This window comes from Diadema setosum, chromosome 17 (genome assembly GCF_964275005.1).
Source record: "Diadema setosum chromosome 17, eeDiaSeto1, whole genome shotgun sequence".
Classification (NCBI taxonomy): domain Eukaryota; kingdom Metazoa; phylum Echinodermata; class Echinoidea; order Diadematoida; family Diadematidae; genus Diadema; species Diadema setosum.
Window position 1 is genome coordinate 2,367,786 of NC_092701.1, and position 60,948 is coordinate 2,428,733.

Consider the following 60,948-nt stretch of genomic DNA (forward strand, 5'->3'; position numbering starts at 1 on the left):
CTCGGCCGAAATAGTGTCAGAATATTTTATCTGATCACAGCCATTTCCTTTCCACTCAATCACGCCATTTCTCTGCAGAAATTAACTACCCCTCTTTGTGCCTATACTGTAAAGGTGGTATAGTGTTTGGAGTCAGTATATTGGACTAGAGTCTGAACATCTCTGGTATTTGCTCTTCAAAGCTAACCCCGAGGTGAGCACAGTTCCCACGAATTTTTGTCAAAGGTTAGGACCTGTAAAATACCGAATGATGTCAGATTCTACACATTGTTTGGTTTAGGTAGTGCAAGCTTATGGCTCACGAAGTGTATAATTATGGTGTATAGTACACGTACTTCGAGTCTTTTGCCTTCACTCTTTGCTTTACTCGAAATCTATCAAAAGCATTTCCTCAGGAATTTATTATCGATCATAATCAGATCTATTCCTAAACGTTTCTATTCATTTTAGTGTAATCCATATCAGTTTTATTTCTCTATATGCTTTAATTATTTCATCCTCATATGTTTGACGTCTCCCTAGCTTCTCAAATTGTCATATACTGACATCTTCACTTCTATCTTGCTGCTCGCATTATTTTCCCAATTTCCAATAGTCATATTTTTTATTCTTTTGGGCCTACATCTATCGTTGTGAGAGTCGGACAGCAAAGTGTAGGGCGTGATTCTAGTCTGTTTCCCAGATGGATTGGAGTCACCTCAGTGCTAGAACAATATTATCATGAAGGGATACTCAGTAAAGGTCCTCAAGACTGAGATTCCGGTATTCCTGGGCCCTGTTTCATTTTACAATCGATTAAATCTTTTGATAAAATGGGGCCCTGGTACACTATACCCACTGCACTACTGTCAGATTCAAGCGACATTGCTCCAAACAGGGCATTTCGAATCTTCAAACCTATAAAGCCGTCTATTATGCATGCTTGTGTATGAATAGCGCCGTAGCAGAAGTTCGCGAAAAATCGATTGCATGTACCTTTGTCTGTACCCCAGTCCTTGAAATATGAAATAAGTTAAAAAAAAGATAGGAGCATAGTTTGTATGCTCTTGTGCGAGAGGTTTTCGTTTTACTAAAGATTGTGTTTTTTTTTTCTTTTTAGCAGTGCCAAACCAGCAGATCACGTGTTCATGGTGTCAATACAGAAAAAAAAAATCGATATCCATCCCTCCCAAAGCGAAAATGAATAAACCAGCGGGGTAAATAGCTTTCTGATGCAATGCTTGTCTTTATTCTTATTCGTCATGGTCAGATGGTATAATGCTTGTCTTCCAATCCTGCTCGTCATGGTATAAAATATCGGCCTGACCTGACGATGATCAAAATGATAGGCCAATCATGAATATCGGCCTGACCTGACGATGATCAAAATGATAGACCAATCATGAATATCGGCCTGACCTGACGATGATCAAAATGATAGGCCAATCATGAATATCGGCCTGACCTGACGATGATCAAAATGATAGGCCAATCATGAATATCGGCCTGACCTGACGATGATCAAAATGATAGGCCAATCATGAATATCGGCCTGACCTGACGATGATCAAAATGATAGGCCAATCATGAATATCGGCCTGACCTGACGATGATCAAAATGATCGGCCAATCATGAATATCGGCCTGACCGGACGATGATCAAAATGATAGGCCAATCATGAATATCGGCCTGACCTGACGATGATCAAAATGATAGGCCAATCATGAATATCGGCCTGACCTGACGATGATCAAAATGATAGACCAATCATGAATATCGGCCTGACCTGACGATGATCAAAATGATAGGCCAATCATGAATATCGGCCTGACCTGACGATGATCAAAATGATAGGCCAACGATGAATATCGGCCTGACCTGACGATGATCAAAATGATAGGCCAATCATGAATATCGGCCTGACCTGACGATGATCAAAATGATAGGCCAATCATGAATATCGGCCTGACCTGACGATGATCAAAATGATAGGCCAATCATGAATATCGGCCTGACCTGACGATGATCAAAATGATAGGCCAATCATGAATATCGGCCTGACCTGACGATGATCAAAATGATAGGCCAATCATGAAATGAACATCTTCTTAAAATGCTCATGGACTGGGAGGATATTTTCCTCATTGATATTACTCGATATTATTTGATTATACACAGACAAGAAGAGATACTTTCAGAAGGGAAATATTGATTGGAGAGTAATAAAATTAACACAACTGTTATTACACACGCAGTAGAAAAGGGTTGCATCTCTGCCTGCTTATGGTTACGATTATTTCGTCTGATTTGAGATCGGCAAATTTACAGAAATTGATTAGTCTACAGGAGCATAGATATGGAGAGACGAATGGTCATCAGGAAACTGAAGTCAAAATAAAAAGAAAGAAAGGAGAGAGAGAGAGGGGGGGGGGGGAGAGAGAACGGAGGAAGAGAGGGGGAGAGAGTGATCATACATGAGTAGTCGCGTACCGGTCATGGTGACTGTTCTGTTTCCAAATGACGTACGAATCAATATTCGAAATAGATGCATACTGCCAAAATGACTAACTTACAAGTCACGTCCACATCTTTTACATAATCATGTGATAATAGTATAATATATTTCATAATCAGAATCGGTTCGCATTGTAATATGTATACATGTCCTGCGCACTGGCCTCATCCAACCAGCTCTTCATTATTCATAAACTGGTTCCGAAATCTCGTTGACGATGGCCTGCACAAACTTTTTATACAAGAAACTTTCAAAGAAAAGAATGCTTGGTATACTACTCTGTCAGATTTTGGTTTCAATTCTAACGAGAACGTTTACTCATTTAACAACTGTTAATTGCAACTGGAGATAATAAATCTCCGTATAATAGCTGGATTACTTCATCAAGGCTCTCGAGAAAGTTTCGATGGTTACGATTGCGAAATTATAATCTGCTGTCATCGCTATTTATGCTTGAAATCCAGAGTGACCATGAGAGGGGTATGATGGGAGTATACAGGGGCGGATCCAGGAATCCCGTACAAAGGGTCACACGTTGCCCCCATTTTTTCTATTTATTTCTTTGTTTTAGCACCAAAAAAAAAAAATAATAAAATGGGGCGCACGCCCGGTGCCACCCACCCCCCCCCCCCTATTGCAGAGAAATGATGGTCTCATCAAAACCCTAAGAGGCAGAAATATACGTGATTAGTTTCCTGATATTTCGATGTGGTTTTAGTTCTTACCGTCTACTTGCCTTTTTTAAATCTTGTCTCTATAGTCCACAAAGCATTCACATTAGACTTCCCACTACATGAAACAAACTGCATTCAAATTAACGTTTCACTAATCTCAGACTGCATGTAGAAAACTACTGTACTGAGTGTCCTTTCAAATATAAGTTAATTAAGTTAGTATAATTATCGTTAAAATGACTTTACTGTGCATTGTGACAAGAATATCGTTCAGCAAAATCATGACGTTAAGACTAGCACAATAATTGACGCAAGATAGAAGTCGCCAGCCCGAATATTAAAAGCATGAATGCTAAAAAGTACAATAAGTCGATATAAAATTAAAGTGAGACATATTGTTTGACACCCATGGCTTGGATCATATATAAATCATAATTTTACTTCGAGACCTCATTGTTTTCTTCTTTCGCATGATTTTCAAAACGGTGTCTTCTTTAAACAATAATCTTAGCGATTTCCTATAAAGCAACGTTCTTCTTTAAAAATTAAATCTCTTCTATGATGTGTTATGAAACTTTACCGCGACGAGATTTCGTTCGCATCACATAATCCAAGTTTCTAATTAACTAGTGCATCATTCTGTGTATTCAAGGAATAGACAACTTCCATGCTATCACTGTCAGTGATCGAGTTTCAAACTGGAGCTTACTCAGTAATGAAAACTGATTACCACAAAGGTGTGTATACGGATTTCAGTTTGACATTTTAATCAACACCTATCGTATCTAACAAATATTCCTTTCAAAACAAATACCGTACTTACAGGTAGTTGATCAAGTGGAGGAGTTATGCAATACCTTTCAGACAATCGACAATAATTGTGTGGATCCAGGTAAGGGGTTATTCTGGTGATAAACACCAAATATCTGGCCCGAAGTTCTTGATGTTCTCTTATTCAACGCATGTATGTTGTTTGTATTTACTCCTGATGGAACTGCCATTACAGATTCTAGACCAAGTTTCTTGAGTTTCTTGAGACTAAAATCATTGCGGGTCATATCGATAAGAAGCAACAAAAATCACTATCAAATGAGTAAAAACACAATTATTATTGATTGCCATCAACATGGTTTCAGCTACCATCTGTTAATCAAAATTAAATTAATTCATAATTTGGAAGAAATGAATGCAATGATGTTCAGTCATACTCTAAATTTCGCAAACCGGTGTTACGACTATTATACCCTGTACGTTTTTTGAAGCGTCCTTCCCATTCGACTATAGTATAGCTGTCAGTATACCAGGTTGATAAAGTGTGTGTAAACAACGACTGACTTTATCTCATATATCACAAAGTTTTTAGTCCCTGTTGTAATCATTTTGCTTACCGTCGGACCCTCGTACTGAAATGGAGACCGTGGGTGTAGCCACGTAGCCGTTTGTCTCCGACGGCCAAGACCTCCACGAAAGTCGCTCTCTCTCCGCCATGGCTTGGTCGGATATTGCCTGGACAATACAGCGTGAAAAAAAGAAAGAAATTGATGCTGTCAGCTTCAAAGTCAAGATGTCATCGCAGGTGGGACACATGGGAATAATTGCTAGAAACCAGTTATAAGCCACCGTAATGTTTCACTTGTTTCGGTTGATTGGGAATCGATACAGGTCTATAGTAATACCATAATAGCTTTGATATCTTGTCCTGTCATTCGAACACTAACTGATTGGCTGTGTTGAACAAAAGATAGCTCATAATTCAGTTTCCCGACCGCTATGTTCTTGTTATGTAATAGATTTGCTAGTCATGTTAGTAGAAAGAAAGTCTGAACTGCCATAAACTGTACAGCGGCGCAACAATGATGATTAAAACAATATCATTACAGTAGGCCTAATCATGGCGGGGTAAGGATTGTAACAAAAGCGATTACAATGTCAATGATCAAAACACCAGCGAAAGTGTAAATGACGTCATCTCCATTACGGTCATAGTAAAAAAGAGTGTGAAAAGTGAAAACACCAGACTTTTAGTGACAATATTAAAGCCCCGTAATCATTCAGTATTTCACCACGCAGTAAGAGAAAAGATGTCCTGGAAAGTGTTATGAAGGTCTAACCTGACTCTACACACACATAATACATGTATAGGGCCGATAGATAGATCGATAGATCGATAGATAGATAGACAGATAGATAGATAGAAGGACAGATAGATAGAGATGATAAACAGAGATAGGTAGATAGATAGATATAGATAGATAGATAGATAGATAGATAGATAGATAGAGAGAGATAGATATAGATAGATAAATAGACAGATAGATAGATAGATAGATAGATAGAGATAGAAAGATAGATAGATAGATAGATAGATAGATAGATAGATAGATAGATAGATAGATAGATAGATAGATAGACAGATAGATGTGTGTATATAACAAACATACCTTGGCCATGGATTGGTTCTTGGCGTGTCGCTCGGCAACCATTCTCTGTCTTCTCAACTTCGCTTCTTCTCTTCCCATCTTTTCCACTTTGACATTTATCGGTTGCGCTGCAAACCAAAGACAATTTATTTATGATAAGATGATAATGGTTATGTAATGATGACAATGATAATCATGGAATAACAATCATACCAGTGATGACACTGATAATGATTATAATAAATGTTCATAATAAAAAAAAAAAAAAAACATCTACAGAAGGTAGCCTCTTTAGTGTCCTGTTCTCTCTGGAGAGGGCCTTATTATTATTTTCTCATATTCTACTCAATACATACATGCATGCAGTGATACTGTGTATTATAATTCATATAATCAAAGATGGGCATCATGCACGATGTCGGATAAAATAATCATGTCCAAGGAGGAACAAAAGGGGCAGGATTCGAAACCCAGACCTTCATGACCTTATGTGCTACACCACGGTCCTCCCTCAAATTACCTTTTTAGTGTAACACATTAGAAAACGTTTTCACGAAAGAACCCACTTGCATATTTTCAGAGAAGATTAAGGATCGTTGTAATAACTTTAAAAAAAAAAAGAATCCAATTGACTAGCACACAGATCTTCGTAGGAGCTCCTTTCAGTGATACTTTACCTAATACCACTGATCAAATCTCCTATAAGAGCTGTAAGGAGTAAACTAAGATGATATTTTTGTAGGCCATGACAGTGCGTTGTTGTTAAATCGTGTTGCTAAATCATGGAGGATTTTTAAGATAAAATTATTTTTATAGTATATGCTTTTTGATATTCGACACGGCGCAAAAACTAAATATCCAAACGACTGAATCAAACGATGGGCGTCAATCATTATCTTCTTGATTATTTTTCGCCTCTTCTTCCCTACTCACGCATGACCTGTGCAGCTCATGGATGACCTTTGCTGCACTGTGCTGCACTGCGTTGAAGACTACGAGCCGCATGATAAATAGCGCACTTTTTATACAGCGGTCTTGACAGCACCGTTTCACCGTTTCCTGGCAACGGTGCGAAAGCTAGTACTGTAGATATTATACTTCGAGTTCATCGCGCTGAATCTATTGTAACGTACGTCAAAATGGCGATATCGATGCATTTGTACATGACTGGTAAAGCTAAGATTCCTGCATGGCGCTGTAAAATTAGCAATAATGACTATAGAATTTGTCTGCAGGAGTTACAGACACCTCCACCAAAGCACTTCAACAACCTTGTAGGCCTAACACGAGAAGAATTAATCGAGAAGAATCTTGAACTGTAATTTAGTTTAGTCAAGGAGGTACTAGGCTCGCCTAGTACCTCCTGGGTTTAGTGTAATTGAGTGCTGCATCGTTCTCACAGTTCACCATAGCCCATCGCATGAACTCTGGTTGAAAAATTATGAGCTCTTATAAAAGGCGGCATGAGCTGCTAGGAGCAAGGAATAAAACTCATCTCACGATGAGCGTCATTACTGATTTATGTATAGAAACACTTTTTTAGTATGTATACAGAACATACGAATTTCACACAACAGGCTTTGATGTATTGTGAATCTAGAAAAATCCTAAAATATTTATAGTATTGTGAGCATTCTACGTTTAAAACGGTTCGTTATATCAGTTACTTTTCCTTTTGAACTATACGCATAAATATAATGAAAAATGATATACATATGCGGCTAATTTTACCCCCCCCCCCACCCTCCCCCGCTAAATAAAAAATACAAAAACGATGTAAATACTTAATAAAAAATTTCTGCCGTTCAAGAATGTTCACAGCGAATCTCCGGCTCGCCACTAAGTCATCGTTTTGCCATCAACTGGAAAGCATGGTTCGTATTATCAAATTACAGGCGAAGAACGGACTTATCTTGCTGTCACACCATGCGATATTGTATCGAGAGATATAATCACAATAATGGTGTTGAACTTACAGTCATATTCAGATACTGACAAAAAAATGTTATGTGGTTATACTCACGCTTTTACAATTCTGCTCCTAAGTATATAGGCTGTGTGAATTTGTAAATTATCGAAGAGAGACCAAGATCAGGTGGAATAAAAAGCTAATAATCTGCCATGATTTTCTATCGTGTCCACATTGGTGATATCTTACCTGTGTCATTCTGAGTACCCGTGGCAATCTCGTTATGTCGTGATGCAACCGCAGAGAGAATAGAATCTGCACATCCCATTGTAGCTATCTCACAGTCACTAAATTATCAACCTCAAGTCCCTCATGTTTTCGTGATGTCTATCTTGAAGCAGATGGCAAGACAGATCTTCTTCATGTACAAACGATGCATGCATTTTACGTCGTTTAACGGTATAATCCTCGATGGAACAGAATGGTAAAAGGTAATATCCCTGCCAGTCGAGGTATATCCTTCATAAATTCAGGCCTCTGTTGAAGGAGACAATAAATCGATCAGCTAACTCCTCCGGTGGATAGCTCGCTCATCCGGAGTCACGTCACACAATTGGTTTAACTTTTCAAGTCGCACGTCAGATCTTGCTGGAGTCTCCAACTTCCGTGAGTTTAGACACCAGGGGAAAGAATAATGACCCCACTGAACGCACAATGTACCCCTGGCCACTGACTGCATGAATACCAGGATGTGTACGTACTGTACGTCATAGTCCATGGAGCTCGCGTGTGCACGCATCAATGAACGGGCAGAGTGACGCACAAGATCGGATAAACCGCAGAAACAATTAAAGCCGATTGTTATCCAGAAATGTAATGTTGTTAGCAGACAATCGTGTATTCACATTATATGCATGAATACATGTATGTATGTATGTATGTGTGTATGTATGTATGTATGTATGTGTATGAGTGTATTAATGAGTGTGCGTGTATAATGGACGTATGTGTGTATGCATGGATGCGATCTACGGCCTAAGTTGTGGTTAAAGGGATCGTATAGTTTTGGTTGAGACCTGACTTCAGGTTTCTACCGTTTTGGGGTGAGATAATGTGAAAACCTCTTTTGAAATATGAAAGAGCATGTAATTCCATGAGGAATTCAATGTTTATTTGATTGAAATTGGTTTTGAAATGGCTGAGATACCCCGAATAGAACAACCCTAATAAAAGGTGCATGTGACTCACCTTTTATTACGATCGATCGCTTTGTTTTACTTTGTTTTTGGATGTCTCAGCTTTTCCAAATAAAAACCGATTTTCATCAAATAAATTTTGAATTCCTCTTAGAATGGTATGCTCTGCACTATATTTCACGAGTGGTTCTTGATATCTTGCAAAAAAATTAAAAGCCCAACCCTCATCTTCACCAATACTACACAGTATATAGTACCATCCCTTCAAATATGTTGTGATGATTGTATGTATGTATCATGGTGGTATGTATGTATGTATGTATGTGAGCATGTGTGTATGTTGTATGTATGCATGTATGTATGTTAGGGAGACCAGGTCTTTCTTTGTTACAAATTGTGCATTTTGAGGTCTATAACAGAAATTCATTTCATTTTCTCTTTGAGAATATATAGCGTCTATCATAGCAAACAATAAGAACTTTGTCAGTCAAGCAAACATGAACAACACAGTCATTAAGAAATTAATAAACATAACTTTTTTTAACAACTTCCATCGCTGTGGGGGAAGTTTTTGATAGTGTACAACTGTACATACTAATTCAATATGCATAAATCGGATGAAAGGCAGATCAGATACTCTTAATGAATAATGTATTATGCACCTGTCTGTGTGTTCATGTTCGTGAATGCGCATGTGTATAACCCTGTGTTTGTCTCTCTACCTGTGATTGTGAGTGCACGTTTGTGTATTTATATTACTATGAGGATTCTGATGGGATGCTGTACATTACTGCACTAAAACATAGATGACGTACGTTCGCATCAACGATGTTTATCATGAATAAGCGGGATCGGAAATTCCGTTTACTCTTCACTACAGTACATTGCGAGCTTACCTCTCATCAAAGTAAATTAAATTAATACAGAATATAAAGCAATACATGGGGGAGCTAAATGTTGGTAAATCATGCATTATAACAGTAGTTTTTATGAAGCTAAATGCTCACATGCAAGTCGCTGATTTAAGTGATTGAAGAGGGTAGCTTTTAACATTTGAATATGCACGTTGATCATTTTATGTTTGCAAATAAGCTTATGTACAAAAAGCACATGGCATTATAAATCTGACTTCCTGTAAGTAGCAAAACATAACTAAATTGAAAAATCACCAGGGTAAGTTGTTACACCTCAATAATATTAAACAAAAGGGGCAGTTGGCATTGTGCAACAGCTTGATCCGCATGCGTATATAAATAGGACTATATATTCAAACATGTGTGCTCAATAAGCATTCAAGTATCAGACAGTGACACTTCCACCAAAATACACCAAAGACACACTTCTTTCACCCACATCCAGGCATTATACTGGAGATCGATGGTTTTAATTAAATATAACTTTGTCGAATATTTTAAAATTTTGTTCAGAGAGCTGAAAAACAATTTTTGGTTTGATTTGTTTTGTAGAATAGGATGTTCAGGAATGATTACATTTCCCACGCAGAAATCCTTGGATGTTATGTTTTGATGTGAGCTTGTAACGCTGTCGCTTGCATACGAAAATGTCCTCATACGACTAGTTATCATAATGCATCACGTGATATTTACTTGTCAGGTGAACACTGCAGACTCCCATGTACTTTCGTATTGTCATTAAGGTTACTTGGCATTGATTGATGTGACAGATATCGACAAGTCTCACGCTCTGCTGAAATCACTATAAGGAGTTTTAGCATTCACCTTCATGCTTGACAAACAGGGCATTTTATAGGCATTGATCTCCATGTAAACATGTTAGACTGATTCTCAGAACCATGCAGCACACAATGTAATACGTTCAAACACTCAAACAGGGCGACAAACGGTCTAGACCAATGTATTCTTGTGTAGCGACTGTATAGGCTCTTATAACTTCAGAGAAGATTCTTGGTTTGAATCCTTTCCTGTTCCTATCTTTGGACAGTCAGTACAAGTTTTCCCTGCCAATTTCATTGTTCTGTCACTCAATTTCATAATCCCAAGATTACGAGCGTTTATTTTCGTCAAGTTTGCTTAGGCATGAAATACGGTCATTCAAAATCGTTTTTCTTTGTTCAAATTGTCTGATTTGACAACCATTTCGGCAATTTCCGCCAGCTCTTTCCCGGTATTCAGGTGTGGATATGGGCAAACAAGTTCATAAAAGAAGTGTTCAATTCAAACCTGTACAATTTTCTTTAAAAAATACATTACTTGAATACTACAGTATGTGTTACATGCGGATGACGTGACGGTGCAAAATAAATGTGTATATAAGATGAAGATGAGAATCTGTATGATGATCATAATTAAGACAAAGATGTCAAATGAAGATTGTAAACACAATATGATGATCTTAGTGAGAATGAATAATTATGTAAATTAGAGATAAAGATAGCCATGAGATGACATGGCGAAATTAGGATTTTACATTGGAATTCCATGAGAATATTTATTTACATAATGACACACAGTTTTTGTATTCTGTTTGCAAAATTCAGCTCATTGAAATATTGCACGTGCATAGAAAGATGTCAGTGTTTTCACGTGGAACAGCAATGTTATTGTAAGACGAGTTTGAAGTGATTATAAAGATTGAGGGTTTCTATGCACACGATGGTGACGAGTTACGGCATTGACGTAATAATGACTTCGCCACAATACTTCGATGCTATTCACATTGTATAGCGTCATAGTAGGACACAGGACAAAAGGTGTAGGATTTAACTGCCCAGAATGGTATTCTTGATACAAATAGCAATGTTTTGAGCAATGGAATAAAATAAAGTTAATCAACTCATAGCATGCATTTGTTTTTTGTTTTTTCTCCAAATCGTAGCGTATATCAAACCAAGGAGGTATACCTCCTTGATCAAACTACGGATCTAGGCCTACCACAGGGCTGGCTGTCAAACTGCATGCTGAATGCATCTTTAGATAAGATATGAGAGATCAGTGATCAGTCTGTACATACAGGGCTCACACCTGTAAATAAAATGGACTGTCCCAGACCCCTTCACAAATTCGTACCAAAGATACCAAAATAAATGAAGAAAAAAATTAATTAAAAATCAATGATGTAGTTTGGCAAAAAACTGAATAGCTGTAGATATTGAGTATGAATTCCTCTACAAACTGCATTTTGGTTGGAAGATGAAAGCTTTTCTGATGGAATTTGAGGGGAATATATTTCATTGGGTACGTGTACGGAAAATAGGTGATTTTTTGAGTGACAAGAACTCGTAGTCTGGCTTTGCGGACCCCTGGACAGAATTAGAGCTGAACAACCCAACCTGGCAATCTGATGGATGAAAGGTAATATCTCACTTATTCAGGTTAGTGAAGATGAAATACCTCATTTCTCCCAGCTATTTTACAGAATTTTTTGAAATTTGAATTTTAACACACGTCTCTATGGGGAATTATTTACCCGTGTGAGCCCTATAGAGAATGCACGCAATACATGCAAGTCTATGGGAAGTATTCATCACATACAAGCTCTGCTGGTTTATGTTGATCTTGTACTGTGTCAGATCTCTCTTCCTCCCTCCCCCTTCTTCTCCCTACTCCCCCCCCCCCCTCTACCTCTCTCCTCTACCCCCCCCCCCCAACTCTATCTTGCTACAATTTCTTTTCTTAATATATGTTCTTGTGGTACTAGATCTTAGTAAATACCAGTCATCAATATCACACAACTTTGAATGACTTCTTGTATTGTGTATCTTGTATTGTGTCAGATCTCTTCCTCCCTCCCCCTTCTGCTCCCTACCCCCCCCCCCCTCTGATCCCTCTACCTCTCTCCTCTAACTCCCCCCCCCCCCTTCCCCACTCTTCCTTGCTACAATTTCTTTTCTTAATATCATGTTCTTGTGGTACTAGATCTTAGTAAATAGCAGTCATCAGTATCACACAACTTTGAAGGACTGTGTTAATCTTGTATTGTGTATCTTGTATTGTGTCAGATCTCTTCCTCCCTCCCCTTCCCCTCCCTACCCCCCTCTCTCTACCTCTCTCCTCTACTCCCCCCCCCCCCTCCTCAACTCTGCCTTTCTACTATTTCTTTTCTTAATATTATGTTCTTGTCACTAGATCTTAGTACATAACAGTCAGTCATCAGTATCACACAACTTTGAATGACTGTGTTATTTTTATGTATTTATTTGTTTTGGCTACCACTGAAACAGCTCAAAATACATAAAGTTAGTCTGTTTGACAAAACAAAGTCTTATCAAGTACTTTGTAGGCTATAAGGTGATGATGACACACCCACAATCAAGGATAACTGCCTGGATCTATGTATTCATCTTATGAAGAACTGATCAAAACTGCAAGATTTATTTTAAAAAAAACCCTAAAGGGCATGATTTTCTAAAAGTGTCCCTTTGAGAAGCTTTATAATCCTTGAAAGTGTAATTTCTCATATGATGTAGGGGCAAATATCATAAAAAACACATTCATGACGTTTAAAAGTCAAATAAGAAATATGACCTCCACTATAGGGCTCACACCTGTAAATAAAATGGACTGTCCCAGACCCCTTCACAAATTCGTACCAAAGATACCAAAATAAATGAAGAAAAAAAATTAATTAAAAATCAATGATGTAGTTTGGCAAAAAACTGAATAGCTGTAGATATTGAGTATGAATTCCTCTACAAACTGCATTTTGGTTGGAAGATGAAAGCTTTTCTGATGGAATTTGAGGGGACTATATTTCATTGGGTACGTGTACGGAAAATAGGTGATTTTTTGAGTGACAAGAACTCGTAGTCTGGCTTTGCGGACCCCTGGACAGAATTAGAGCAGTACAACCCAACCTGGCAATCTGATGGATGAAAGGTAATATCTCACTTATTCAGGTTAGTGAAGATGAAATACCTCATTTCTCCCAGCTATTTTACAGAATTTTTTGAAATTTGAATTTTAACACACGTCTCTATGGGGAATTATTTACCCGTGTGAGCCCTATAGAGAATGCACGCAATACATGCAAGTCTATGGGAAGTATTCATCACATACAAGCTCTGCTGGTTTATGTTGATCTTGTACTGTGTCAGATCTCTCTTCCTCCCTCCCCCTTCTTCTCCCTACTCCCCCCCCCCCCTCCCTCTACCTCTCTCCTCTACCCCCCCCCCCCCCAACTCTATCTTGCTACAATTTCTTTTCTTAATATTATGTTCTTGTGGTACTAGATCTTAGTAAATAGCAGTCATCAATATCACACAACTTTGAATGACTTCTTGTATTGTGTATCTGGTATTGTGTCAGATCTCTTCCTCCCTCCCCCTTCAGCTCCCTACCCCCCCCCCCCTGATCCCTCTACCTCTCTCCTCTAACTCCCCCCCCCCCCTTCCCCACTCTTCCTTGCTACAATTTCTTTTCTTAATATCATGTTCTTGTGGTACTAGATCTTAGTAAATAGCAGTCATCAGTATCACACAACTTTGAAGGACTGTGTTAATCTTGTATTGTGTATCTTGTATTGTGTCAGATCTCTTCCTCCCTCCCCTTCCCCTCCCTACCCCCCTCTCTCTACCTCTCTCCTCTACTCCCCCCCCCCCTCCTCAACTCTGCCTTTCTACTATTTCTTTTCTTAATATTATGTTCTTGTCACTAGATCTTAGTACATAACAGTCAGTCATCAGTATCACACAACTTTGAATGACTGCGTTATTTTTATGTATTTCTTTGTTTTGGCTACCACTGAAACAGCTCAAAATACATAAAGTTAGTCTGTTTGACAAAACAAAGTCTTATCAAGTACTTTGTAGGCTATAAGGTGATGATGACACACCCACAATCAAGGATAACTGCCTGGATCTATGTATTCATCTTATGAAGAACTGATCAAAACTGCAAGATTTACTTTAAAAAACCCTAAAGGGCATGATTTTCTAAAAGTGTCCCTTTGAGAAGCTTTATAATCCTTGAAAGTGTAATTTCTCATATGATGTAGGGGCAAATATCATAAAAAACACATTCATGACGTTTAAAAGTCAAATAAGAAATATGACCTCCACTATACTGCGAACACACGGTATAGTAGCTTCCCACCGTTGGTGGCGTACATCGACTTTGTATAATTTCTCGCATTAAGTCGGTCACCTGTCACAATGGCTGTAAAGAGTGTAATATTAATCCTCGACATGATTACAACCTTGTCAAAGTTTATAAACACTTTTAGATTGGACATTGTAAACATGACCATCATCATCAGTCTTTAACAATCCAATCCATACATTCCTCACAAGACAGTGCATTGTAGACCAAAAGGGACACACTTCGCCCACTCAAACCTTTCATCGTTTACCGTTGACCCCAAATCTGGCTTTTATTCCAAGCTATAATGAAATATAGGGTTATGGGTTAGGGTTTGGGCTATTAAAGTGATTGCATTGTTGTTGGTGTTTTTGCATATGAATCAACGTTCTAATCTATTTCATAAATGAACTGCATTGACTTTCTAGCTTGTGGTTTGAATTCGGTTTGATGCGCAAACCTCCAACCATAATATCATTATATTTATCTAAAAGAAAAAAAAAAGGCAGCTGAGCGCAATGAATATCAAAACATTAATACCCACGCCACTCCAGTCTCATTTTAACAAGGGATTAATAAGAATTGTCCTTTAGTAAAACGTGCGTGTGTTGCCTCTCAGTATGTGCTTCAGGCGCAAAGGCACTTCATATGATATAGATTAAATTCAGTTATCTTTGAATATTTCTCTCCAGTCATTGCCAGTGCTTTTAAGACATTAAATTTTGCAGAAAAATATCTTATCATGACGAGTATTGTAAAAGAATCTTTGTAGTCTTGTGGTCTATACGTTTGTCCTTATAAAACATTAGCGGTGTCACGGGCCTGGAAAGTTCATAAAGCAGGGGATTTCGCAAGCAAAACGGTTTTATAACTGACTATGTCAAGGCATTCTCTTACTTGTTACGTGTGAGTTTCCGGGTAGGAAAGAAGCAAAGAAAATAAAGAAAAGAACAATGAGAACGGCGGTTAGGTCGCCGGTGATATACGGAACTGTTATTTTATACCAAAAGGTCTAAACGACACACAAAGGAAGGTGGTTTCACACACAGGTGTATTAACATGTCATGCTTTAAAGGGGAACACATCGGTTGTATAAATGGTCTAGAGTGTCCTAAGTATCGACATTTGTTCTCTGCAGGCCTGAAGCTGACTAGAAAAGATGCTCAGAGCTGTTTTGTCACTGCACAGGTTTGGTTCCTGAAAAGTGTACACCATCTCTCATTGCATTAAAAGCATTCCTTAACCAATAATGCCGCCAGCCAGAGTGTGGAGGAATCAACTTTCTGTGGGACATAATGTTGGTTTTTGAATGACAATCTAGATTAGAGATGAATCTTTAGACACACAGGTTTAAAAAGCAAGAAATTAAAAGGGACACCGTATTTGAAGAGCGCCATCACTCATTTGGACGCTTGTAGGTTTTACATTCGAGAGGTTATAACAGCAAGAAGAAAATCAATCCGTGATATTCATGAAAAACCCCATATGTTCGAATTTGGTATCAAAGATAATAATTTATTTCAATAAATCTTATATATTGTAAGGGGTGGAAGGTTTGTTTGCATTCCTCTCAGAGTTCATTGAATGAATATAAACTACAGAACTGTATCACCACTTAAAGGGAAGGTAAACCCAAAGAGCAATGTGGATTGAGTGAAAGCAGCAACATTAGTAGAACACATCAGTGAAAGTTTGAGAAAAATCGGACAATCGATGCAAAAGTTATGAATTTTTAAAGTTTTGGTGTTGGAACCGCTGGATGAGGAGACTACTAGAGGATATGACGTATGAGTGGACAACAATACAAAGAAAATATAAAGGATATTCAACAAAATTCATTCACTTTTCTAAAGTATAGAATTATGAAAGAGCAGTGGACCAACCGCTTTCAGAAAGCAGGGGGAATAATTGCTACCCTTAACATATGTCAATATCAAGTTGATGGAATTTGTAATTTTCATGAAAAATGGATTTTTGTAGTATTTTCTTTATATTTTCTTGATATTGTAGTCCACTCATACGTCATAACCTCTAGTAGTCTCCTCATCCAGCGGTTCCAACATCAAAACTTTTAAAATTCATAACTTTTGCATCGATTGTCCGATTTTCTTCAAACTTTCACTGATGTGTTCTACTAATGTTGCTGCTTTCACTAAATCCACATTGTTCTTGGGGTTTATCTTCCCTTTAAAGATTTACGTGTTTGATGAATCTGCACTAAAGCAAATGAAGCCTCTTCAAATGTAATGCTACACCATATTCAAATTATTGTTAAAAATGGCACAGGCGTTCACACCTAATATTAGAAAGTTATTGAACTTACACTTTCACTTTTTTATTTTTTTCACTTACTGTTATGCAATAATCACAACCACTAGAAGTGATGACGTCACAACTCACACAAACACACACAAACAAAGAAGTAAACAAATCAAAGCATTCTCTAAACTATACTTTTATGACATGACATGAAAGAACAATGTCATTATCCTTCCCATCGTGTCAGTTTTATGTTGCAATAAAGGAGAGATCATCATTTCTAAGGGAAAATATTTGTAATTTTCATGCCTTTTTGTGTGTGGTGCCAAAGGGAAATTGTAGGCTAATTACATAATCTCCTCAGTTTGTATAACAATCTTTGAAGTCTAATTGTGGTCTAGACATGTGTCTATATAAAACACTGAGGTTTCACGGGCCTGCGAAAGTCCATATAACATGGGATTTCGCAAGCAAAACGGTTTTATAACTGACTCTGTCCAAGGACTCTGTTACAGTGTACGAGTTGTTACGTGAGTTTCCGGTTAGGATGGAAAAGAAAGAAAAGAAGAATTAAAATGACTTCTTAGCAAAATACACCCCGGCCAGTGGTGTCAGGGACTGTTTTAAGGTGGTTTTCTACACTCAGGTGACATGTTACATCTTGTAGGAAAACGTATCGGTCGTAAAGGAGTGTCCGTATCAAACTAACGTCGTTGAGTTGTTACGTCTGTATTCCCTGTGTACACTGTACGTCGTGTACAAAGAGGCCTTGTAGTAAAAAACAGCTCTTGTATGTGGGTCATTTGAGTGTTTGAAAGCGTCCTTCTTAAAATGGTTGCTGTTTCAAGAATATGTTCATTATCATAACTGAGAGTGTTGTGGGTCTCATGCCTGTAAGTGAGGTTGAGTCCCATCACTTCTCCGTATGAGAGATAATAAATAATCTGAAAATAGGGGAAATATAGAAAAAAAAAAACACGTGAAAGTCTGTTAAGAACTAATTAGTTACGCATGGTTGATGAGGTTGAATCCCAGCTCTACAAAGCACACCTTATTCTGAAGATGGACACACCTTCTTTGACATCTAGGGGGACTATGCATTTTTTTCTCGGCGCAGTTGTTGAGAACTGATTAGGTACGGTTGGTTGACGAGGTTGAATCCCAACTCTACAAAACACATCTTATTCTGAGGCTGGACACCACTTCTTTGACATTTAGGGGGACTCTACAATTCTCTCGGCGCACTTTTCCGATGTGAGCTGTCTTTTGACAAACAATTAAGATAGAATAGAATGTGCCTGTAAATGATATATTAAAAAGACCTGTTCGTCCTCATCACACAAAATGGAGTATGGCACGCCACATAAATGGGTGTCAATCTTTTCGTAAATTTGAAAATCATAGTTTAATACATGGTTCTTCTAACCTGCTCTATCCTTCGATCTGTCCGTTTTTCTTTTTTTTATGCCTATTTTTGCTATTTATCCATTTACTTTCTCACCCCTCCCCCTCTCTTTCTCTCTCTTTTTCTCTGTCTCTGTTTATGTTCTCTTCTGTATTCTAAAGTCCCTTGCTTTTACTGGGTTTTTTTTTATTCAATTTCGCATTTCGTGTCCTTCGTCCATTCATGGAACCATTACAAATAATCATATCGACGTATACATCTCCCTACTTTCAAGGAAATAGGTTATATAAGCATAAGAGCTGCCATCTTGCGATGTTTTGGTAGACGTAAATGGAAAGGGATGCAATCAGTCACTATCGCATGGTCTCAGTGCCCCAGGTTTTCATGAGTCCGTCCAGAATGGGTGCAAGGAAGGAAGAAAGAGGGCAAGTTGAAATGCATTTCATAGAATGACAAAACCAGATCGCTAGGTCGTCCTTCCATCACTTTGTTTATGTCTTCTCCTGCTTTATGTCGTTCTTCTTGTCTCTGGCCACAACAAAGCTCCTCATCAAAGCTCTCCGATGCCCGTTCAATAGCTATCAGACGAAAAAATGCAATACCATTTATTACACTTCGGCTGATTAAAAACTCTTGAGTCATTGGGTGTTTTTTTTTTTTTTACAGAATGAAAAGGAGTTCATCGTAAATCAGTCCTTCATGATAATGATTTAACTACACTTGAGCCTGCACTCTCTACCGCCTTTCATAAACTGTTTTTTTTTTTTATTAGAACAAATCAAAATTAATCACAACATTCACAACAATCATTAATACAAATCGCACAAAAACAAAATGTTGATGATGTCCGCATTACTCTGTAACTGGTTGTAGAATCGAAGCGGGAACAGACTAATAGGCACAATTTCAACGCTGGCATACCTATAAAGGGGTCCGTGTACATATCAGGGATGGAAGGAGTGTAGGATAATATTATTACTGAGGAAGGGAGGGCTGTACAATGTAAGGTACCATCAGAAGCGGAAAGAATATACATGTACCATATACCGATTCGATATGAGCTGAGTGTATGGGGTATAACACTTCACCATCAGGAATATTGGAGGATTGTACTGAGTATTGGGTACATCAGGGATGAGGCTTAAGAGCGTGTAAGATGCAGTGTAACATCTGGGGTGGGAGAATCGTTACAGTCATTGCAGGAATGTGGCAAACACTGCATGGATGTGCATACAGTGCATACTGCTTGCGCCCCATCCTAGCCTTATACCCCCATTCAACTTGTGTGATTTTGTTCACAAAAGGTGATTAGCTGAATGAACTTATTTAAGGCTTATAGCCCGCTCTGTGCATCTATAGACGAGGAAACTTTTTCTCGTTGAAAAGAACATGCGACTTTTGGAGAGATTATAAAAAATATGAGAGAAAGAGAGCTGAGGTCAGATATATCCTTGGGCAAAAACCGGTGGCGTGAGTTACTGCCATTTCTACGAACGACTGGAACGACAGTTCCTGGAAATTTCACCAAATAGCAGCATTGCTGACATGATATGAAAATAGTGGTTTCAGTAAGTCCGGGTCAGTATGAACTGTTAATGTAGTCTAGGAAGTTTAAGAACCTTTGCCACGGAACTGTCCTGTAACATAAAGTTAAAATATTAAAAAGGACTGGACATGATGTCATGAAAGCAAAGAAAGACATAAGACCTACATTGAGTCCATCCCTGTCAGTGGTCAGTACATTGTACAGTTACAGGCAGTTCAGCTATATGATCACGGATAAAGTGTACATTCTGCAGTTCGATGTATATATACTGAAACAAACATTTCCGGATATGCGATTACTTTGTTTGCTTGCATCTGTGTGTGTGTGTGTGTGTGTGGGTGTTTGTTTTGAAGACATGATGTTCACGTAAGCTACGACCATTTCTTATTCTGTACACATAGACTGTATTGATTGATTTCAATCACGATAATTTATAGTGTAAATTTCGCGTCAGTTCGTTTGTTTATATAAGCTGATAGAATTAAACACAAGCCATATTAACTCTATAGAATAATACATTATTTTCCACCAAGATTATTCCCCTTTAAGACTGAGGGAGTCAGCTTCATAATGAGATTTATTTTAATTTGTTGTGATCCTTACGAGGAAGCGTGTAACAAGGATTTCAAATCCTCCCATTTTATGATAACAAATGACACTAAATATAATATGCTTGAAGTTTTAGAAAAGTGGAAACTTCAAACACCGCCCTGGTCAAGTTGTAGAATTGATTTATTAAGATCAGACAAATATCATATAAATATAGATATCATCATGAGCTAAGTATGGCCATGAACCTATTATACCCATTGAAATGTTTTCCTGTGGCATATTTACCTATAACATTTTGCCGCTAACATGTTTACACCGAACGGTCGTTTAATGTTCTGGCAAAATCGATTAAATGCATCCATCCTTATTTGCCTATATAGAAGCGATAAAAAAATCCATAGTTAGCTCAACGACACAAGTTCAAGTTCAACCTTAATCAAAGTAATTTCAACCTGGTAAGCCGAAGCTACTCTAATGTTGAATAACTATTGACAGTATATACGGTACAGTGGTAGGGTGTGTGATACAGCTTATTTTTTCGACGTCATAATATATATATATGAAGAGTTTGTTTGCAAAAACCGGTAAGTCCATTTTTGAAGATTTTGAAGTACGGTCTCTGTCATAAAGTACAAAATAATACCTTTTAAATGATATATTGGTCACTACATATAAAGGTACATTTTTGAAGTTATGGTCAAAAGAAGCAAAAATTTTCTTACTATTCTCTTTATTTTTCTTTACCTTTAATCGCAAATATCTCCATTTGGCAAATATGGACTTATCGGTTTTTGCGAACAAACTCTTCATATATATAATTATATATATATATATATATATATATATATATATATATATATATATATATATATATATATGAAGGGTTTGTTTGCAAAAACCGATAAGTCCATTTTTGATGATTTTGAAGTACGATCTCTGTCATAAAGTACAAAATAATACCTTTTAAATGATATATTGATCACTACATATAGAGGTATATTTTTGAAGTTATGGTCAAAAGAAGCAAAAAAATCTTATTATTCTCTTTATTTTTCTTGACCTTTAATCGCAAATATCTCCATTTGGCAAATATGAACTTATCGGTTTTTGCAAACAAACTCTTCATATATATATATATATAATAAATATATATATATATATATATATACGACATTTTCATTGATAGTGACGTCAATATGGACATATCATACAGAGGCTCATAGTGGTATCTTCTCAATCTCTCCCATTAAAATTTTAGCAAAATTTTATGAATTTTGTGCAAACTTCTCAGGCAGATTTGAGTTTTGTGTCTCTGTGATCCAAAGCATGGACAGGAAGTTGTGTGGTATATCTCTTGCTGCGTATTAGATAAGCGTTTGGTATTTTTTTAAAGAAAAAAATCTCAGAATTCTATTGGGAATATGTGGTCTTTTAATATATCTATACGAGTTTTGTCACTAGGGCCTAAATCCACCCTATATGACAAGCATGTAGCGTTGATCATGAAAGAAAGGAGTTAAAATAAGAATAGCAACACACTTGACAGGGCCATGTAAAATGTACATAAAACAGGCTCACAGAATAAGCGCAATGGCCTTTAGGCCAAAGCACAAATTTTTACATGTACAAACTCTTCATCCTCGTGTCCTGACGAAAATTGCGAGCAGAAAACTTGGGTATCTTAACTTTTGTCAGCTTATCTTATATGATGTATTTTTTTTTTTTTTTTTTAGAATGAGTCACAACCTTCTAGCCACTGACTTTTTTTAATGGTTTCCTCTTTGCAGATGAAATAATTATTGCCTTTATCATATTTATGAAATCGACATGACAATGTGTCTAAACATCCCTAGGCTTTGCATTTCTCCCTTTCCTCTCTTTTTTTTTTATCGAGACAATAATGAGGTGTGTTCGTTTCTGACAAATAGCCACACACATACGCACACACACACACACACACAATGACAAACAACATTGTTCATTAATTTCCTTGGTGCATGATACAAGGTTCTTAATTGTACAGAGATCTTGGCATTCTCAGGAATAACAACAGCAAAATAAAATCAGCTGAAAATGCCTTAAACTTTTAATCGTAAAGAGGACAGGAATTATCGCACTTTTTGATGACGGTCAGGTTTTGCTATCATTGTCTGCAGGCAATTTTCTCAGTTGAATCTGTCATATTATTATGACGTAACCATCAAAGAAAGATAAAGAACTGTTTGTACTTTTCTCTTGATATTCTGACAGAATGCGTGGCCCTTTACACCGCTCAGATAGTGGATCAGATGGGGGGGGGGTGGAGTTGAAGATGATAAAATTGGGTCTTGAGCGTTGATAGTTGATCATGGACAAGGAGTGACTGATCTTTTGTAATCATGACCGATTGAGGTAACAAGAGCTGTGCTTCCACCAAACTCGTTTGAGCCCAGCGTTCTGACCATATTCTCTCCCTCTCTCTCGCTCTCCCCTGTTTCTTTGTAAATCCATACACATCATATACAGGTGAACGGGGCAATTCATTCTGTATCGAGTGGTATTGTTAGGGTTTCCCGAAACACTTTCGGAAAAAGATTTTTTCTCTCTCTCTCTTTGTCGTCAGGATCAATCTCATTATAAGGGTCCTGACTGCATCAAAACGTTTCTCTTTCTATATTTTTCTTTCAAAAAGCTATTTAGAATCTTGGTTAATGAGCTGACATATTTGATTTTCCATTCATAATAATAATAATAATAATAATAATAATAATAATAATAATAATAATAATAATGATAATAATAATAATAATAATGATAATAATAATAATAATAATAATAATAATAATAATAATAATAATAATAATAATAATGATAATAATAATAATAATGATAATAATAATAATGATAATAATAATAATAATAATAATAATAATAACAATAATAATAATGATAATAACAATAACAATAATAATAATATCAATACTAATAACAATAATATTACATTGTTATGATGATAATAATAATACACCAAGGCCGAGAGGAGCATTGTGCGTAAAGAGCATGAAGACGTATTGTCGGTAGGACTCGTACTCCGGACCTCCGTTCCAAAGTCAAGAGTATTTTCCACTACACCACCACCATGCCCCTGGTACGACTAATTTCGAAATATTACTTGTTTCTTTTCCACAAGTAATAGGTTACAATGCGTTGCAAATTGGAAACTAAAGTTTCCATCTTGCAAAATTCCATTCGCAAAGTTTAATGTGTAATTGTTCGCAATTTTGGATATTTGCTATCATGTCATTTTACAAAGGTTCAAACTGCGTAATCTTCAGATTCGGCCACATATAACACCACGCTTTGCCCTTTAAATCTCCTCTATCAGCATGTCATCATGTCCTTCCTAGTTACAGAAATAGAAATAAAAGAAAATACCATACAGGAGACATAAGGTCGTATTTCACGCCTTCATATGAGTTTCGTCTCCAGTATCGTCCAAATAAATGACAATCTTGAAATGTGTCTTAGCAGGGTGATGAGTGAGCCGTAAATCTGTTTACACCTCTCCGAGACCCATCCAACATATCAAGACAAAGAGCAGGGGACAACCTCCAGAAAACATCTGCCTTTAAAACGGAACAATTTCCCATCCTCATCTACAAGCCAGAAATAACTGGGAAACGGGGGTATGTAGAATTGCTATATTCATGAGACAGGTAATTACAGAAAAAGGCAAACGACATGTTCCTACATAGGTGATAATATTTAAGGGATGGTGAAGTTTTGGTTAAGATAGGGATTCAGATGTTAACTTTTTGCGAAATGATTAGAAACCACTTATGAAATGATAAAGAGCATACAATTCTAAGACAAATTCAAAGTCTATTTTATTTTGATGAAAATCAGTTTTGAAATGGCTGAGATATCCCCAAAGCAAAGTGAAACAAAGTGGTCCTAACAAAAGATGGGTCCCATCTTTTATTAAAGCCTCTTTGTTTTCGTTTTCGTTTACGTCTTTGTCTCTTTCGTGTTTATCTAGGACATGGATGGTGCAATTCGTCTGCTCTTAGTGATCTGTTTGAGATCAGTCTCTATTCATAATTATATTTCCTCTGTAATGATTATGATTATTTTACTCCTTAGAGGTTAATCCTATCTTTTCTCCCTTTCTTTTTTTTCTTCTCTCTCTCTCTCCACTCGTCATATCTGTCATACTAACTGTTCTTTGGATTTTTTTTTTAATTGTAGGTTTGTTTGTTTGTTTGTAAGTATGTTTGAATGTGTTGCCGCTATCCTCCGAGGGCTCGGAGATTAGTCTTTTGGATAAACATGAAATGAATGAGACATTGGTACTAGTTTTACTCCCCTTTATTACTTCCCCATCCTGTAGCTTGCTTTCATTCACAAGTTATATCTTTTCCACAAAAAAAAAAAAAACAACTTATCTCTCGAAAGGTAATGATGTCATAAATAACTCGGCATACTCAGTTTGTTGTCACCAGCCAGGGGAAAATACCAGGAGACCAAAAAAAAAAAAAAAATGAATTAGATAACAATTAATAGTGGTATGTATGAAACAGCAATCAGTGCACTAATTCAGCAAATACGTATATGAAGAAATACCCTTGATCTTGTTGACAAAATTAGTGTTCATTGTGATTATTGTTATGCTATGCAAACTTCCAATGCGTTGGATTGTATTGACTTGTATTGGGCTTAAAGAAAAGACAGAGGCGTCTCAGGTTTCAAAGAAACAAAGCACGCCTCCCCACTCCTTCAGTCCCTTTGCCCAAAAAAAAAAAAAAAAAAAAAAGATGAGAGATGATGCAATTATACCGAATAAGGTGATTTCACAACTGATCCTCAGGCGCAAAATTGACGAATACAACATCCAATCGCGTGGCGATAAAGGTCATACGAGCAAGAAGCATCTCCCGTTACGGTTCAAGGGGGCGGGCTTTAATTATTGATCGAAAACTCCTTACGATCCATCACAATACGGCAGTGTTGACGTCAGGTTAGGACGGTCTCGCAGTTTCCTATATTTTCAAGAACAGCAATGGCAAAAAGAATACACAGGCGGCACCGACAACGACGACGAAAAGCTGATCATGGAGCTCTCTCTAGTAGCTTCATGACCTGATAGTGCATCAATACACCTGCTACCCAAAACAACTCTACCTCAGTCCTTCTGCTCCTGTCTGTCCGTCTGTCTGTATGTCTGTCTGTCTCTTTGTCTGTCTGACTGTATCTGTTCAATTCTCCTACGTTGTTTGCCATGCTTTGCAATTCAATAAATAAATCAATCAATTTCTGAATATGAAAAAGGAAAAATTCAACAGGCTTTCACATGACTGGAACTTGTCCTATAAAGCAGTATAACGACGAACATCCCAGCTTGCGAGTCAATGTACCCCCGCACCCTGATTGAACGAACGAGCAGAAAGGGGAAACAAGTCTCCCAAAGCTCAATCAATTATTCACTCTGTGAGAAAAAAGCGTTTAACTTGGAGCCTCTCTCTATCAAGGTGACAAGGATTTATTACGGCTGCAGGCCATCAATGCTAAACCAAATTTGTCGTGGTATACAACGGAAGATCACTTCATCAATACCGATTCTGCACAAGGCTAATGATACGAAAAATGAAAATCTAGAGCTCAATGTTATAGTTATGATTATCCTAGAGAATATTTTGTGCGTGGGAACCTCCGTCTTGAAGGTATGGCGGTAAACTTATTCTTCATGCATTGTAATCTGGCAAGCATGATAAGTTTTAACCAAAAGCAAAAGTCTACCTTTATTCTATAATGAAGCAGTACATACAACAAAAAGTGGAAAGCATAAGCGTAAATTATTTCTGCGAAAATGATCTTACTAGACTTATTAGAGACTGTAGATATAAAGTGGAAAATCTCATATTTAATGGCCTTATATTAAAGGGGATGGCTAGTAACTGATCAGTGGGAATCAGTGGGAATAGTGGGGGATGATTGTTTTAATCCTTGTGGGATTCATTTAAGAGAGCATTATGTATCTATTGTTGTGTGAAAATTATTTGTTTCAGAATGGTCTCATATTCAAGTGATGTGCAGTTTGATGTTTCCAGGTTATGCCTATACCACGTATACAGTGACGGGGCGAACGTTAAAGGGACTGTACAGTTCTGGTTGAGGTGAGAATTCAGAGATATTCTGAAACCACTCTATGAGATGTCAAAGAGCATGCAATTCTAAGGGGTATCATCAAAAGCTTTTGATGAAAATTGGTTATGAAATGACTGACATATCCAAAAACAAGGTGAAACAAAGATATCCTGATAAAAGGCATGGCCTGTCGCCTTTTATTATTATCACTTTTTGGGATATCTCAGCAATTTGAAACCAATTTCCATCAAATAAACGTTGAATCTTTCTTAAAATTACATGAGCTTTCATATCTCATAAGAGATTTCTCATTATCTCACTTAGGAATGTTATAAACCTGAATCCACACCTCAGCCAGTACTGTACAGTCCCTTTAACGAGTCGTTAACGATCGCCCCGTCACTGTACAGGCATGCTAACCTGGAAACATTAAACTGCACATTACGTGAATATGAGAGCATTCTGAAGCAAATAATTTTCACACAACAATAGATACATGATGTACTCTCATCATGCCAATCATCCCCAGAATTCTCACTGATTCCCACTGATCAGTTACTAGCCATCCCCTTTAAGAAGTTTGCAATTTAGCATAAATAAACAATGTAAAAACACAATTTCCACATGCGCGCTTGTCACTGTTACCTAGGTAGTTAGTTTCTGGAACTCCACAATCATGTCATGCTACAGATACACGGATTATTCTGTCGTGTGGATGTCTATCATTCAGCCAATTCCTTGTATTTCCTATAAGAATGTGTATACTCGACACAGATATAAGTTATCAATAGTGAAATTCCTTTTATTATTCTTACTTATTTGAAGTGTTGATGAAATGTCTATCAGTTTGTTACAACTTGATTTTCATTTTCATTAAACATCTACAAATGAGAGCTTAATATGATAGTCTCTATTCAATGCAATGAATGGACATCAATTATTTACATACAAAATTAATATTTGTACATCAAACTAGCGAGTATGACCGTGGTTAAACATAACAGGAATAAGGTTGATAGAAATCAGTTCATTGTGTTTGCATGGCTATGTCAATGCATACTGTTTATAAAGCCACTAATTTATACCATTCCCGTGTACATGTGTGCAGTAGATATGATATTTGTATGTTCATTAATCTTGGTTTTTGCCTTCATTCATCTGGAATGCTTTAAATGAAAATTAGTCTGCTGTGACATTTCAGAGGGCCGCGATAATTTGATTCGAGCAATAATTGAGCACTATCGTCAAAACAAGCTTTTAATATGAGTACAGCCGTTCTAATAGAGCACGTAGGCAGAGTAACATTTAGAGACGTTAATCATACGTTTGTCATTTTGTGGAGGAGGTTTGGTGACCCGTGGTACTTTTACGTCGAAAAGGTTTCTATAAATTGGTGTGTTTTCCTCTTTTTTCTCTCTTTAATTTGGATATGAGCGTGTCTTCTAATGAAGTTTAAAACACTTGTAACGGAGCTGTGCATATTGTAAACACATACCAAAGCTGATTGATTCAGTTGTTGTAATTATGATTATCTTTCATTTGTGACATACATAGCTCTGTCTGTTTGTCTGACTTTGTCCGTCATTGGTGTTGTGTCTGGCTGAAAGGAAAATAGCGAAATAAGCTGGGGCAATAATGATTCAGCTATCGAAACAAACGCGAAGGATTTCTAGGAATAACACATTGTTTGCAGTCTTTTTACAGGAAACATTTTGCAGAACCTTTTGCCAAGAGGTCCAATGTGTTTCGTTTAAATCACGCGACATTTTATTACAGCTATATGATATATTCCAGAATAGCGATCGTAGTGAGACGAGCTGAAATCCTTTACCCCTATAGCAACCATATTATTATGTCCGATAATAATTCGAAGAAAATGACATTGAGAAGATTAACATCTGAATCCTAAACCAAGTGTTATGGGCATTCCATGATCGAGTCTGCCAGTCCATGCAGGTTGAGATACTTTTCATAGCTTCGCAGGATTTTGTTAATGGATGTATCTATTCGCAAAGCCAGTTGGATCCCCCTCCCTTATACCAGTGCCTACGCAAAGATTAGTACAATGTCATGTACTGTTACATGTTACCTCACGTCTGACCGCGTCCTGACTATGACAAATAGACATTTGCTTTCAGAGCTATAAAAAAAAAAAAAAAAAAAATCAAAGCTAATACTTCTAGTTTGGAGGTAAGTGTTCTACATCAAACTAAGTCTGTACATCACCGTAAATGATACAAGCTTGGATGTTGATTCTCGCCGCAGACACTATTGCACAGTTAAGGTGGCTCAATTTTCAAAACGTTCGAACTTTGATGGCTAGGTTGTATAACCATGTTCACATTGAAGGAAATATTTTGGAGACTATGTTGTCATTTACAAGGAGGAATATATAATGAGCAAACATCACTGTATTAGTAAAGAGCTTCCTGGCGCTACTCTGCAACCATGCACTGAGAAAATGAAGAATGATTAATGTGGCTGATCACTCACACACTTCCACTTTCTTGAAGCATTTCACGTCTTTCAACCTTTCAACAACAATTTCTTTTTAAAACTTACTTCCTTCACAAAATTAAACACATGTTTTATTTCTATTAGTAATCTTAATTTTGTATTCAGTTTGTAAGTAATATGTATAGGCCTACTATCTTTGTTTACTGTATTTTTGTATGTATTTTGTGTTGTTTTCATGCAGGCCCCCTCTGTATTATCATTTTTCTTTCTTCCTTTCTTTTTTTTTTTTACTAAAAGGGCTACCCTGTGAAAATAAAAAGGAATAATAATAAAAAATAACTAAACAGGAAGCATGAAGGGCCACGAAGATCAGATTTGTCGATACACCTGGAAACATCGATAAGTTGTCTGCAATCCAGAGATAGTTCTCTATAGACATGATAGAAACTGTACACGGACTGCACTTTGATTTTTGATTTTTTGATTTTTTTTAATCCATCTCCTTTTTCTTCGCATTTATTTTCATCTCTGCTTTTTTATATCCTTCTCTCGCCATGATTTTGATGGAACGAGGTAAAAATGTCAGGGAAAAATATGAGGTGAAAACGATGTCACGAATAAAAATGTCAAGGAATAATAATATGTCAGGGGTAAAACTATCAATTTAAAAAAAAAAAAACTGTCAGATGTAAAAATATCAGTTATGGAAATGTCAGGAATAAAAATGTCAGGGAAAAAAAGTCTTGTGTTAAATGTCGGAGGAAATTGTCATTGGAAAAAATTAATGTCAGTGGTAAAAATGTAATTTTCATTCCTTACATATTCAAGTAGGGCATTTGTACGTGTGACATAGTTTTCCATGAGTTCTTGCACCGATTCAGTCAACACGAATTATGTTCCTTCACCCCAATCTGAAAATCTGCCTGTTTTCCGCCACTCATCTTGATATACGTCTTAGCTAAAGAACCGTTATGTTCGTATAAATCTAGTAAAGACATTTTTTGCAAGACAACGAGACAATTTTGACTTTATCATCTCATCTCCTGATTTGTTTGAGAAATTGAGGGATTTGACTAATATTACAGTTACGTAAAAACAGAAACGAACTTGAACATAACAATGATTCACCTTTAATCATAATTTAAAGTCATTTTTTACCTTTTACCTTGATTAGTAAATATCTTGAGCCAATAGTCTTTATATATTTTCCTCGGATAGGATAAAATTATCCTACTCACAGCGATGCCTCCCCTGTCTTGTCCCATGATTTATTTTGTTTCTCGGTTGCTGTTTTTTTTTTCTAAGTTGTGTCTTTTGTGTGTGTCGGGGGGGGGGGGGGGACTAAGTTTATAAATTTCAGACTATTTAGTGTATAATATAAATTGAAGCTATACTCACGGTTTCCAACTCATATGAAACGTCCTACGTGTGATAAGTTGGTCAGAGAACCGAGATTCAAAAGGAAATCCTTTTAAAATAATGTCTTCTAAAGTTTCTTAAATATATATTTCCATCCATTCAGTGCGTTTCTCCTTGTATCAAGTGATCATTTCGACACTGTCTGTAAGTAGAATTCAACAGCTTGAACTTGATCCTTCCTGGTTGTTTACCGGAAACTGCCATATCGGAGTCACAAGCCACGATGAGAGAGACTGTAACCATGGTAACCATATAATGGAAGGCCCCTCAGTGACGCCCCGGATGTGAAGAATGCCCCGATAGAAACCAAATCATTTAAAGGCATAATTTACCGTTTGCAGATAAAACAAAAATCCAGCATTAGTGCTTTAAAATAGTTCTAAAATGTGAGTTAGGGATAGCCACTGTAAACTGTAAGTATTGTTAAATACAAATACATAAAACAATAATGTGAACAATATTACAAATGTTTCCAGACTAAACCGTCTACAGTTATGGTTTATTGAGAAAAATACTGATATCTCCTTATATTTTAGGCTTTATTGCGAAAGTTTTATATGGTAGGATGTTTTGTGATAAAACAGACCTTCACATATGCATCAAATGTGATATCTTGAATATCTTTATATCACGGCTCCCAAAGGTAAACAGGGCCTTTAAGATTTATTTTAGACCTGTTGATACCATCTTCACCATCATGCGACTCGCATGTTCGATTCGTATGTTCGCAATAAACTTTCAGTCTCTGCCGGTATACCATCCACACAATAACAATGTGATATCGTCAATTAGACAGACCAGGGAGGTGTGAGAGAGATGAATTTCAAAAGACATGACAATCAGGTTTTATTACATCAATATTGGCATTGAGCACATTGGTTACAATAATGAAATATCAGTTTTGAACGATACGAAACATTTGCTTACACCGTCACGCTATATAAAACAACATTGGGACCAACTTAATGACAATTCAGTGAGAAAGTTCATATGGATTTCGAAAAAGAATTTTTTTTTTGTGCCCCTCGTTAGGCATTTATCAGTGTGTAAATTTTTGCACTGGCATGACTGGGTTAGACTCCAATCACCCATTTATCTATCTTTTCTTCAAAAGCCATCCATACAAAGTCTGGATCTGTTACAATGTAGCTACCTCAACGTGATTTGACTTCAGACGGATGAAAATACGATTTTCTTTTCACCAGGATTGAACAGGCATATAACCCTTTTTGACTCTATTAAAGTGATTCTCGTGAGGTTGAATTTTTCAGTTTGATCATGGAGCTCCATGGTTTGACTATAAACAGTCACATCATCACATCATTCCTACATTTTTAGTCATCTACTTAAGTCTATAGTCAAGGTGTCGAAGAAGTGACAATCTGCACATTTACATCGGTAACAAAAACGAATAAGATTAAACATACCGAAAATGGCACTAAAAACCGCTTTTCATATCTTAACGAACTGACAGGTAGTCAGTGTCGATTTTCTAATGCTTTGGCACATTAGTACTACACTGTACTTAGCATCTTCATTTTCTCCCAATACCAACTCCCACATCTCTCTCTCTCTCTCTCTCTCTCTCTTTAAAAGTTGGTAGAGGTGGGTAAGTCGTGTCACGTGACCCTCTAGAAGTGTGACAAACCTGATAAATCCATTTTTAATTTGGTAAGTTGACGTCATGTCCCCCCATACAAATCTTCATGCCTTCGAAGTATATATCCACATAACTTTGAGCAGAGACCTTCCACCTCCCTACATGAAGGGTATTTTATTTTATATCGATAATGTGAATTATATTATAATTACTATGTTATTCAAGGTCAGTTAGGTTTTGCTGCACAGTTTTAACTGACGTCATCAGAGGCTGTTTCGACTTGACCCTGTGCTTTAAAAGTCTTTATTTCCGACAGACGTTGAACAGGGTCTAGAACCACATTGTCACCACAGCCCAAGGCGGCATGTGTAGGCCTATGTATGTATGTATTTATGTATGTATGTATCCATTCCGCTAAACCGATACAAAATATTTACTGCTGGCATGCACACGACGACAATTCATAAGCGGTATACAATATTAAATACTGATCGGTCAATGTCGTAACTTTTATCTAAATTCCATCTAATTTAATTTTGATATCAAGATGTACTATGTGAAGGAATTTAGATTACAGACCACAAAATTGTTTTTCAATATTTCTTTCGTTGTGTCTTTTTCTAAATGAAACTATATCAAAGAGAGGTCTCACTTTTTTTTTCTTTTTCTTTTTTTTTGCGCCAGGAGTGTCACTGTGTGACAGAAACGACGCATTTGAAGGTTCCATTGTTATCATTATGATGATTATCATCTTTATTATTATTATCATCATCATCACCATTAAACTACATGTATTTAAATGTCTTTATTCCATTTAGTAAGAGCAGAAAATTTGTTGTGCACTCTGGACAATGATAACTTACGGACTTAAAAGATGCAGATTACCGAACTAATGATGATAACAACTAACATTAAGTGAAAACATGACTTGACCGACCAAATTTTTCTCCTATGAAGGGAAATAAAGGGAATAAAACTTAAGGTCTATAGCTTACACGCAAGCGTCATGAACAACGATGCTGTGTTTTGACTGAAGGGAAGTCCGCTAGTTCCTTTGTTTTCAGCAGTACAAGTATATCACATGCCACAAACAATTAACGGTGATGTAGACCATCTCTCCCAATATACTGGTTTCATCACAACTCTGGGCATAACGAGACAATGACTACTGAGGAGAAGGATCTCATCATTGTTCGTTGGTGCAGACACGCGAGTACTTTTATTCAAGAGAAAATAAATAACGGCAAATTCTTCTTCTTCTTTAAATAGATACAGCACAATACTGCGTAACAGATGACTAGACAGCTATGACTAGTCCATCGTGTAAGTTCTTGCCCGTGAATATGGTATAATTCCATAATTTACACGAAGGTCATTGGCAGACTGGTCTTGTGATAATAAGCGTCCATTTTGAAGCAAGAGCGCAGTGGCCGGATTTGGTTTTCGTATCAACGGAGAAGCGACTCGTTCGTCGTATTGGGTCCTGGCTACCGAGGCGTCCCTCAGGGTTAGACCCCGCTGAAAGTCTCCTTCCAAAATGGAGCAGCTGAGAGGACGCATTGCGTGAGGGGAACGGGCTGAGGACACCAAGCCTACAGAAGGCAGTGTACGGTAAGTAGGAACCTGTTGGGAATACAGCTTGACTGGTACCGGGGCCAGAGGAGTAGAGACAGAGGATTGATCGTCGCTCTCGGAGTAGAGGAGCTCATCGGAGGTTGAAGTTGTACTCGTCTCCTCATCTTTGTCCACGTCATTGCGCCTGTCAGCGTGGGGTTTTCCTACCTCCACGTCGATGCTGACATCGTCTACGATGTCGCAAACGCGAGGGAAAAACTGCCAGAGGAAAAGAAATGCAGAAAGATAAGAGAAAATACTGTCTCAATGGCAGAATAATATCGACAGAGTATCAGATTCTTGAAAATCTGTCTGTCATTTTTCATACGTAGACTCATTATAGTTTCTAGGGATGTTGAGAACAAGAGACTGACACAATCAACATTACTAACTGGTAGATGCATGGTACTCTATCTTGCTGACTTGAATTGAAACATAAATCGAAAAGTACCAACGTCCTGATTTCTGTTGGAACTAAACATCTGAAGAAGAGACGTCTCTTCAAAAGTCAAAAGTGTAGACGCCATAAAGACAACTTCATTCATTTCTCTTTAATCAACACGTACATCGAACCGTCTAAGAGGAAAAGGAGATTATTTTTTGAAAGAGCTGAATCGAGTTGTAACTAGCATGTTTCGATTGTAAGTTAGAATTACATAACTATTAACAACAATGACGATAATGATATTCATGGAATATTTTCTTTTGCTATCAAGATATCTTTTAGCCAACAAATTAGGACAACGCGGAGATTGTATTCTGTGATGAAAAGTGTAGCTAATCTTTGAAAGAATCAGCCACCTACTCATAGTGCTGAGTCTCCTAATGACCTACTCTCTATTTTTTCATGTATTTCAGTGTAGAAATTATTAGACGCCTCGACAAAGGTCGCATGAGAGAGGGATAAACAGAAACAGAAAGAAAGAGATATACATTAAAACATGACTTTGTTTCCGATCATTTTTTATCTTATCTTATTGAGACAATTTCTTGTAGGAAAGGTACTTTGGTATGTAGCCAACCAGTTACAATGCCGGCAATTTCGTTGGTAAAATGTTGTAGAACGAGATTCGTGACGTCATGCCATTCAAAAGAAGCAATAGCTTTATTTACTCACATGAAACATCTCCTTGATACAAAAAAAAAAAACGGGCTCTATTCCCCAAATGTACTGTGTGTTTCTTTTTTAACCTAAGCGTACTTGCGAACCAACAACATTGGAGTCATTTGCATGCAAGCATTTGAACATTGAACACACAATCGACCTGCAACACGCAACTATAGAGTCAAGTATAGCCAGAACTCCACTAGACGAAGTATAAATGGCGATATTTATTCCCTCATTGAGAATTGTTACGTTTTCGTAACGCTTTTTGAAATAAACTGTAAAGAGTTATTTTAATCATCATCATCATCATATACCTGTTGGGATAGCATGAAGAGGAGCATGACGATGGAGCTGGCGACGGCGAAACCGTAGAAGGTGGTGACGGCATTGAAATGGTCGATGAGCAGGCCGCTAGCCAAAGACCCGACTCCGACGCCGAGTCCGAAGTAAAGAGCCCCGAGGATTCCCTGCACTGTGGTCATACACTCCGGAGGAACGGACGCTCCAAGGTAAGATACCAGGGTGGTCCACGTGAGAAGAAATGAGACGCCTTGAAGAGGAAGAGATGGAAGAAAGAAAAGAGATTCTCTATTACTAGTCTAATACATAACATCATAGAAAGAAACATTGGAGTAAGACATTTATTAAGTATTCTAAAATCAGTGTCATCAAAAATTTAGTTTCACTAGCAGCGGATGAGAAAGCAGAAAATAAAGAACGTCACTGTAGATGGAGAGTTTGATTACGAAAGGATGACGAGCATCTGATAAGAGAACCAGAGGAAAAGAAAAAAGGAGAGATCTGAAAAACATCATCAGTAACGGGATGAGAAAAGGAGGAGAACGAGTAGTAGTGAAGATTAAAAAAAAAAAAGAAAAAAAAGTTAAGAATGGATCGACAAGATGACAAAACAAAGTGAAGAGATGTTGAAGACAGGAGAACCAAGAAGATACAGGAAGAAGGGCTTAGAAGTAAATGAATGAGAGGGTGAACGCCAAGGAATAAGACAAACAGGTCAGAGAACGGGAAGAAAAATCACTTACCATGTATGATCTCTACAGGTATCAACCAGAGTGGGTTGGTGATTGCAGCGTAGCACACAAAGCGGAAAGCGTAGACTCCTAACCCAAGCGTTAGTGCAGCTATATGTCCAATGCTTTGTAAGAAACTACGGCAAAAGTACCCGAGAGCTAATTCCGAAATACTCTGTAAGGCTTCCAACACGCCTATCAAAGTCTGACTTGCACCTGCAAAAGTAGAGGACAATGACACGGTGAGATCTACTGAGCAGAGATTTTATTTTTAGGTCTTCTAGACATTTTTCCTTCACGGTCCACTTAGAGTATTGTCTAAACAACAAAAATCAGTGATTAGCAGGATACGATGTTCTGTGACTGTCTGGACACAATCATGTCTACTACAAAATTTAATCATAAGTAACTCGGCCTGAGAAGCGACATTAATCAGTCGGTCTAGCAGTGTGAAAGTGACATTCAATTTACTGACATATATATATATATATATATATATATATATATATATATATATATATATATATCAGAGAGAGGGGGGCATGGGGATGGGGGAATAGAATAAAGTGATCCGAGAATTAATGGCCAGTGAGTATAAGAAAGATAATAACCGTGAGACATAATCATGTGATGAAAAGGAGATCTAACTTTCATAAAACTATCAGTGTTCGACGTTAACATTTGCATAATGTCACTCATGGAACTGAAAAATAATGACATGTTTTACAGTTCAGACGAAAACAACAACAACAACAACAACAACAAAAACAAAAACATTCATTCCTTAAAATCAATATACAGTTCGCATAATTCAGGTCAGGCCACAGGGCTAACCTTGAATTTTCAGGAGCAAACGAGAATTATTAATTTTGATCTTAAATCATATTAGCTATATCAAGATACCTTAAAATTCAATACCAACAATTACCTAGGTTTTGAAAGTGCCAGAGCAGGAAGCCCCAGATGCAACCATTGCAAACGCCTGTAAAGAAGGCTATAAAGAAGACCGAGCCGAAATGAGGACTAAGCACAATTCGCCGGAGTTCTGACCACTGAGTGTCCCAGTCACATTTAGAGTACTGTCATATGAAAAGAGAAAATGGTTAGCGGAGGAAGATGACTTGGCTTGTAGACAATGGCATGAAAAACAGGTGTGAATTCAGGTGAAGTTTGTATCATACAAATGTTCATATAATTATATAGCTTGACTGTTAATGTGTTCACTACTGGCGCAAACAAAAGAAAAGTATTTCTATCTTGTGATTAGGCGTCATTAGCATCATTAGGCCTATAGTTTCCAAGAAGAATAATTTCATACCGGAAGGTCATGGATGTCAAAGACTGAACAGCAACAATCTTAGTCTGTGAATGAAAGGGAGAACCTACCTCGTAATCCATAAAGAGTGAGCAGAAGGTGGCGAGTGAGGCGACGACAGCAAAGCTGAGGAAAGCTACACGATAGTTGGTGACCACCAGCGAGACGCCCCATCGTACCACCGTCGTGCTCGACCCGGACAGGAGCACGCCTACCGTTAGCGAACTGCAAAGAAAACAAAGGATAAAACTTCTTTACTCATTTATTTCACTCATTATACCTACATAGTAATTAGAAGATCAATATTTGAATATGTAATCAAAACATGATTTATCGACTACCGTTAATTGGGCGCCGCAGGAAACTTTAGGGTTACACCTTGCCCTGCATGAGAATTCAAAGAAATATCAACTACAATCAATTTTTTTCAATTTCAATTTCAATTTTATTTTCGTATTTCTCGATGAAGAATACATGATATAACAAAATATGATAATACAGAATGTCCAGCTTGGATACATACATAAAGAAATAGGAATACAAACATAATACATAGCGGTCGATGTGTCATTTTCAATCAAAGTAAAGGATGCAAAGAGAAATACGATGGAACCTACTAAAAAGCAAAGCTTGTTGAGTGTAGGTCCCAACAAAAGCCTAGTGTGGGGTACAGGATGAGGAGCACGGGAAAAATTAAAGACCAAAAGTAAGGATAAACAAAAGAGAATGACTATTAATATTCGTGGGTACAGAAGATTCTTCTCAATCAACAACTGGGGTTCCCAAAGTTCGGTATACCTCAGCGTGGCATCATACACTATTTCATGTTAGTTCTTAATTTCCTTCGTTACGGGAAGACAAGCTTGTCACCGTGGCAATCAAACTCAGGACTTCAGTGTCTGAGTCTGGAGTGTATTCATAACGTTTCCAACGGTGTAGTTGCTAACACACACACAAGCACAAACGCGCGCGCACGCACACACGCACACACACACAGACACACACAAATACACATACTCCAAACACACTCACATCAAATAAAGAATCCAAACAGAATGTAACATTTCTCAAGTCACATCGCTGAACAATCCTTATTTTGCACTTCGGGGACACTCTGGACTGATTAATAATTGGCGTCCTGTTGCCATCTTAGTATCATGTTTGATGTGGATAAAAGCCTTTTTCATATCAAGCGCTGTATTGAAATTGCAGTTTCATTGCCATGGTTAATCCTCTATTTTTCATTCCTTTCTATTTCTTTTTTATATATTACCTTCAAAAGTAAGTACACAATCGAAAAGAAAATATATACAATGGCACACCCTACGCGCAGTAATGACACGTACAATTCGCAATTGTGTTTTCATTCGATATAGATCTTGCGGGTAATGGAGATGGAGCTCACGTGCAAGCATGATGATGATTATATATTTTGCTATGGCAGATCCACAGTGTGGACAGGATAAAGGCCGGGGCCCTGCCGACGTACTGAATAGTGAAATCCTGTTGAACACTACCAAGTGGCTGACCAGGCCACAGAGCTATCACAGGGCACTTATGGTCAGACGCACGGATGTCTGGAAGTACGGACAGGAAAGACTCATTCCTACACTTGGATGTGGGCGGGCAGCAAATATGAAAGAAAGAATGGTGTGGGCTGATTTTAGGATGTCGTTACATCATCTCAGACATGAATCGTCTACCAGCCGATCACGATGACCGGAAGTGGACGGTGGGTTGGCTCGCCTTGTCTCAGGCCGTTTCTTGACTCACCGGATATATCTGCCGCTTTTTCTACGCTCCATGCTTACCAGTACTCCGTCTGTCACCACGGGCATAATGGAGCTACAAGCTTCATGGTGTCACCAAGGAGCTACTGGGTGTAGGCCTAGTCGAGACGCTTCACAAAGTCATCAGGGGAACGGGTAGAGTTCCAGATAAAGAAAATCACTTGGTTAGTCATCTGTGAAGGCAAGTCTTGTCTGCGGTCTATTTCTGAAGCTATCGCACTCCGTTATATGACAGGTGATGTGTAAAAATGATGATAATTGCTTCCCTACTTCGCTTTCACTTATGTCAGTTTGTCTGACACTTGGTGCTATTTAGAAAATATTCTCATTCTATGGGATTTTCCGCACTTTTCTTAAGAGGTATCTAAAACGATGGGACATTTTGTACCTCTTTTTCCCTGGTACCCGTAAAACTTACTCAGAAGTACTGACTTAATCAAGTTCGCCTAATTCATTTTCCCACCAAAGTGTTTTATGTTATACAGTGTACATGGAGCTACAAAACCAGCTCCGTGGCATTTACACAAATATAGTACCTATTGCGTCTCCTCTATTTTTTTTTTTTCGGGTCCGAGAAGGCTATCTGTCATATTCTTGTCTTCTCAACTTTTCGGACGGAAAAAGGTCAAGAAGGAGAAATATAATCTTGAGCAGATGAGAATGTCACGCAGTTTTATGAGGAGTCATCACTATGACAACAACTTCAATGCCAAGCCATTTCCGACGGAGATCTCTTGACCGTCTCACTGATGATGAAGCTATCCGGTCCATTTTGGCATGCATCACTTTCTAAACTAACGTCCTCTCCATCATTTCATTCTGTTCTACAGGAAAGGGGCCTGGACGAAGGCCTTTTACACACTTTAACTTCGATGTACATTTTGTTTGGACTGTGAGCAGACTTTGTGGGTTGCAACAGTTTAGAGGGATGGTACAGTATTGGTGGAGATGAGAATTGGGCTTTTAACTTTTTGCGAGATACCAAGAAAACACTTATGATATAGTACAGAGCAGACCATTTTAAGAGGAATTCAAAGTTGATTTGATGAAAAACGGGTTTGGAATGACTGAAACATCCAAAAACAAAGTAAAACAAAGCGATCGTTGTAAAGTGTGGGTCCCACACTTTATTAGAATCGCTCTTTTTTGGATATCTCAGCCATTTCAAAAACAATTTTCATCAAATAAACGTTGAATTCCTCAAAGAATTACATGCTCTTTCATATTTCATGAGAGGTTTCTCATTATCTCACCAAAAAATGTTAGTAACCTGAAATTAGGTCTCAACCAAAACTATATGATCCCTTTAAGCATACGTTCAGATTTTCTAACAAGTCTAATACTGATAAGAAAATTCAAGTAAATTCAGAAATCCTATCTTCACCTTCAATATGGGAAGCTTCTCGTCCATTCATAATTTTCTGTTTGGGCAAAAAAAAAAACATGTCGCAATTGTAATAAAATAGGTAGTAATTGAAATTAGTCTCATTTGCTTGCACTCTAAGCATTGCTGAGAGGGACCAAAGAGGTATCTATACCTCCTTGAACATGTTGGAGGGACAAAATGCATCATGGTGCACAAGACATGGCAGTGGGGTTTGACAGACTGTTTGTTTCTATATGTTTGTTTGTTTATTTCCCATCTGAGAAGATGGCTGCATAGCCCTTATTCAGTTGCACTAAGCAACTGGTCTTCCATGGGGTCCAGTTAGATGTGAGGCGGGACCACTTCATCGGGTTTAACACCCTGGTCTTTGCGATGTATGATAGAAGCGGGATGTTTTACGTGCATGAGATGTGACTCTCTCACACACGGTACCTCCATTTTATGTCCTATCCAAGGGACTGGGATGAGGAGAGATACTTCCCTGGTATGACCAAGGAGGTACAAGGGGAGTTCGCTCACTTTACATCTACTTGGTTTGACAGGTGTTATGTTCACATGGAGCTGTATAGCCAATTTGTGATACCTGTAAGACTAAGATTCATTCTTATATCAAAGGGATATGTAATTCTAAAAGCTCACCACCCCTGAGATCTGGATTCTTTGTATCATCGGAAGTGTGGGATTACACTCAGACTGTAGGAGGTAAAACTCATCAGGCATTGACCCGTGTGGTAGGAAGCGTGCTTTATGTGAAGCTGCAGAAATAGGAAACAGAAGGGGGAACTTTAAGGTTGAGATGCTTTGGTCGGAAGGGAGGGCGGCCTTCAACAACACTGTAGATTGTCATTAATACTGACATAACTCGTGTTGATTGCTATAAGCAATTATCCAGTTAATTGTTTTTGTGATCAATTTATGTTTGGGGTGGTGCAATTACAGCAACTCGACCTACTTCGTTTACAGCCTTTCAAATATTTTCTCGACAGGATTTACTCGAGCCTGTTACTAGATATTGCCGGCTCTTGTTAAAAAAAAACCAGATAAATAAAAAAACAGTTCTCCAAACGTTCCCGGATCAATCCGTGGTCTATAATATAGCTTACGATTGATCCTATCAGGGCTCAGGAATGCATGATATTGGGGATAAAACTACAGAGACACCAGCAAATAATTTGATTCCTAGACATTCGCATAAGTATTATGTAAAAGAGAAATGACAGCAGTGAATCTGTATATCCTGTCATTAGTAACACATTTAAACAATTGTGAATTTACAGAATACACCTTTTGTGTAAATGAAGCTGAAAATTACATAAAACCTTTTAGCATATTGAATGACAAAAAGAGAAAAAATGAAAATGAATCTAAGGTAATATCAGGATTCACTCTGTCATTCCGTAAGTATCGTCTCGTGCGCGTATTGTTATGAGAATATCCCAGGCCAGTTTGTGTAGTAAGACCAAGGTTATGAACGTTCTTCTTCTTCTTCTTCGTAAGACGTTCCAGTTCCTTGGCATGATAATCACATTTTTTCTTTTTTCATGTACATCGATATCATTGCTACCGTCAGATCATTTACCTGCACGTTATCATCAGTTGTCAAGATTATTGTAAAAGGTGGTATCCTCACAATTACGTGACGATATTGACGGGATATTCTTGAAAGAAAGATATGATTTCCACCATGTTTGACCTGCCCGCAGAAGTAGCAGAAAGCCATTATAATAATTATTGTGTAAATACGTGTAAATAATTTGATATAAAAAAGTAATCAAAATATAAAAGAATCAAATTCAATCGAAGTAAAGCCATAGAGCGACTTTCGATTCAGATAATGTAAGCTTGCACGATTTTATTTATGTAGTCATTAATCTTTTGTCGAAAAGTGAACCAGAGTGAATACTATAATTACATGATTTCATCTAAGTGGCCACGGTTCGGGAATCAGCGTTAGAAATCTACGAGAGATGCAGGTCTAAACCTTCTCTTACTCTCGTAATTAATATAATGCAAGTCTGTCTCTGCAGTGTGGATTCGTTGAATTGATTTCACTCATGGAAAGAACACCTATTTTAATGACGCTAAGTGCTTAATGGGAGCATTATCAATCCCCTCCTAATAAATGGACCTTTGAAGTCATCAAATCGTAGCACCTAGCCTCACAAGTTGATTTTCGTCGATAGTCTTGACAGTAATTATTCTTGTCAGTCATTGTTTGTTGAATACATTTACTTTACAGCGGTGCTACACGGTAATCTTGGTATAATGCTCTTTTTCTCACCGGTAGTCTGTTTAAAACCAAGCATGTCAGTAATGTCCACAATTGCAACAGGTGTTCATTTACAAATGATGATAGTCTTTTATTCACATAACATTTTGCGTGATACAGAAGACTGAACTCTCACGTTCTATCAACTAACATCAGTTTTCTTGTCTTACCTAATTTGTGTGATGTGGGGTTTTATCGAAAATTAAGGGGGACTCAAAAACACCTCTTGTATAATTTGTTTTAAGTGCTTATTAGTGTGTATACCGTTTTTCTCTAAATTTTTCAAAGCCCCAAATCTCCCTCGTAATGGCCTGATGTCTGCGTTATTCAGGAGATTCTCTGCCAACATGGGTATAGCATGGAGCTACTTCCATGGGTATGGTAATAGTGAAATCGTACAAGATGTTGAACCATGGAGGTACAAAGAAAAATTTACTTCCATGATTGAACACATCACTTGGTTGACCGGCCTGACAGTGCTGTCGAAGGGATACCATTCTCGTCCTTCACACATCAGTCGATAGAACCAGAGACCCATTATCACTCTTTTTTGTTATGCCAAGGACGTATAAATAGTTAAAGGCATAATTTGCCATTTGCAGATGAACCAAAAAAACACGGCATTAGGGCTTCAAAATAGTTTTAAAAATGTGAGTTAGGGATAGAAACGGCCAATGTAAAAATTTGAACCAGTGTAATTTTTAGGTAAGTATTGTTGAATACACAGAATGTGAACAATAGTTATAATAATTATTTTTGTTTCCAGACTAAACCGTCTACAGTTACGGTTTAATGAGAAAAATAGTGATATCTCCTTATATTTTAGGCTTTATTGCAAAAATTTATATGGTAGGATGTTTTGTGATACTACTGACCTGCACATATGCATCAAAAGTGATATCTTGAAAATTTTTAAATCACTGCTCCCAAACGTAAACAAGACCTTTAGTGGAAACAGAAAAAAATTGACTGAAATCGGATAAGTAAAGAAGTTATGAAATTCTGAGGTGTTTGTTTGTTTGTTTGTTTGTTTTTTGCTAATTTCTGCAAAACAGTTCTTGTACAATGGATATGAATATGCGAATGAGTGAGCTGACAATGTCTTAACCTCACAATTTTCCATTGATCTTGTACAAAAATGAAGGAAATTTAATGTTTCTGCCATTGAAGTCTGCAACATGATGTTATTCCTGGTGTAATAACTTAAAATAGTGACCAGTTAGATATACCAAGATTTTAGGTTCGGGTATAATTGCGCTTTAAAGAAAAACTGGAAATTTCAAAATTTTATGTACAAACTATAGTATGACATGTTGTGAGGGAATGACATGCTCACTTTGCCTTTTGTATATTCATATTGACCGTTCAAGAATTGTTTCCTAAAAAAAAAAAATAGCAAAACTTCAAAATGTCATAACTTCCTTATTTTTCACCCGTTTTCGATAAAAAAAAAATACCTTTGAACTCGTAATATTTTACTCTCTCTTATAAGACTAAATTATATTTGGACTGGATTTCTCCTTTGAATGCATCTTTGTTTCCAACTCTATACTCTTATTCACCTTCTGGTCATTTTCTTCCAAGTCTTGGAATAGTTTTTGAGCTAGTGTGAGATAAGTAACCATACTGGGTGCGGGCTGCCTTGTAATATGAGAATTAATTAATTAATTAATCAAAAACATTTTTTTTTTTACAATACAAAGTTTCCTCGGCTTCCAGTATTCAGACGTGTTTGATATCTCATTTTTTAGATCTGATGTTCGTTATTCGAAGGGTTGTCCAAAGTTATTCAAAAGGTTTGTTATTCTGAAACACAAAAATTCCCTATACTTGTAGATGTTCTATTCGGATTCGAAAATGAAAATGGGATTCACTGATCCGAACATTTGTGGGGTTATTTCATAAGGCCTAATCCGGAAATGAAATGAAATTCGTTATTCCGAATGTTCGCTATTCCGAAGGTTCGATAATGTGAAAATGAAAATAACGAACGTTGATACCTACGTAAGGTTTTTTTTTTGTTTTGTTTGTTTCATTTCCATCTGAGAAGATGGCTTGATAGCCCATATTCAGCTCCAATAGCTGGTCTTCTGTGGGGTCCAGTAACAGTTGGATGTATAAGGCGGGGCCACTTAAGCGTATTAAAACAGGTGCACGTCACGAGACCGACACCCACGAGTCATACAGCCCACAAGTCATACAGCGCATGAGTTATACAGCTCACGAGTCATACAGCCCATTAGTTCGTCACTAAGCTAACAAGGCCCAACGAGACCGACATCTAAGCTCCGTGTTGTATCTGTCGAATTCGTGGGCTGTATTTACCTAGTGTCAAACTCATGGGCTTTATTTGCCTAGTGTTGAACTCATGGGCTGTATGACCATGGAGCTACTGCTCCATGGTATGACTCATGAGCTGTATGACTCATGGGCCTGTTTTCAATGTCGAACTGGTGGGCTGTATGACTAGTGGGATGACCCCATTAAAACACCCTACTCTTTGCAATGAACAAATGAAACAGGATCTTCAGTAATCTACAAACGAAATAAGATTCAAAAGTTAGATAAAATGTGGAAATGACGGGGGGGGGGGTCATATGAGTCGTGAGTGTAAAAAGGGGATGATCTATCATGACCATAAGGGTGAATGTAGGATTCTTTCAAAGGTCATGATCAGTACACATATGTGTGACTTTTTTTTTCTTTTTCTGCCTCTGAGTGGCCTCTCATAAAAATTTGTTCTATATCATGCATGGTTCATATCCAGCTGATGATATAGAATAGGAGGTGACGGGGGCGCACGGAGAAGGGGAATATACATATCATCAGTAATACGATTACACTTTACAGTTATATTCCAGTTCGACTATAATTGTGTGCGTGTAATGTGTGTGTGTGTATGTGTGTGCGCGCGCACGTTTTCATTCAATTTTCATAGAAAAATATCTCCCCGATTTCTACAACACAACACCGTATTTTGTCACTGAAAGAAGTTTACGTTCATTCCCGGAAGTATGAACCATTATACATTATTTTCCGGTTAAAAACCTTAGGAATAACTCCAATGTCGACTCACTGACAGCAAATTATAGCTATCAATCCGCAGTTAGCAGGTGAATGAAATAGATACAATAATCGTGATGCGAAACACATGTCATTGATAAATGTTTGGAAGGAATGATGTATAGGATGTCTTCTTATATGTGTTTAAATCAACGTCTCATCAAAGTATTATATATATCCAAACAAACAAGCAATCAATCAAACTTACGTATAAGTGCATGTAACCTACACAGGACTATATGAGAATGACATACATGTACTTGCGATCTTGTACGCACATCGCAACACTAGTCACTTCCCTGATAAAACAAACCAATTCTTCATTTCCTCCCCAAGTTTTAAGCCGTCATGGTTGAATGGACCAAGGCACATACCACGTCGGTATAAGGATTTGGTCACTTACCGCATGAATGGCAAAGAATTCTTTTTATCCCTTCTTCCTCCTATCCCATACATTTCTCTTTTTTCTTCTTCCTCCCTTTCAAGGCAGGACTTCATCTTTATACAGATTACAGCTTTACACTAAGATAGAGATAGGATAAGTTTTTCTTACAATCAAATTCTAATTGCATCGTATGGACTGTAATTTGTAATATGAAAACGTCCTTTCTCTCTTCCTTTCTCTCTCACTATCTATCTACTACGTCTACCAATCTCCCCCATTTCTCTCAACGTATAATGACAGTTTCCTTCAATCTCCCACGTTACTCATAATGCATGCATATGACATGTGTAATTGGTAGTCATTAGTTGGTTGGATGATGCATATCTTATCCTCTTTTTGCAAAAAGGAATTTATGACATTTTTGTCGGGCAGGTGGAATCTAATTGCGAGTACAAATATTACTGCACATACCACTGTTAAGCGTAGCCAAATCATTATCTAGATCGATTCAATGCGGACCAGATCGAAAATAGCTTTGTGTTGAAAATTGTGGCGCCATGGTCAGCGGGTTACCTAACGAAGTCAAGAACACACCATCTTTGTATGATGTCTGTCATTGATTAAGCGACGCCAGAGGGATTAAACGATCTAAGTACAAGCAACCAGTCAAGTACAATGCCTGAAATCGGAGGAATGCAAAAGTGTACACCTGAAACCCTAGCTATAGTGCTTGATTGTGATTGACAACCGATGATCTAATTAAATCCCTGCACCGGGTTTGTGTAGCTGTATCACAAAGTGCTACACCAACGGTGGGGTTAAGGGGGGGGGGGGGGGGGCTTAGCCCAACCGTCCCACCGTTGGTACTGGACTTTCCTGAGCCCACTTTCTGTTTACACTTGTTTTTACCAAAGTGGGCTAGCCCCACCGATAATCCCGTACTATCTGGCCCTGCAAAAAAGCAGGGTTAGCACCGTAATTGCGGTGCTAACCCCGCAATTGCAGTGCCAAGCAAGCGAGTGTAAACAGAACGAAGAAATAATCCGGGGCTAAGCGACGGAGATGAATCCTGAACCCCACAAAGTATCGGACTAATTATACAAGTGTAAAAAGGTAAGTTTTCTCTTTAGCCCGGGACAAAGCTTAGTACGGGATTTATTGGCAAGTGTAAAAAGCTGGAAAAAAAATGGTACGGGATTAACGATAGTCCTGGGTCAGAGAAAGTACGGGGTTAAGAAACACAAGTGTAAAAGGGGCTTTATTGACTTCTATTGTTGTAGCTCGTGTGGGGATAGGAATAGAAGTTTTTATGCCTTTAAGTCAACATTATTGACATCATTACTGCCCCAACATTACTGTGCGAAGTCCAGTAAGAGTTTGAGATGAATTCACCGCATCCTATAACAGTTGGTAAATCGGACAATCAGAAAAACTTAAATACATCTTGTATGAAAATGTATAGTTTATTTAAATCCATGCTCCTTCATCGCTGGATATGAAAAGATGAATTTTGTAATGTCACAGTATATAGGACAAAGATATAAGGAGAATAAAAAGACAAGTCAACAATTTTCATCTTGATTGCCTAATGAACAAAACAAAACAAAATTTGTCTTATCACTTTCAGAAAGGAGGGTGAATAATGTTACCTTTAATGGTGGTAATAAATCGAAAGTGCGTGTTTGTCATAAACATAATTAAGATCATCATTGCTATCATCATTGGTATCTTTACAGATATTATCATTGACATCTGCATTGCTATCATTATTGACATCATCGACATTTTCATTAACATCTTCATTGACATCATGATTGGTATCATTAACATCGTCATTGATGTTAGCGATGACATCTTCATTGTTATCGTCAGTGACAGTCATCTTTGACATCAATATTGGCATTTTTATCCCTATCATCATCGGGGTTTATGTAATTACTGATATCATCGTTGACGTCATCACTGACATCATCACAGACATCATCATTGACATCGTCACCTCTATGTAATCACAGATTTCATCATTGACATTATTGACATCATCATTGACATCATAATTGACTCATTTCTTTACAATCATAGATTTTAGCATTGGGATCACTATTGACATCTTCATAGACATCATTGACATCGTCACGTCTATGCAATCACAGATTTTATCATTATTGACATTATCATAGACACCATCATATACATCATTAACATCATTATTGACCATCATTCGTATTATCATTGACATCATCATAGACATCACTGACATTATCATTTCTATACAATTACAGATTTCATCGTTGACATCGTTATTGACGTCATCATTGATAACATCATTGACATCATCATAAATATCACTGACATCATCACCTCTATATTGTCATCACATATCTTATCATTGACACCATTATGGACATCATCATTGATATCATCATTGACATCAACATAGACATAATTGACATCATCACTTCTACACAATCACAGATTTTATCATTGACATATTTTATTGACATCATCATGGACATCATTATGAATATCATTGACATCAATATTGACATCATCATTGATATCATTGACATAATTGACACCATCACTTCTGTGCAATCACAGATTTTTTCATTGACATCATCATTAGCATCATCATAGACGTCACCATAGACATTGACATCACCTCTTTATAATCACAGATAACGTCATGGACACCATCATTGATATCATCATGGACATCATCACTGACATCATCACCTCTTTGCAATCACAGATTTCATCAATGACATCATTATTGACATCATAGACATCATAGATATCATTGATATCATCATAGACATCATTGACATCATCATAGACATCACTGACATTATCACCTCTATGCAATCACAGATTTCATCATTGGCATCATTGTTGATATCATTGATATCATCATAGACGTCATTAGAGACATCATTGACATCATCACCTCTATGCAATCACAGATTTCATCATTGATATCATTATTGACATCATTGATATCATCATTGAAATCTTTACTAATATCATCATTGCAATCTTCATTGATATTATCTATACCATCATTGCAATCTTCATTGATATTATCTATACCATCATTGATATTACTGATGATGTATTGTAAATATGTCTACTGATGTATCGCAGTTGACACAGCCAATGTATCCAAGTTAGTGCTGGCCTACGTCGACGCAGGGAGGAAGACGTTTCACCTCCCTGGTCGACGCCAAGGGTCAAACGTCGAGCGCGTCGACCTTGCATGAATAAAGACGGCGCACTCTGCTGTAAACCTTATCACGTGTCAACTCCTTGATCTCACCAAATAAAGGCGCCTCGTTACGCTGTGATTTCACTTCACACTAGCCGAAGCTTAACGTCACTCTTATTTCATCCCTCTCAATTACTATCATCCCAGTTACATTGAGTGACCGCAGAGGCCAACAATGGAGTCACATTCCTCCCCCTACAAGGTCCTTCTTTGGCCTGCCGCTCTATTCATACATCCCACACGAAGATGATTTTCGCTGTCAGAATATGTGCAGCATATAGCTGAGAATTAAAGTAATAATTGGAAGTTATTCTTTTTGTGATAGAGTCTTTACAGAAGAAAACTTTTTTTCTTTGTCAAACGCTAAGAAGAAAATAAGAATGTATTATAGATACATTCGAAGGAAAGTTTAGACGTGTCCCCTGCCCCCCCCCCCTCTCAAAAGGGAAATTGTTAAAAGAGGCCCCCTTTTAAGGGCAAATTTGTCATGAAGTTAAATCTCATGTAACTGGTCAGGATGACCAGTCAGGATGACCAGTGAAACTCCCAAATTGCAAATCTTACCGTCGGCGACAGTGAGAGAGGAAAAAAACCGTTGAAGATTTGACTGGTGTAACTGACATATTTTGTACATGCGCTGTTATCAGCTACACTGTATATAGTGTTAGTGCGCTAGGCACGACGATGAATAAAGAACATACTGTGACCTATTACCACAACCACTAAAGACTACCACACCCAGACCATTAGTCTCATCGCTGGTATCGATTGGGGTCGATGGCCGTCTCCTCTCCCTTCCCTAAACGGATATGACGTCACTTTTTCTATCGCATGGAACGCGAGAAATAATCTTGATTAGGAAAATCTTCGCTAATGTTTCTGTCTCTCGCAATCTTTCAAAAGCAAGCCTGAAAATTGTGTTCAAATCATGTTCTGGGATAAAATGGGAATGAGAATGACATGTAGAAGGTTTTCGTAATAACGTGGAATTTGAAAACAAGTAAATATTAAGCAGAGGGGCGAAAGTTGAGGTATGCCCGCCCGGAATAGATGACATGCCTGAGTCCCGTGCTTCCTTTTTTCCCCCGACATGTTTGTTAATTTACAGATCAGTAGATGCGATCTTACAAATTTACAAGAGGGAGGCCAATTGAAGAACATTCCCACCTCAACATGGAATTTAATTTCTGACCGCTCCACGTATTCACTGAATGTGCCATTATTAGTGATTACCGTTTTTCAGGTATTCCTATTGGCGAGATATCTATCCTGATGGCTGACATACATTTTGTGTGTAAGCCGTATATACCTCACCAATTTTGATAACTACGGACCGAATAGAAGCTGGTTAAAGGACCAGTTCACCTTCATTAACATAAGGATTGAGAGAATGCAGCAATATTAGTAGAACACATCAGTGAAAGTTTGAGGAAAATTGGACAATCGATGCAAAAGTTATGAATTTTTAAAATTTTTGTGTTGGAACCGCTGGATGAGGAGACTACTAAGGCTCGTGATGTCATATGAGTACAACAGTATAAAGAAAACATAAAGCAAATTCAACATATTTTCACTTTTTTCGCATAATAAAAGAGCACTTGACTTGCCTCTTTCTAAAGGCAATGGGAATAATATTACCCATAACATATGTCAGTAACAAGTCAAGGGAATGAGTACTTTTTTCAAAAGATGAAATTTTGTGAAATTCTCTTTATATTTTCCTTATACTGTTGTACGCATGTGACATCATACACTGCAGTAGTCTTCTCATCCAGCGGTGACTGCACAAAAACTTCAAAAATTCATAACTTTTGAACGGATTGTCCAATTTTCCTCAAACTTTCAATGATGTGTTCTACTAATATTGCTACATTCTCTCAATCCTTATGTTAATGAAGGTGAACTTGTCCTTTAATCAGCACGCTCTGGATCACTGTCCTCGTGTGTGATGTGGTTTTTGATTGATAGCATAATCTGAGCAATGTCAGTAACAAATCTTAGTCGATAAGATCGCAAGGACTCTAGTCTCATGTGAGGCAAAAGGTTATAGCAGGTAGGCGAGTTGCCTCCTCCCTGGTTATAGCCTGTTAGTGTTGGTTAAACAACTCCTCATCACTCTAATTGTTAGACTTTATATCCATGTTGACTTCTCATAAATCTGAAAATGAACATAGAGAACTAATGATGAGAATAAAGAAACTAATGTAGCGATCAATTTCAGTAAAATACCAAATCAATAATGCTATAGTATGAAGATTCTGCAGATTGAAGCCTGTATCATTAGGAGCAGGTACCGAGACCAGTCCAGAAGGCGGCTCACGTACCACTCCAGTGACCAAAGGGCGCACGTGAGTCGCAGATCACGTGCTAGACTGATTAGGTAACATAAAAGGAGGAAGAAAATTAGCGAAGAATCCCTGACTGAGCGCTTTACCTTTAGTCTCGAGTCCTTGGGTCGTATTACAGTTCGAGTGATCTTGCATCGTGAAAAGGGACTTGGAGCTATCATGGTGGTAATACACAAACAACGGAGGCCCCAGCACAAGGGTCAGTGACAGTGTAGAAAAACGACAGCATGTGTAAACAACACGACTAATAACACAACAAGAAAAAAACACACCCACACAAAAAACGCAAACAAAAAAGAAGAAACAAACAAATAAAACCAACAACAACTCGTGTTCAGTTGATTAGTCCTTCATATGTTCATATAATACGTCCTATGAGTGATCTTCGGTGGCCTATTCCTCTTTCTTTCGGGTATCTAGAAAAAAAAAAATCAAACTAATCCTCAGGCATTTCATCGAGGACGACACTCAAAGAAAACAAATGAACTTTCTGGATATCTGAAAAGTGATGTCCCCAATACGCTTTGTTGAATATGTCAGTACGTGCAGTTAATTACTGGTTTTAACGAGCATTAAATGCAGGGTATAAGAGGAATGTGATTAATACATTCCATTCTTACAGCTTGACTAAGAAGTATCTATAGGCCTACGGTTCCATGGTCAGATCATGGAGCTGCGTAGCTCCGCCGTAGTCAAATCATCAGGTGTTCCTGGTCACGTGAGCACAGTCTACGATGATTACCATTGAAACCAAATCACCGAATACCAAGTAAGCTGATCGTTAAGGAACAAAAGGGAGAAACAAAGTGGAGGGGCTTTTTTTTTTTTCTTGGGGGGGGGGGGGCTTCTTTGGCTTCACCATTCTTGCAGAAGTTTGTGATAAAGGATTAGGAATTTTGTTTTTTTTCACATGTCTTGATTCGCATGTGGTAGTTATTTCCATCTGAAGACAATAGCACAGGATGTAGAGGTGAAGACTCCCAACATCTCAACAGTGGTGATCACTCTTTAAGTGTCATAATGTTTTCTCTGTATTTGGAGGGAGCTTTTTGTGCTAGTAGATTTAATCCAATTGATAGTGATAGTAAAAAACAAACAAACAAACAAGTTCATTGATCCACCTATAAAGCTTGTGGCAGACTATTGCTGTTAACTGATGTTAAAGAACTTTGACTAATTATTTTCAGTCATTACCCAAACCTGAAATGAAAAGTTCAGATGCACCAGGAACAGATTTTTTTTTTTTTTGTTTGTCAAGATTGCTACCCTTATCTGAGTATGTCATTTTCTTTTTCGCTTCATTTGGCTGTTCATTATTGGTTATAAAGGTGGTGATTTTGTCTTCCTTTCCTAATCTTCGTAATTTCGTAACCATTTGGAGGATGGGGGAGGGGTTCTAAAGGTGGAAACCCTGGAAATCATGCGTTCGGTTTAGGATTAAGGTTTTTGACAAGATTTTATTATAAAACAATATTTCTCTTTCAGGAAAATAATATTTATGTTGGAGGAAGTTCTACAACCCCTCCTCTGTTTTCGCACCTCATGACAATAGTTCTTTCGGTGATGAGTTCTTGAGTGTCAAAATATCTTGGAGTACAGAAGCATTTTATTTTTCGAAATGAAAGTTATCGCTAACTTATATCAGTTTTCTTTTCCTCATGGGCCAAATTAGGGTTTGTGCTACATATCTAATTCATAAACTGATATTCATACTAACAACTTAAAACACTCTGGATTTTCCCCGTGAATATGATCAGTCTTTTAGACAACTTCATTACAACTCTTGTAGTATTTCTATGTAGGTAAGCAATACTATGAGTGTTTGCCAACTCAAGTCATCCATTCACTTCTTTCTTTTTTTTTTCGGTTGAGGGTTTACAAGCAGAAACATAATACAGTGTATCATTTGTAAGTAAGGGCATTGCGAAGATCAATCCATTGAAAAAAAAATGAAATTTAAAGAAAATACAAACTTACTGTGTGCTATTATGGAGGCAAAGAAGATTTGATGGTGACAGGGTTGTTACAAGATTAAAAAAAAAAAAAAAGCGTGTCGGAGAAGCGTTTTGAGCAATGTCGGTCATTATCCCGGATGTAGACGGTTGGAGACTGTCCTGGAAGTTAAATCGCTGCAAATAACGTGTTTTTTTTTTCTTCTGCCAAAGCCGCATTATTCTAATGACTGCACTCACGCCAGAATGGATCCTTTTCTTGGGTTTTGTGTGCAGTCTGTAGTTAAAATGCCATCTTGTTATATGGTCGCTCATGTGAAGACCAGCTCACGTGCCACCAAAAGTCAGTCAACTCCTTTTTATTTTTTGAAAATAGGTCAGCGTATTCACGTACCAAACACATTTGATCGTTTTATCTATCTATCTATCTATCTATCTATCTATCTATCTATCTATCTATCTATCTATAAAATGATTATATATATATATATATATATATGTATATATATGTGTGTGTGCGTGTGTGTGTGTGTTACAGTACTGTAATTCTTAGTAGTTACTGTCCATATACGGAATAAGGTAAATTTGCCTCACATTCCACCTCAAATGCATACAAGTGTCACATTTCATTATATTTTTTTACCCGAAAATATTGTGTCCATATTAAGTTCATAGGACCACGTACATGACGTAGCGTCGTTTGATGAACATGTCCCTCTGATAGGAAACCAACAGAGCCCAACCACTGAGAACATGGGCGTAGCAAGACCACTTTACAACAATGAAGTAATTTTGAGAGCTACTGCATTTTGAGATTTTGCGTCGTGTCAGCCTAACTAACCATGTCACTTGTTCAAAAAACAACAGCACAAGATTCACAGTCTTTATTTTGGAACGTTAAGAAATGAAGCGACGATCAATTCGCCATTTCTTTCAAGATGGGCCTTATTACATGTATACGATTTCATGTATTGTCTAATCGGACTTCTTCTTTTTTTTCTGCGTAACACAATTTCCTGCGGATAGAAGCCATCCGGGTCATGCATCTTGTCGTCTTATTTTGTTATGCCTAGTTGTTGTTTTGATAATTATATCATCATGTTTACAGTCGAGTTGGTTTACCTCGAAATTAGTGAGTAATCCCCAACGGAGAATGCCTCGCGCTCAGTTTGTACAAATGTACTGCAATATGATATCGTACAGCATAGAAAGGACAAGGCACTGGCCTCCTGATATACACTTTTGCAGATGATTATTTATTGTAGCAGATCTTTGGTGTGCTTCCTATTTTCAGGAGGTTTCTTCGCTTTTTGTGCTATAATGATAAGCTTCTTCTTTTTTCTTTTGGATAATGAAGCAATCTATGTTGTATCCCTCCGAAGGTAGAGGCAGAGAGGTTGATCTTGTCGATACGAGTGGTTTCTTCTTCTTCTTCTTCTTCTTCTTCTTCTTCTTCTTCTTCTTCTTCTTTTCGGTGTATGGTCCTATTGCGATTTTTAAAGCTATAAGCAGTTAGGCAAAGGTATGGTCCATATTCTAGACACGTGACTGATCTACACACTGCTAATTAGTAATCGGAGCTGCGTCATCCATATCCGTTTAAGGAGGTACTCCGCGTTGACCTGATCCCATGCCAAATAGTATAATATCAAAGAGAATAATTACGTAATACGGTTGTTACATGCTGCCACAGACCGTCATTCCAAGAGTTTTATCGTGCGTGGCGTTCACTCACACTTTTACTTCACTTTGTCAAACAATGTCAAAAGTAGGTTCTGATTTGTAATAGTTCGCGAATTGAAACGTAACATTACCTGTATGGGCAATTTCTCAATTCCGCAGTTTATGTATTATCTCCTACAGTCAAGGCTTCGTTATCAGTAATTTGCCATCTCACATAATACCGACAGCTTACCGAGGTGTCATTTACTCTGTGCATTGATAATTCACAATTATGCTCACAATGTTAAAACGCTCGAGTATGCGGTATAGCGGCAGTTCAGTTTGATCTGTATTGTTCCTTTAAAAGGCAATACTATCCAATTATCAATCTAATTGAACCAGATGAGAAGAGTAAAATCAGATATACAGAATGTATGTATGAATGAATGTGTACAGAAAGAAAATAAAAGGATTTCAAAGCTTCATTTCTCAACAGTGATCACACGATCGCCATCACGACGAGATGATACCCAGGCAGATGAGAACTCACCTATGACCTATAAAATGTTCTCATTGGTTTGTTCATAAAATAAGATAAAAAGTCTTGTTCTGGTAAATATTTCTACAGCCCTTTCCATCGAAATCATGACTTTCAGGTTACAGTAGAATAAACAAACGTCTTTTCTTTGACTTCAGTCCAAAGACATGAAGTAGGCCTGTACTGCAGATTGTAAAAAAAAAGCAACATATTGATATAGTAATTAACAACACAACCATTAAACAGGTTTCTTGTTGCAAATATCTTGGCGTTTATGTTGACCAATCACTTGACTGGAATGAACATATTGATTATTTGTGTAAAAGTACAGTGAAAAATTTGTACTTGTTGAAACGAACTCGGTCTTTTATTTCTGATGATATTGCCCTTTTGTTTTATAAATCAATCATTCAAAGTAAATTATATAGATTATTGTGATGTTGTGTGGAGGAATATAAAGAAATCTCATATTCAAAGACTCCAAATTCTTCAAAATAGATCACTGCGTGCAGTACTAAATGTACAAGCTAGGTTCCCAACTGAATTATCATACACAGCACTACCCATTGATAAACTGGATAAGAGACGAAATAAACATACTCTACAAATTATGTATAAAATTGCACACAAGCTTTGTCCGAAATATTTGCTTGATATGTTTCAATTTAAAGTTTTCAGGTATAACGTAAGGAATTCATCGTTAAATTTTGTGTTACCTTTGATCAAGACTTGTTTCAAACATAAAAGTTTGACATATTCTGGATCAATACATTGGAATAAGTTACCATTGGAATTGAAACAAAAACCAACGTTTGTAAGCTTTAAAAATGCACTTGACCGAAACTGTTAATTAACAACTTTTTCAGTTTTCCCCCCTTTGCATGGGCTTCTCTGTCTTTATCTCCTCTCTCTCTCTCTCTCTCTCTTTTTCTCTTTCTGTCTGTCTCCCTCCTTCTCTCTCTCTCCTGAACTCTCCTTTGTTTTCGTCTCTTTCATTTTAAACTACGGCGATGTACTTGTATAATAATTGTACATGGTTATCTCCGATTGATCATGTTTGTTTCTGTCGAAATGTGTGCCGCAGTTTTCATCACCATGTTTTTTTTTGTGTTTTCTATATGTTTTGCTTTTTTTATGTATGAGTTTTGTTTTTTGTTTGGTTGGTTTCTTTTTTCATTTCTGTATATCTATGTTGTATTTTATCAGCACGGACCTAAGGAAGAACAGTCTTCGGACTGAAGTATGTGCCGTGCATAAATAAATGAATGAAATGAATGAAATGTAGATAGGTAGATATACAGTGTACGTGCAGACAGCCTCACCTCATATACCTTGACTTATGCTGTCTTTACCAGCAATAAACATACTGAATACATGAGAGATGGATGACTTTGCATTCCATATTGATATGTTGCAGTTCTTTTTTTTTTTAAGAACAACTCGAAGACATCAGGGACTTAATTACATCAACAGACATCAAAGTACATGTAAGCACAATACAGGCTAGGTAATGAACAGACTTTAGCCATGAACAAAAACAAAAAAATCCTCATTAGGGACATGGTAATGAATGGACCTTTTCTTCTGTTTTGTTTTGTTTTTTGTTTTGTTTGTTTATTTGTCTCTATAAATAGAAGATTAAGAGAGGAGAAAGAGAAAGAAAGACGAATAGATAGGTAGTAGATAGGGAGGTGCTCACCTCCCTTGTAGTAGATAGGGAGGGAAGGGGAGAGAGAAGGGAATGGGAGTTCCCCTTTGTCCATGTGGTCATATAATACAGATAGGGTATAAAGAGTGAATGTGAATCATTAAACTTTGAACTACGAACTTTGAACCTTGCACCGGGGAGGTGGAAGCTCACTCTGTCCACTCCCCCGCATGTGTGAAGTTCCGTATTGTTCATGTTGGCTTTGTAGATAGAGTAATCAAAAAGCCGAAGAGTCATTTCAATTCTAGACACGTGAAGTGTCATTTCAATCCGAATAAAAGTCAGTGAGTTGTGCAGTCATAGATTGTGATACAAACATATTCGGTGATGTGATGATCTCATCTCCCTAGATTCTCTCGCCAGATATCCTTATAATAATTTGAAAAAAAAAACAAATAGAACCTCAGTACCCTTTGTCATCAATGATAACAGAGTTCGAAAAAAACCTGGTAATAACGGCTTGAAAGTGGATGAGTGTAGTTGTTTGGTGTAAGATCTGTATATTATAATGACAGGCATTTAGAGGTACACCGAAAATCGTTGCCCGAGCTAGAGGACCATATAAACTAAAAAATAGACTTATGCTAAGAATTTACATTTTGTTTGCAGTAAATTTCCCCTAAAACGCCAGGATCTAAGATTACACAATAATTTCTTTTGCATCGTAAAGAAATAGATAACACACAGGCCTGGATACATAATCCGCTTAGAAATGGTGGTGTCAGGGTTGGTTTCTGTGCGTTAGTATAGATAAAAGGTCGCATGAACTATCATCTCACATTCCCGAAACCATCAGGAAATATCCTCAACTATTAGTTCTCTCCACAGGAATGAAAATATTCTTTTAGATAGGAGTACAATAAAGGTTTTTAATCTGTACCCCTTTTCAAAAATACGCCGGCAGCCTTCAAGAGACTTCTTTCCAGAAATCTGACTGAAAAGACGACAAAATGGGGAAAAAGAGTATAATCGTTACACGTCTGGTTCTTGAATCAATGACGAAGTCACGTGGTAAATGACTTACCAGATTGCCCAGCCGAGTCCTCCGAAGGAACGATGCCAGCCGTAATCGGACATATCGCTAGCTGGATCCTTTGCGAGCGCATTTAGCGTTGCTGTATCAGCCAGTCGCATGAAGGAACCCAGAGAAATGTAGATGGCGTTGGTGATCAGGATGATGATGATAAAAAGACGGAGAAGTTCGCCCTGGTCGTACAACCAGCTACGATCAGCCGAAAGTTCGGCGATCGTGTCAGACCCCAGTAGGAAAACGTCATTCTCGTTTCTCACAGTCCCGCTAACATTTTCGCTACCAGGGTTGGCAGGATCAGATTTTTGGCTCAGTAGATCTGTGGGCATCACCGTTGACCTGGCGGTAGGAATAGTAGCATCTTCCAACGTTTTACTTGATGAAGATTGTGTAACAAAGTTGTGCACGGGGATTCCTGAACTTGTGATCTGTTTATCTGCGAACATATCATCGTAACGGGATGAGTTTGAAGGACATTGGAAAAGGAGGCATCGGAGCTTCCAAATTCTTTCGTTCATTCTATGGTGAAAATCGCTATGATGGCCATGGTGTTGTGCATGATTTCCACTCCCAGCTGATCGAACTTGGCGGCTCAACATTTCCTCCTCAACGAACTCACTGCTATTGATGCGATCCAGGATTAGTCTGAGTTGGCTCCTTGCTACCGGGTCGGCGACCTCCGCTGCGGGGGGAATGAAGCCTAGAGCGAGAAGGCTGACGATCCAGACAACGAGACTGGTCAGCATGAAGCCTTTCCTCCATCCAAAACGATCAACAAGGAAGCCGACCATGGCATTGGATACAAAAGTAGCAAATGGTTTCATAGCAGCCACGATACCAATTCGACTAGGGCCTAGACCAAGCTGTTTGAGATAGAGAGAGCGATACGGTGCAATGCATGATGAGGCTCCATCTGAGAAAAAGTAAAACATCTTATAAGGAAGCATTGTTCGGTTTATACCTAGACGACATGACGTCTGTCTATCAGATTTTGATTTCTCCATTGCAAAGTTCAGACAATAAGGTTTAAAGAATTTCCTCAAAGTTATCTGGTTAGGCCGTCCAGTTGATAGAACTTTCTTCTCTTGCTCTGTCTAGTTGAGTATCATCAATGCGTTTCGCTCCAGTAGATATCGACGTTTTCCGAGCTTTCTTGCCACCGAACTAGCTATTTGAAGCTGCTCCACGCTTCACTTCACGCCCGAATATACTGCAACAATCAAAAGTACTTGCAAAAGCGCTTGACGGTATCCAACCTGAGCAGCTAATGTACTGTGGACTGTGATGCCAGTGAGGAGAGGAGAGCTGATAATCACTACAAAAATGGGAAAAAGACGGATCTGTGATTTGAATGAACGACTCTCCCCCACCGCTACCTCGCAAAAGTGAACAAACCCTAGTGCTGCAATTGGCTAGTTGTTTCCCCACGCACAACCAATCACAAACACGCATGGAAAAGGTGTCTCGAGTTTCGAAGCATGAGTTTATCTGCCGTCATCTCTCCCTACAACATGACGTCATTCGGCCGTGTACTAAGACACGGATCGATAGCACGCCCTCATTGAATCTCTCCTACACAGGCTACAGGCCGCGCTCGTGTCTCTCCCGATCCCCACCTCCCTTCTACTTACCTCACACATTGTACTTCGGGGCAATTCGACACTAATCGTTTATCTTGTATCGTTCCGCTCTTCAAATCCGACTCAAAATCCAACTATTTCACTGTTGGATCTCCTGGATGGCATTTCTGTCATCTGCTATACTTGTAATTAGGTGACTCGTGTACATCGTTATTACTAATTTTGTTAAAAAGTGGTTAACTTGTTGAGGACAGGCTGATTTTGCTATAACACGTATTTCCCATAATACATAGTAGACACCTGTCCGAGAATACTATCAATTCAATTCAAAGTTTATTTCATTTTCCGACAAAACATAAGTTACACTTCTTTTGACAACAGAGAATAAGGTAAACAGAACATTATGTATTGAAAAGAATGTACAACAATTGAGGACCTTATAGTAATTATACATTGTTGTAAAGAAAGAAACAGAAGTGATCGAAATGAAGTACATGTATAACTTTGCTTAAAGTGCGAAAAATGGAGAGACCCACTAAAAAGACAGAGCTTGTAGAATGTGGGCCCCTCTGGGCCCCTCGGGACTGGTTCTCCCTGCTTATGGATGATAAAACATTTGTCATATGAATGCAATGCGATAGGCACAGGAGGGTCAGTCCATGAAATTACCGTGGGTACAAATTTAAAACAATGTATACAAGGTTAATCATAATCTATCTGATATCCTAGGAGACAATCTCATTAAAAGTGGAAATCCAGTCCAAATATAAGTTCGTCTGATAAGAAAGAGTA

General features: G+C 37.7%; 2 protein-coding genes across 2 annotated transcripts in view; both read right to left on the bottom strand.

Moving 5' to 3' along the window:
- The window catches only part of LOC140241268 (uncharacterized), an 11,396-nt gene extending 3,563 nt beyond the window's left edge, over positions 1-7,833 (bottom strand). Inside the window, exons 1-3 of the mRNA XM_072321017.1 lie at positions 7,748-7,833; positions 5,611-5,717; positions 4,558-4,675 (exon numbers count right to left, since the gene is read on the bottom strand). Coding sequence (XP_072177118.1) covers positions 4,558-4,675; positions 5,611-5,717; positions 7,748-7,826 — 304 coding nt within the window. The 5' untranslated portion in view covers positions 7,827-7,833. The remainder of the gene's footprint in view (positions 1-4,557; positions 4,676-5,610; positions 5,718-7,747) is intronic.
- A 25,589-nt stretch (positions 7,834-33,422) lies between these two features.
- On the bottom strand, positions 33,423-59,580 carry LOC140241096 (major facilitator superfamily domain-containing protein 6-like). Its single transcript, XM_072320862.1, has 6 exons — positions 58,571-59,580; positions 37,251-37,404; positions 36,793-36,943; positions 35,877-36,080; positions 35,148-35,383; positions 33,423-33,944 (listed from the first exon to the last, which is right to left on the bottom strand). The coding sequence occupies exons 1-6, from the start codon at positions 59,578-59,580 to the stop codon at positions 33,423-33,425; spliced, it is 2,277 nt and encodes a 758-aa protein (XP_072176963.1).
- Positions 59,581-60,948: the final 1,368 nt, after the last annotated feature.

Coding starts and splice junctions, on each gene's coding strand:
- LOC140241096 (XM_072320862.1), bottom strand. CDS start 59,580: ATGGAGAAATCAAAATCTGATAGACAGACGTCATGTCGTCTAGGTATA. Junction 36,081..36,792: donor CTGGCACTTTCAAAACCTAG/GTAATTGTTGGT, acceptor CTACTTTTGCAG/GTGCAAGTCAGACTTTGATA. Junction 35,384..35,876: donor ACCTGTAGAGATCATACATG/GTAAGTGATTTT, acceptor TTCCTCTTCAAG/GCGTCTCATTTCTTCTCACG.